General features: G+C 41.4%; 1 protein-coding gene and 1 pseudogene across 1 annotated transcript; one reads left to right on the forward strand and one right to left on the reverse strand.

Annotated features, from left to right (window-relative positions):
- Positions 1 to 13150: 13150 nt before the first annotated feature.
- Positions 13151 to 15676, reverse strand: LOC110293445 (oogenesin-3-like; annotated as a pseudogene).
- A 27599-nt stretch (positions 15677 to 43275) lies between these two features.
- LOC110289003 (PRAME family member 12-like) lies at positions 43276 to 45840 on the forward strand. The gene is made up of 3 exons (XM_085838365.1): positions 43276 to 43562; positions 43886 to 44473; positions 45291 to 45840. Exons 1-3 carry the CDS (start codon positions 43276 to 43278, stop codon positions 45838 to 45840), a joined length of 1425 nt encoding a protein of 474 aa, XP_085694491.1.
- The last annotated feature ends 26249 nt before the right edge of the window (positions 45841 to 72089 follow it).

Here is a 72089-nt window from a genome sequence, read left to right on the forward strand (position 1 = left end):
AATGTTATCTAATTATTACATCTATATTCTGTCACTTAACTTTTTTCATAGTTTACCTCTTTTTACTGTTAACCTATTTCTTTTGAGTCTGCTGAAGCTTTGCTCTCAGTTCTTCTTTGCAGACCTCTATCCTTCATCAGAGCCTGGCAGTTAGACCCGTAGGTGCTCCTTACCTTGTATGTCTCCCTCACCGGAGCCCAGAACAGACTTACTGCCAGCAACTCAGGGCAGTGCCTGAGAAGAGAAAACACATGGGGCAGAGAAGGGAGTGCAGTTCTCACATCTAGCTACACCAGACCACTGATATTTCAAAATGAACACAATTTTTTCTGTTAACAGTTAACAAGAGACAGGATACAGGGGACAGGGAAATGAGAAGCAACCAGGGAACCTTGTGGCGTCCTCAGATCAGACGCGGCAACCCGCTGAACTCAAGCATACTAGTCAGCGGAGGAAAAGAAACTAACCAGGATTTTCTCAGTAACGGCGAATGGACAGGGAGGAGCCAAGCGCCGAGTCTCCCGCGCCACGGCGCGGGAAATGTGGGAGTGGCAAACAAACACTGGCAGGGAGGGGGAATTTAACCACTTGTTTTTCCGCATGGCTTGGAGGCGGCGACAGGGGCCCGCCACCCCGCACACAGGCATCCACGGAGCTCTTTTGGCCGGAGGCAACGGCGGCCTCCCGAGCTTTGGAAACGCAAGGCGCCTGCGCGGCAGGGCGGGGGACAACAACTACACTTCTCTGTGTGCCCCGCGGGCGGGCGCGCAGACACAAGGGAGTGCAGGCAGACTCCAGAGGGGAAGCCAAAGGAGGGACGGCGGCCGCAGTCGGCCCCTCCCCAGCTGTGGCAGGCTTCATGGCCACTCCAGGGCGCCAGACGGAACCGGCAGGCCGCCGCACTCGCCACCAGCATAACTGCGCCGCCAAAGCCGGCTCTGCATCTAGGTTCTCTTTTGAACAGCCTGGGGCTCCCCAGCCGAGTGCGGACCGTGCGCTGCCTTTATCGGCCGGTGGCAGCCAGTCCCGCCCCGCGATGGCCCTGCAGCAAGGCCGGCCGGCGCTGCCCGCCCGCTGCGAGCCGCCGGCACTGCCTCGCCGAGAGCGCTGTGGGCAGAACCGGCCTGATGGTTCTTTTTTTTTCTCTCTTTTTTTTTTTTTTTTCTAAAACCTAACAAATTCTGTCCTGACGTCAGTCCAAGTCTACAGTCGGCAAAGGGTTAACACACACAGTCTGTCACGTGACAAAAACTACAAACAAGCACACCCGTCCACATCTGGACTTATACAACCAGCCAAACACTATTTTCTGACGGGGTCGGATTCCATATTGACTCCTTTTCCTGATAGGGGTGGGATTCCACATCCACTCCCGCTCTGGCAGAGAGAACACTCTCTCTCTCTCCTTCACTCTGCCAGGCAACAGCCTGGTCTTTTTGACTGTTCTGTACCCTGGGCACTCCTTCCAGGGTCTCCCTTGGAACATCTTTTTGGGGTGCAGACTGTGAGGCCATAGACAGTCGTCCTCTCACAGCCACTAGGGTCCTTACGGTCCACAGTGGCAGCTGCCAGAATAAACCCACAATCTCAGAATACATAAATGCAGCAGTTCCACACCTACACACCCAGCAGATTGTCCCATTTCTAGAATAATAGCAAACACAACAAGAGCAGACACAAGACTTGAGACAAAAAGAAAAAACCAAAGCACGAGGTGGGACTCGAACCCACGATCTCGCAACCCGAGGCACGAGGTGGGACTCGAACCCACGATCTCGCAACCTGAAGCACGAGGTGGGACTCGAACCCACGATCTCGCACGGGGTCCACTAAGCGTCCTTAGTCCTCCCCTTGTCCTCCTGGGACGTCTCCCAGGGCGCACAGACGGTGGACACCTGGACACGTCTGTCCTTGTCCACACCCTACGCTCCTACCCGGAGCGCGGTCTCACTGTGCACATTGCACACTGAGCGTCTGCAAAACCGAAACTGCGATCGCACCAGATACAGAATAGCCTACCTGGCCTCTCAGAAACTAACAGAACACAGACACCAGACCAAAGCAGAACAGTAAATCTTACTTCTGAGTGGGTCCAGGACTTCTGGGTAGTCGCGCTGATTCCCGGCCAACGCACCAAATGAAAGACTCCAAAACTCCCAAAGGGAGGCACTTACTCAAGCCTCGGGACAGCCACGCACCCAAGAAGACACTGAGACCGAACTTAAGATGTATAGAGAGTAAGATTTAATACAGCAACGACAAGAAAGCACGTAAAAAGCACATATACCAGATATCTGGGGTCGAAACTCATGCAGCCAGCAAGGTGCAGAGGAGATTCGGCAATTGGCCCAGACTTGTCACAGGCTTTTATAGGAGAAGGGTAAGGGGAAAAGTACAAGTTTTACGTCACCAAGGGGCTTTGCCAAGGGGCTTTACATAACCAAGGGGTCGTGTCCTATATTTTGGCAATGTACTCGATCTATTGGAACATTCTGGGGTAGTACCAGGAGGCCCCTATCTCAAAAATGTTCTTGGAACAGTCTTCAGTTAGGAGGGGTAGGACTAGGTTTGTTCGTTCCAGGAGACCCCTTATCTAAAAAATGTTCCTGGAGCAGTTTCCAATTGGGAGGGGATACCTTGGGGTAAAAAGTTCAGGAGTGCTCCGGGAACAGTCTCTGGATGGGAGGGGTAAGAGAGTTCAGGAAAAGTTCAGGTGTCCAGTAATTTTCTTCTTTCAGCACCATCTGAAGGTGTGCCCTTGTTGGAATAGGTGTGACCTAGTTGGAATGGGTGTGTCACTGTGGGTGTGGGTATAAGATCCTCACCCTAGTTGCCTGGAAGTCAGTCTTCCACTAGCAGCCTTTGGATGAAGACATAGAACTCTCAGCTCCTCCTGCGCCATGCCTGCCTGGATACTGCCATGCTCCCACCTTGATGATAATGGACTGAACCTCTGAACCTGTAAGCCAGCCCCAATTAAATGTTGTTGTTTTTTATAAGACTTGCCTTGGTCATAGTGTCTGTTCACAGCAGTAAAACCCTAACTAATACAGAAGTGGTGCTGCTATATTTAGGACATAGACACTCAGAGTTGAGATAGCCTGTTTGTTGAATTTTCATTTGATTCTTATGAGGTGTCCTTCCCTATCTCTTTTGTTTACTTATGGTTGGATGCCTATTATATTAGTTAATATCATGGCTATTCCAGTTTATTTCTTGGATCTAATTGTTTGGAAAACTGTTTTCCCGATATGTATACTGAGATAATGACTATCTTTGTTACTTAGATGTATTTCTTGTAGAAAGCATACTGATGGATTCTGTTTACAAATATTCATTCTGATCCCTTCCGGTCGGTGCCAGTACAGGATCACCTTGGGCACGGATTCGGCGGACACCCTAAAGGTCCCCTAGAGGACTCTCCACATGATTTTTGGACCACTGCTGAGTGGAACACAACTTCTGTTCCAATCCAATAGTGCGGGACCTGAGACAGCATTAGGGAAGCAGAAAATCTGGCCTGACCAGGGTCACAAATCCCTTCCAGTCCATACCAGCACCAGGTCACCTTGGGCCTGGATCAGCAGACACCCCCAAGGTCCCTAGAGGACACCTTCTGAGGCAGACCCCCTTTCGGGCTCCAGACATCCAGGTACCTTCCCTGCCAGAGGAGAGGTGTCCACCCCGCCCAGGAGGGCTTTGCCTGAGCACCTGAGGGTGCCATCTTGGTATTCGGATCCCAGTGAGACTAGTCTATGCAGGTGAGAGGGTGGACTACAGAAGCTAACAGTTTCTGAGACAGGCCAAAGGCCAGGGTCACCTCTCACCAGTCAGAATGGCTAAGATCAAAAATTCAGGTGACAGCAGATGCTGGCAAGGATGTGGGGAAAGAGGAACACTCCTCCATTGTTGGTGGGATTGCAAGCTTGTACAACCACTCTGGAAATCAGTCTGGTGGTTCCTCAGAGAATTGGACTTAGTACTACTTGAGGATCCAGCAATACCTCTCCTGGGCATATATCCAGAAGATGTTCCAACTGGTAAGAAAGACACATGCTCTACTATGTTCATAGCAGCCTTATTTGTAACAGCCAGAAGCTGGAAAGAAAGCAGATGTTCCTCAACAGAGGACTGGATACAGAAAATGTGGTACATTTGCACAATAGAATACTACTCAGCTATCAAAAAGGATGAATTTATAAAATTCCTAGGCAAATGGATGGACCTGGAAGGCATCATCCTGAGTGAGGTCACCTAATCACAAAAGAACTCACATGATATGTACTCACTGATAAGTGGATATTAGCCCAGAAACTTAGAATACACAAGATATAAGATACAATTTTTAAAAAACATGAAACTCAAGAAGAATGAAGACCAAAGTGTGGATATTTTGCCCCTTCTTAGAATTGGTATCAAAACACCCATAGAAGGAGTTACAGAGACAAAGTTTGGAGCTGAGACAAAAGGATGGTCCATCTAAATCCTGTCATACCTGGGGATCCATCCCATAATCAGCCTCCAATCACTGACAGCATTGCATTCACTAACAAGATTTTGCTGAAGGGACTCTGATATAGCTGTATCTTTTGAGGCTATTTTTGGGCTTAGCAAACACAGAAGTGAATGCTCACAATCAGCTATTGGATGGATCACAGGGCCCCCAATGGAAGAGCTAGAGAAAGTACCCAAGGAGCTAAAGGGATCTGTAACCCTATAGGTGGAACAACAATATGAACTAGCCAGTACTCCCCAGAGCTGGTGTCTCTAGTTGCATATGTATCAGAAGATGGCCTAGTAGGCCATCAGTGGAAAGAGAGGCCCATTGGTCTTGCAAACTTTATATGTACAGGGGAATGCCAGGGCCAATATGTCAGATGCAGGAGAGAGGGCAAAGGGGACTTTTGGGATAGCATTGAAAATGTAAATGAAGAAAATACCTATTTTTTAAAAAAGGAGAAAAAAAACCCAAACATTCGTTCTGTTAGTCCTGGTCTTTTATTCTTGGGTCCACTGAGTCAGAGAAAGGATTGAAGGAAGTGAAGGGCTTTGCAACCCCATCAGAAGAACAACAATATCAACCAACCAGACAACTCAGTGCTTGCAGAGACTTAACCACCAACCAAAGTGTACAAAGTCATGGAATAACACACGACTCCAGTCAAGGATGGCCTTGTTAGGCAACAGTGGTAGGAGAGGTCCTTTGGGTCTGTGAAGACTCAATGCTCAAGTGTATAGGAATGCTATGGTGGAGAGGCTGGCTTGTGTGTGGATAGGAGTATCCTCATAGAATCAGGAAGAGGAAGGAAAGAATCAGAAGTTACCAGAGGGGAAACCAGGAAATGGGATAATATTTGAAATCTAAATAAATAAATTATCCTATAAAAAAGAAATCCTAATGACCAATGAATGCTACTTACAATTATTTCATGTATGTCTTTCTCTTCTATTAGTTCTAGTCATATGAAATTATTTATTGTGTTTTCTTGAGTATACTTAGACTCATTTTGTTAGAGTTTTCCTTTTAGTATCCTCTGTAGGGTTGGGTAATGGAAAGGTATTGTCATGGTATATCTTGATTTCTCCATCTATGGTGATTAAATGTTTTGCTAGGTATAGTAGTCTAGGCTGATATCTCAGGTCTTTTAGGGTCTGCAAGATGTCTGCTGAGGTCCTTCTATCTTTTATAGTCTCAGATGAGAATGTGAGTGTTATTCTGATAGCTTTGCCTTTATGTTACTTGGCCTTTATCCTTTGCAGGTTTTAAAATTCTCTTTTTGTTCTATTTATTTAGTGTTTTGATTATCATATAATGTGAGGAATTTCTTTTCTTGTCCAATCTGTTTGGTTTTGTGGTAGCTTCTTGTATTATTTAATAGGGATTTATTTCTTTAGGTTAAGGCAAGTTTCTTCCATGGTTTTGTTGAAGACATTTTCTGGGCCTTTAAGCTGGGAATCTTTTTCTTCTTTTTCTATTATTCTTAGGTTTAGTCTTTTCAGTGTCCTAGATTTCCTGGATGTTGTGTATGATGAATATTTTAGATTTTTGCATTTTCTTTGACTCATATATTAGTTTCTTCAATCATATGTTCTAAACTTGAGATTCTCCCTTTAATCTTCTGTATTCTGTTTGATGATGCTTATGTCAGTAATTTGTGTTCTCTTTCTTATGTTTCACATCTCCAGGGTCGCCTCAGTTTTTGTTTTCTATATTGCTTCCTGTTCCCTTTTCATAACTTGAACAATTTTATACATACCTTTTACTGTTTAATTTCATCTTCCTTCATTTCTTTGTATTAATTACATTCTTCTTTTATTACCTCTACTTGTTTGAATGTTTTTTTCTATGTTTCCTTAAGGGATTTATTCATATCCTCTTGAAAAAACTATATCATCTTCATAAGATTGGGTTTAAGATCCTCTACTTGTTCTCCAGTTTCATTTGTATTCCTAGCATTTGCTTTTATCAGAATAGAAGAGCTCTGGCAACGCCCTCGGTTGCAATGATTGTGGCAATGCCCTGGGTTGCAATGATTGTGTTCTTGTGCTGCATGTTATGCTTGTGGTTTCCCCTGGTGTTGGTTGGATAATCCTCATGGCATCTGGTGGATTAGCTGGTGTAGCAGGTAGATTCCATTAGGCTGAGTGGTCTTACACGGTTTCTAAATGCTTGGTTTGGGTGCCCCTGAAAGTTTCCAGAGGGATGCAGGATGACCTTGCAGTCCAAAAGGACTTCTCAAGTCTAGGGGGCAAGGCCAGAACTGGATAATGTGACTCCAGCCTCCACTTCTTCTAGCCATCATGAATGTTATTATTCATGTGTCCTTGTATTAGGTTTTTGTGATTGGATAGGTTTACTTGGATAAGTAGAAGAGTACCCATTTAGAGGCAAACAGGATGGGGATGGGAAAAGGAGCTGCAGAAAGGAGACCCAGAAGGGAGTCATTTGAAATGTAAATAAATAAAATAAATGAAGACAATTTGCCTTTGTTATGGGATATTTTTTCTCCATCTATTACAATTGAAATCTTGTGGGTACACCAGTATGGCATGGCATCTGTGGACTTTTAGAATCTGCAAGATGTCTATTTATGCCTTTTTGTCTTTATGATCTTATTTGAGTATTCATATATAATTTTTATAGGTATGCCTTTCTGTGTTATTTGGCCTTTTTGTCTTCCAGATTTTAACAGTCTTTCTTTTTGTTTTTGTTTTTTGTTTTTTTTACATTTAGAGTTTTTTACTTATGTGGCAGTAGGCCTTTCTTTTCTGGTCAAGTCAATTCTGTGTTCTATATATTTATATGAATTTCATTCTTTAAGTTATGGACATTTTCTTCTATGATCTTGTTGAAAGTATTTTTGGGTGATTTGAGCTGAGCATATTTCCTTTCTTCCATATTGATTATTTTTAGATTTCTTCCTTTCAAAGTGTCCAAATTTCCTGGAAATTTTGTGTCAGGAAATTTCTTTAAACAGCATATCAATTTCTTCTATCATATCTTTTACTCCTGAGATTCTCTTCTCCATTTCTTATGTTTTGTTACTGATACTTCATCTGTAGTGGTTATTATATCTCTGGTTTGTGTTTTCCTCCTTTCTTTCATTTCCATTTTCAATTATCAGTCAATTTTCTTTATTTCCTTCACACCTTTTCTTGTATTTTCCTGCATTTCTTTAATGGATTCATTCATTTCTTCTTTAAAGGCATTTATCATATTCATAAGTTTAGCTCTTATGTCTTTTTGTTTTTTGTTTTTTTTTTTTTTTTTTTTTTTTGCTTCATCTCATTACAGTATCCTGGATGGTTGTAATAAGATAGCTGGACTCTGTTGGTACAATATTGCACTGACTGTTGTTGATTGTGTTCTTACCTTGGCATCCAGACATCTATGTTTGGGGTTACTATAGTTTTAGTTGGTGGTTTCTGAGTTCTTCTTTGCTAGATGGGTCATATGGGGATTTTCCCCCCTTGGTTTCTATTTCTTCTCTGGTCTTCTGGAGTCAGTTCAGGTGATCAGTGATTCTTTAAGTCCAACATGGGGTCTCCACTAGGGGTTTTCTTGAATGAATTACCACTAGAGTTTTGGCTGCCAGTGTTACTTAGGGTGTTCCTAGAACTGCTTGGCCTCTGGGAAGGCAGTACTCTTCTGACAAAGATATGGCCCTGAACAGGAAGTCCAGGATATGGGAAACAAGACCAGGGTATGTGAAGCAGTTTGGACCTATTGGGTCTACTTTAAGGGGAATGTGCAGACAGAGGTCAGGGTTTTACATGGGGTTGCTGGTGCCAGCATCATCTCAAGGAAAGTAGCCATTGTTGTTGGCCTGAATATGGAGCCAATGGGCAAGGTTGTAAAGCACAAGGGTATATGTGCTTTAAAAAGAGGTGGTGGACAGAGGTGGCTGGAAATTGAACTGTAGTCCTATGAAAGTGTACACTATATTCTAAACATCTAGGCTGTCATTCCAGTTTTCAAAAGTTTATGAAGAAATGTTCTCAATATGTAAATATGACTGGCCTGTAAGTTGTTATGTAGACCTTGATGTGTCACATAATACCTAGGTCCATTGATCTCTTTGCTATTCCCGTTGGAAAATTGAAATTACAAATGTGCACACTAGCAAGTGCTAATGATTTGTTTGTCTTTCTTTCTGGTGGTTTGTTTGTTTGCACAGGCTAGACTCAGTGAAATGATAATAACATTTGTGACACCTGACTCACAAATTATTCTGGATTAAAGCCCAGTCTTTTTCTGTCTGTCCTGTAACTTTATATGTATATCAACCTGGCCTCAAATTCATAGAGACCTTTCTGCTTCTGCCTTCCTGATGTTCATATTAAAGTTATATGTGACTATTCTAGGCTTTGTTCCCATTCTTGATTTCCTTAACTGTATCCACTGTGCTGGCTAGATTTTTCTGAAACAGCCCGTTTCTGACAGAAATCCAAGGGTGCTGTCTCTCTTCTAACACAGTTTTAAAATTGTTTTGAAAAATAGTTTTGGAAAACCCAGTCTGGCTGAAACCTTGCTAGATAGCCAAAGTTGTGCTTTAATTTCTTATCCTCATGCCACAAATGCTTGAGTTCTGGGATGATGGGCATATCTAAATATATTCAGTTTATGCAATGCTGGAGATAGTGACCCTTGAGTTTGTAATTTTTTTTCAAAAACTCTTCCTCCTCTGTTACATATTTAGAATGATTGCCTACTATTAATGGATGCAAGCCATCCTCCTGCCTCAAACTTTTGAGTAAATAACATAGCAGATGACTGACAGAAATCCCAAATTAGGTATTCTATATTCCAGGACAGATTTCACTGTTGTAACAAGATGTTTCTATAAGCTTCTCTGAAGATGGTTTCCAGGAGGTTTGGTTTGGATGTCCCTACTATCAAAGATAAAGTAACACCAACTTGCCTTACACTAAGAATTATGTGGGACACAGGTGAATAGAACTCAGCCTGGTGGGTTGACTCCAAACTCTCATCCTACTAGGAAGCAGGCTGATGTAGGAGGATTTATGAGAGTTGGTGTTTGAAATCAATATAACACATAGAAAGTGACTGTGTCTCATAGATACATCAAAGACTAAGTAAAGAAGTAGCAACTAAATAGATAATACAGTGTAGGGCATGGAATTAATAAATTTGCTCTTCCAGTTCAAGTCTCCGGTACTTTGTTTTTCAAAAAAGGAACATCATCCATTTAGATAGTAAACAAAATATATTTATTATTTAGTAGGACTAGGCCTCTAATAAAATGGCAGTTTTTGGTTTGCAGGTAGATCTGGAATGGAGATTTATGAGGGACATGTGTCTCACTGCTTCAGAAAGAGAGAAGTCTCTGGGAGTTGAGAATCTGAAACTCACTGCCTGGTCCTGAGTTTAATTTATTGTTAACAGCCCTCACTGCCTGTAGATCACCTGCCACCACTGGGATACTCCATCAGATCTAGAATTATTAGGCTCAAATTCAGAATCTCTTAAGAAGAACTGGATGAAGACATTGGTTTTTATTTTAAAGGCAGTTTTATTATTATTATTATTATTATTATTATTATTATCAATACCTTTTCCAGACAGGGTTTCTCTGTGTAGCCCTGGCTGTCCTGGAACTCATTTTGTAGACCAGGCTGGCCTCGTACTCAGAAATCTGCCTGCCTCTGCCTCCTAAGTGCTGGGATTAAAGGTGTGCGCCACCACTGCCTGGCTGTGTTTTTTATTTTTATCTTTCATTGTTGTTGTTGTTGTCATTTCAGAAAATGCCCCCAAAGGCTACTAAATTAGCTCTGGCTAGAACTCACTATTTAGATTAGGCTGACCCTAATCCATTGAAATCTCTATGTGTCTTCCTGCAGAGTAATGGGACTAAAGCATCTACTGTCACACCTAGCATGTAAGGTAGTATCAAATCCATTTGATCAACTTTCATTCTTTTTCCTTTTTCTTTATCTTTTTGACATAGATCTTTATTTCTATTCAGGTTATACCTAAATATCCATGTGTGTTTTGCAATTGAAAATACCTTCATTTTTTTTTCATTTATGTATCAGCCTCATTTATATATATATATATATATATATATGTTATTACCTAATTTTAGAGTATTTCACATTATTTCTCTAAAAATCCTCTGTACCCATATCTCTATTTAAAGTGGTAAAAATTTTACAACACTCTCATTTACCTTATTTTAGACTTTAAAACAATGCAATGTGCATGAAAACTGAGAACCAGGCTCATTAAACCCTCACAGCTCTCTGTGTTCTGCCGTAACCACCAAAACTTAGCTTCTGATTGGTTGCTTGTGTCCCAAACTGATGTTGCCTGGGATTATATTTATTATCTCTATTGTTGGAGTTCCCTTTGTGAAAATAAACAAACAAACAAAAAAATTCACACTATTCTGAATGTTCAGAGGCCCATTCAATTTAATCCCCCCCCCCTGTAGACTCCTAGTTGTTTATTCACTCATGCATTAGTAAATTCAGTGTGGTGCTATGTCTTTATGTAGTTGTTCTGGAAGAGGTTTTGTTTGTTTGTTTTTGTTTTTGTTTTGACTCATAGTCTTGATATGCATATTAATTTTAAACTCCTACTCTCACAAATCCTCCTAAATCTGTGATGGGACAGTAGCCAGCCTGACAAGAGCAAACATGGCCCTGGCAGACCCTTTCCTTGTTCCTCATCCTTGTGCCTGGCTGAAAACCACTAGGTTACATTCCTAAATGTAGCACCCAAGTTCCCTTCCTTTATTTGGTTCTTCCTTTTCTTGAGTATCACTAACAGTGTGGCACTTTCAAGACTAGCAATGATGGGCTGGAGAGATGGCTCAATGGTCAAGAGCACCCGACTGCTCTTCCAGAGGTCCTGAGTTCAATTCCCAGCAACCACATGGTGGCTCACAACCAACTGTAATGGGATCTGATGCACTCTTCTGGTGTGTCTGAAGACAGCAACAGTGTACTCATGTGCATAAAATAAATAAATAAATCTTAAAAAAAAGACTAGCAATAAAAAGTCTCTTTAGACTTATGTAATTTTCCACCCCAATTAAAATTAAAATACCTTATTCTCACATGGGGTTTAACTTTAGCCTCTATAACATGACTTTGACCTATAGGTTAGGTATTCTGCCTCTTTCTATCCAGAAGTAGTCTGTTGATCCTTTCAAGCCCCTAACTCAAATATCCCTTTACCCTCTCCCTTGTTCTCTTCCTCTTCCGCTTTGTCTTCTATCTCCTACTGTCATTCTTTATTATCACTTGTCCTTTGTCCCTCTGAGGCATATAGATCTCCTTTGTGCCGAGATCTTGAGTTTGATGGTATCTCAGGCAGACTCTGAGTATACCTACATAATAGGTCATCCAGACTCCACTCAGAAACATCTTTCATTCTCTATGGGCATCCCTCCAGAAAACTCATGGATTTAAATTGTCTCAGACTATTCATAGAATCTCATAAAGAACATCTTGGTACATTTCTTATTAAAAAAGAGAACTGCCAGTTGTGGTTGTGCACATATTTAATATCAGCTCACCAGAACTCTACAGAGGAAAATAAGACCCATAACAAGCAAGTCAGACAGAGCTCCATGGAATCAGATCCAGACACAGTAGCCAGGCTGGATGATGAAGAGATGGACTAAACTGAGTAAAGAGATTATAAATTCCATAGAGAAATCCTCTTCTCCACAGCCTGCTGCGAGTCACCTCAATATCTTAAAGATGCTGCACTACACATGAAGGTTGGGAGACCTCCATGAGGACCAGTCACTGGGAATCAGGATGGTGTTAGGACATATTTCTCTGATGAAGTAAAACTCTTCTTACCTAATATATAAACTGTTCTTGAAGTGTAAAGACCTAGATAGCTTAAGGTCACATCTTGTCTTTCTCACTTTGATATCAGATCTCTGAGTGTTTATATGTTGCAAATAATGCTTCCAGCTGAGTTTAAATACAAGGACATAGTTCCTGAAATGTGACTGTCTTGGTATTCACTTGGTCCTCCTATTCTTGACTGCTGAAGAGACCTGTGTTCTCCATATATCACTCAGTTGTTATGTGAATGTACTACATACAAATTTGTTTTACAAAACTTGAGCACTTTTTGCAGCCCCATGCTTTGGGTTCCATTTATGAGACCTGTTCATTAGATGCAAGGAAATGCTCAAATATGACACTGACTTAATTATGGTGATGAGGAATGAAGAAACCAGACACAGGTACATAAATACTGTGAATTATTAGGCTCTGTGTTTTTATAGAGATATATCACTAATGCAGAAAGTCATTACATTTATTGTATGCAGTCCACAGAGGGGAACAATATCCTCATGGATGTATGCCTCTATGGTAACACACTACACAACTACAAAAATTCTAGAGGAGAAAGAGTGATTGACACTTTTTGCAGATGCAACATTCGTTCACCATCTCACAGGAGGATCTTGCCTTTAGTGTGTCTCAGACATTAAGGTGATTGATATATACATACTCCTTCCAGCAACATATAATAACTTAAAATTTTATCAATCCCCAATACTAAGCTTCCATTTCTACATTCCACAGTTAATCCAACAGAAAGTATTTTTCAAAAAAGCAATGTTGTGTCTCCAGATTATAAACATAGGACCCACCACAGTTATAGCATTGGGTTGTAGCAAAAGTGACCTCCTTGGGCTGTCTTTTGGCCCTGAGTATATTCAGGAGCTCAGGACAAAACTTTTCTAATCTGTGTGATAGTATTATATCTCTGCTATCATAGCACTCCAGAGGGGCAGAATACAGCTCATGAGTTAGCTGGCTAAGCTTGGATGTGTGGTATAGAATTTTTTTTTCAGGAAAAGCAGAGAGAGTTCATTGTCATAGAAATTGACTTCAGTGACTTGTTAACACTGACTTATGGCAGGCAGTAGGCTGTTGAACTGAGATTCTCCCATTTCACATGACTTCAATATCAGGCCTTCCAGAGTATGTCTAACTCTCTCAAGGAGAAACCCAAGAGGCTCAAGGAGTAAATGACTTAAAGGTATATTACTACGGTCCAGACATTTGAGCTCCAAAATATTCAGGCAGTAGGGCAGGTAATCCAAGTCTGACTGTAAGAGGTAACAGTCAGTGATGCAAAGTATCTCGAAGGGCTTTTTCAGGCACCTGGAGAGAGAAGAAATGTTTGCTTTCAGGCAAATGGTATTGAAAAGGGTGGATTGGATTAGCAGGTAAGCAGATGACATTCTCCAAAACTTATTCTGACTATACATTGAAGTCAACCCCACCCTGGACATGGCCTTCTGTTGTCTGCTCACAAAACTCAGACCATTCTAGTCAATATCCTGTCAATATCAACATGATTCAGGACCTGGCAGGAAAGCACACCAATGGATATATCAGGCCAACTTGGTGCATGTAGGAAGAACTACCTACTTCAAATAAAATTCAACTACTTCCTATTGCTATTTTTAGATGTTCTCAGAGGTCCTGTTCCTCCAATATCCATGATCCTGCCTTCACCATGAAATCCAGTGTTGCATATTTCTCATCTACTCAACCTGTTTCTGGACTCAAAACATGAGCAACGAGGGCAATGATTATGCCTGGTCATATATGTCTTATCTCAGAGCCCATCTTCTCTCATATGCTATGTTTCTAATATTGCTAGTTTATGGTGGCCAGACCATTATGGACTCCCTAGCTTGCAAAAATAAAAATAACCAAACAAAGGAAAGAGAAAATCAAAGAAAAACTATGTGCTTTCTGTGGTCTACTAGATCCCCTCAGTCCTTACATACCTGAGACATTCTTTCAGGTTGCCTTCTATAAAAGGGACATCATTTATACAGAGTTTCTTGAGATGGTTGTGTGTGGGAAGTTGAGATATCAATGTGATCACTTTCTCCTCATCAAGATTTCTAGATTCACCCATACTGACAGTACCTTTGATTTCATCTAGTTTGAGTGTAATAAGATTGTTTATCTGTTTCAGGTAAGGGTTAAGAAAATCCAAATCTTCCAGGCAAAGACAACATAACTCCAGCTCTTGTATACATTCTGCATGTACAATTTTGAAGATTTCTATAACTGTGGTGTTGGTTAAGCCCTGAATCTTCAGCTTTCTACAACATAGATGAATAGAATCTTTTCTCTGATGGGCCCACTGCAACAAGTATGTAGCACATTCACCAAGACTGCCCTCCATGAGTTTGAGATGAGTTATCACCTTCAATTCTTTCTTCACCCTACAGTCAGGCTGTTTCTGTTCCATGAACTCTGATAAGCCATCAACTTCATGGGATCCAGGTCATATTCCATGCAAACCATAGTCTGTATTCTTCCATTTGATCTCTTTGAGTTTGCACCTAATGTGGGAGAAATGAGTAAAATTTTCAGTAGGTAAGTGATGACATATACTATAGTCTTAATTTTTTCACATTTCACACTTCAGCTTTTTCTTTTAAAACTTTGCTTATTCCTGTGCCTAGAATAAAACCCTGAGCCTCATGCTGAGAAAATGAATAGCATTCTTTGTAAGAAGGACATCTTTCACGCTGTCTTACTTCCCTTCATTCCAGGCCCCATAATCTCAACCTCATTTCACTTGAACCTTTGAGGGATGCAGGGGAAGGTCCATTCCCCTTTGGGTGTGTTTACTCTTTTCTACCTTCACTATTAAACATTATTTGCCCAGATAGCTGAGACTGACCCCAAGGGACTACACCCCTCAAAACCTCTTCATCCAGAAAAGAACAATACTGACTATGGGGTGAAGAAAAAGTTGAAGATCAGAAGCCTTTGATCCAACATTGGACAAATATTCTCTTTCCCTAGTTGCTCATTCTCAGCACTCAGAGAACCTTCCTCCAACCCCAGATGATCCTGCCTACCTGCAATGAACCATTTTTGAAGTCAGTATATCTATTCCCTGAAGAAGAGCCTTCAATGTATCCAGGGTCAGGTTCTTTATCATCATTCCTACAGAAAGGTATGGGAAGGGCCACAAGGGTATCATGGCCTTCAAGATCTTAGTATGACCATTAATGAAGGCCTCCTCAAACATCACTGGGAACAGCATATTGGGTAGGTCCTTGAGAGCAGAAATGGCCAAGGCCTCCTCCCTCAGTAGCCTCTGACTTGCCAGTTTCATGAGGGAGGGTGGGGAGTTGACATTCATTGTGTCTTCTTCCAAAGAGTCATTCTAGGGAAGCCAGGAGAAAAATATAGTACTAATGACAAGAAACATCGGAAGCCTTTTGGTCCACTCAGGGAAGTATGAGGGCTAGATCACTCGTGCTGAGGATGCAGAACTCAGTTTACCAATTTGAGCATGCTCAGTTGTTTTTTTTTTCTTTGTTCTTTGAAATAATAATAATAATAATTTGATATAGATCTTTACCGAATGACCTATATCTTTTGGCTGTCCTAAAACTTGCTTTATAGACCACAGTAGACTGAACCCAACAGAGAATTGTGTGCCTGTGCCTCACATTTTCTGGAAATACATGTGTGTTCAATCACTGCTCAGCCTGTGCCACCATAGTATGTCTATCCATAACTTCTTGGTCTTGATTGCTTTGATTTTAAAGCCATAGTTCTCTATGGTAGTGTGAAGGGTCTCCATAGTTTCCTAGTTCCCAAAATCCACATCATATTGCAGGCACTGCTGGGGGAATAAATCCCACTGGGAAGGGATCACTAGGATCTCTGAAGCCTCAATCAGTTGTTGGATGATGAATAGACTGTGCTTAGCTATCCAGGCCCTCAAGGAAAATCAATTTCCAAAGTTTCCACAATCTTCATTTATCCAGCTACATTGCATGGAATAAGTTACAGCATCTTTGACATTCCCATCATTAGTTGTTGACATCAATCTTTGATTATGACCATATAGGCCTTTTGGAGAAGGTGTTGGTAAGGTTCAGAACTTGAGGTCTGAAAACTACAAAGCTAAGTAGAGATGGAAAGAAATACTAAATTTAGTAACCCTTCAGTAACCACTGGCATGGTCAGTAACCCTTTATAAAACATTGAGAAAGAAAATACTATGAGGTGGAAATTATAATTCATATGCTGCAGGCAGGAGGCTCACTAGCTCAATGTCATAATTGGTTCCTTCTACAGCACCAGAACAGATAGTCTGAGACCTGTAGAACAAGGAAATACACAAAAAAGGAAGGAAGGAAGAAAGAAAGAAGTAAAGAGGACCAAATTGTTATTTTAAGTGATATTCAGATTTTTCACTGAACAATCAATAAAAAATTGCAAGATTCTTCCTGAAAATTTGAACACATTCTGCATTTCTTCAAAAGAATAGATCATATATCAATCAGCAGATAGGAATACCTTAATTATTTTTTTTATTGGTTTGTTTTGTTTTGCTTGTTTGGGACATGATCTTATCCTCAGCTGTTTGAAACGTGCTATATAAATTAGGCTGCCATTGATCTTAGAGAGTATCCAGCCTCTGCATTCCTGTTGCAGTCAAGGGTGGGTACAGAAGAAGAGGAAGGAGTGAGATGTGATTATGATATTATATCTGTTAAATACACACACACCTACACATGTACATATATCATACATACATACATAAATGTACATGTACATAGACACTACATAAACACATATATGTATGTATGTGTATATATAGGGGTTTCCTGTAAGTTTGAGGACATCCTGAGTTCCATTACAATAAGAGACTATTTTCAGAGACCAGATGGAAATACCATTTTTTTGGGGGGTATTTTTTGTTTGTTTGCTTGTTTTGCATTATTTATTTAAGTATCTATTTATTGATTTGATGTATATGAGTACACTGTCCCTGTCATCCAACCCACCCAAAGAGGGCATCAGATCCCATTACAAAGGGTTGTTAGCCACCATGTATTTACTGGAAATTAAACAGAATCCCTTTGGTAGAACTCCAAGTGTTCTTAACCATTGACACATCTTTCCAGCCCCTTGTTTTCCCTTTTTTTTAAAGACACATATAATATCTGGCTATTTTGACACTCACAGCCTTCCTCTGCCTCCATGTTGCTGGGATTAAAAACACACCAAAGGATGCCAGGTTTGAAGTGGCATAAATGTAATTACCCAAGTCTCTTTGAGTAACTCACATCTGACATTCCAGCCTAGAGTGCCTAGAATTGAAGGTCACCCTTACATTCTTAGTTAGACTGTCTCAAGAAACAAAAGCAAACTACATAAAACTGAAAAATCCCACAGAAACCACTATGACCTAATTAATAATTAGATGTAATTGAGAACACACTTGGATATTCTGGTTAAGCAGACTCAGGTGGGTGAGGTAGGAGAATCTCTGTCAATTTAAGGCCTGGCAATCTTTTATTTATTTATTTATTTATTTATTCATTCATTCATTCATTCATTTATTTATTTATTTATTTATTTATTTATTTATTTATTTATGTGTTTGTTTATTTAATATTCCAGCCATTCCCTCCCTCCCAAAGTCCATTATCTAATTCCTCCTCCCTATTTCTTTCAAGAGGGTGATTCCCTTACCCCCATCCCCTCAGGCATTCCTCTTTTCTAGGGCCTCAAGTCTTTCCCACTGAAGCTTGATCAGGCAGTCCTCTGCTATATATGTACTGGGGGCTTTGGACCAGTCTGTGTATGGTGCCCTGTTGGGTGGCTCTGATTGTACAATCCAGGTTAGTTGAGATTGGTGGAATTACTATGTGGTCACCCTCTCCTTCAGCTTCTTCAATCCAGTCCCTAATTCAAAGGTAGAAAAATCTCTAATGACCAAAGCACTCAAAGAAATGTTCAAAGTCCTTAGCCTTCAGGGAAATGCAAATCAAAATGACCTTAAGATTCCACCTTATGACAATCAGAATGTCTTAAGATCAAAAACTCCAGTGACTGCACATGCTGGTAAGGATGTGGAGGAAGAGAAGACTCCTCCATTTCTGGTGGGGTTACAAAGTGGTGCAACTGCTCTTGAAATCAATCTGGTTGTGCCTCAGAAAATTGGAAACACGTTTACCTGATGAGCCAGCTGTACCACTCCTGGTCATATACCCAAAAGTTGCCTCACCATACCACAAGGATACTTGCCCATCTATGTTCCTAGCAGTCTTATTTGTAATAGCCAGAAGCTGGAAACAACCCAGATATTGCTCAACTGAAGAATGGATACAGAAAATGCAGTTCATTTACACAATGGAATACAATCTGGCTAATAAAAACTGAGGACATCAAGAATTTTGCAGTCAAACATTTGGGACAGGAAAACATCATTCTGAGTGAGGTAATGCAGACCCAAAATAACATGCATGGTATGTACTAACTGGTAACTGGATATAAGCCCAAAATTACAGAATATCTATGATACAAGTCAGGGAAACTAACATAGCAAGAACTCATCTTGAAAAGGAAGAACCACCAAGTATTACATATTATGAACAAAATTTCAAGTGAGGACAAGGCTAGACTAGGTTGCATGAGATGAGGTATCCTAATGGAGCTGAGGTGCTTAGCTGATCTGGACAATGGCAACAGATCACCATATTCTGGCAGGGAAAAGCTGCAACTGCAGGCTTCAAGAGATTGAGAGTTTCTCTGCCTACTATGACTCTTTATATAGCTTTCAGCTGAACCCTCCCTTTATAGCCAACACCCTCCCAGCCAAAGTGGGCCTCTGTTTCAATTGTCTCTAGCCACTTGCTCTTTTTCAGATTTGGATGCTGAAGGTAAATTAGATCAGATCCTTACAAAAGAAGATTCTTGGGCCAGAGTAAAGAACTGATCTATTGATGCAAAATGTTTTGGATCATGCCTTTCATCACAGCAATTGTAAAGCAGAGACAGGTGGATCTCTGAGGTCAAGACCACTTTTATACTCCACGCATATAGCACTTATCCAAACTCATTGTGACTCTACATTGAAGTCAACTACCAGGATATGGCCTTTTGTTTTCTGCCTACACAGTTCATAGCATGCTAGCCTGAGGCCTGTGAGTATCAGCATGGTCGTGGCATGGCAGGAAACCACAGCAATGGCTGTGTAAGGCCAACATGGTGCATGTGGGAAGGTCTCTTGTCAACTCCATAAGCTCTCACCCTTATCCTAGTCCCAGTCCAGTGATTCCTGTGTTTCCTCCTCCGTACTTGTGCCCCTCATGGAAAATGAGATTGAAAAAAACCAAGTTAGGGAGCACATGGGGGAGCCATCTTGATTCCTGGATCCCACAGAGACTGGTCTGAGCAGGTGAGAGTGTGGACTACAGAAGCTAATAGCGTCTGGGACAGGCGGAAGCCACAGAGCTTCTGGGGTAAACCCCGTTTCGGGCTCCAGACATCTGGGCACCTTCCCTGCCAGAGGAGAGTTGTCTGCCCTGCCTGGGAGGGTTTTGCCAGAGCACCTGGGGGAGCCATCTCTGGTCCATGATCTGTGAGAGACTAGGCTGTGTAGGTGAGACTGCCAACTACAGAAGCTACACATCTTCTGGGACAGGTGGAAGCAACACAGCTTCTGGGACAGGCCCTGTTTCAGGCCTTCATCTTCTGAGAGGAGGCAGGTCTGAACGCCAGATATCTGTGCAACTTCCCTGCAAGAGGAGAGCTTGCTTGCAGAGAGTACCCTGACCACTGAAACTCAGGAGAGATCTAGTTTCCCAGGTCTTCTGATAGAGGCTAACAGAATCACGGGGGGAGTAACAAGCTCTAACCAGAGACAAGTATAACAACTAACTCCAGAGATTACCAGATGGCTAAAGGCAAACATAAGAATCTTACTAACAGAAAACAGGACCACTCACCATCATCAGAACCCAGCACTCCCAGCTCAGCCAGTCCTGGATACCCCAACACACCTGAAAAGCTAGACCCGGATTTAAAATTGTATCTCATAATGATGGTAGAGGACATCAAGAAGGATTTTAATAACTCACTTAAAGAAATACAGGAGAACACTGCTAAAAAGTTGCAAGTCCTTAAAGAAAAACAGGAAAACACAACCAAACAGGTAGAAGTCCTTAAAGGAAAACACAACCAAACAGGTGATGGAATTGAACAAAACCATAGAAGACCTAAAAAAAAAGGGAAGTAGACACAATAGAGAAAACCCAAAGTGAGGCAACACTGGAGATAGAAACCCTAGGAAAGAAATCAGGAACCATAGATGCAAGCATCAGCAACAGAATACAAGAGATGGAAGAGAGAATCTCAGGTGCAGAAGATTCCATGAATCCATCCCATAATCAGCCTCCAAATGCTGACACCATTGCATACACTAGCAAGATTTTGCTGAAAGGATACTGTTATAGCTGTTTCTTGTGAGGCTATGCTGGGGCCTAGCAAACACAGAAGTGGATGCTCACAGTCAGCTATTGGATGGAACACAGGGACCCTAATGGAGGAGCTAGAGAAAGTACCCAAGGGGCTAAAGGGGTCTGCAACACTATAGGTGGAACGACAATATGAACTAACCAGTCCCCCACCCCACCCCCAGAGCTCATGTCTCTAGTTGCATATGTATCAGAAGATGGCCTAGTTGGCCATCATTGTGAAGAGAGGCCCCTTGGTTTTTCAAAATGTATATGCCTCAGTATGGGGGAGCACCAGGGCCAGGAAGTGGGAGTGGGTGGTTAGGGGAGTGGAGGGGGGTGTATCTGGGGGACTTTTGGGATAACATTTGAAATGTAAATTAAGAAAATACCTAATTAAAAAATAACAGCTATAACAACAACAACAACAACAAAAAAAAAAAAACAAAGAAAGAAAGAAAGAAAGAAGAAAAAACCAAGTTGGTAATTCTTACCTTTCTCTCCTATGTAGGCTTTCCCAACATTCATTTGTGTTGGATGCCTTTTTCTTTAAATTCTGACACTGGGTCTCACTACACAGCCCAGAATAGTCTGAAAGTCTACAGCATCCTGTCTCAGTGTGCAAAATCCTCATCTACCACAGAAATTAAGAGAGAGGAGAAAGGGAAGGACGGAAAGCAATGCAAGCTGAAGTATTCAGTGGCATGCCTCTCTCAGATTCACAGTCTCCCAGGGTACTCTTAAGTTAGCACATGGCTGCAGAGACGCTTAGAGAAAATGTAATGTTTTGGTTCACTTTTAAATTTCAGACACAATCTGAATGTGCAGCCAGGTGATAATCAGTTCACACACCTTCTACCAATTCTCCAAATTAGTATAATAAAGCCCACTGTCACACAGAATTTTATAATAACTTCAAAAGCAAAGAGTAAGTTCATACATATCAGAGATTCTCCTCAGTCCATCATTGACAGAATCAGTGTGTGGAAAGCAGGACCTAGGTTGTAGGGCATAAGGCAAGTAGTACTGCCTCATTTGAATGACTTAATCAGTGTCTTTTTGCCAAGACAATAGGCTGGGCACAATGCCTTCTCCTGAATAACCTTTGCAAAGGGAAATGGGATTCAAAGGAGCAGGGTTTGCTACCTGGTGAGACAAAGGTTAATTTTATCTGGGTCAGTTCTTATGAGAGCCTCCATACCCTGAGACTGATGAGTGTTTGGACGTGAGACAGCTAGAGAGTACAACAGTGCACAAGTAATTCTCTAGTATTGCAGATCAGGGATTCTGGCCTTCTGGTGATTTCTGGGATGGGGAAGACTTACAGTTCCTAGGACACAGCATGAATATATTGCATCAGAGTGCTTTACCAGACCCCTTCTGACTCAGACATGTCCCTGTGGACAGGTATTTTCAGTGATGTCCATAGCTCCTGGATACACAGAGCCTAAACGCAGCCCAAGGCAACACAAGGCATAGGAACCAACAGCTTCAGTCCAGTCCTATCAGCACACAGGTATTAGGCAGGAACCTGAAGCTGTAATTCAATCCTGTAGAAAACATCAGGGTTGCCAGTTGGCTTCAGGAGATGCCACGGAAGTAGCAAGCTGGTACAGGAATCTCACAGGCAGTTCTTGGCAAGTTTCACTCAATAGCAGTATTATCACAAATTGAGGTCAAGTTTCCTATGTAAGGCAAACCAATACATGGGTGCTGTTAGCACAAAATAGTGGCTAGAGCAATCCAAACAAAGCTCACTGTTGTTCTTCCACTGTGTGTGGGGTCATATATACTCCTTTATCAAGCAACCTTTACATTCTGCTATATTAAATAATCCCGTCACCTGTGTCTGTTTCAGGAAATTATTCTTTCATGTGTCTGCTTTAGGGAGACATTCTTTCACCTGTGCGTCTCAGCAAAATATCATTAAATATAAATCACTTTCCAATAATCTAGAAGTCTCTACTTCAGTAGGGATGTAGATGCAGGGAGATCTCTGAGTTGCAGGCCAGGATTTTCTACAGAGGAAGTTCCAGTATACCCATCAATACACAAATAAACTGTGAAAAGAAGGAAAGAAACAAAGAAAGAAGGCCAAAATCCAAAAAATGGAAAATTAGAATAAAAAAGCTTATATATGAAATGCATTTGTGAATATTTAATAACATGATTGTTTCAGTCTGCTGGGCATAAATAAAATACTGCTAATAATTTTAGTGCTCAGGTCTTTTATATGCATTTATTTATTTGTTTATTCATTCATTCATTCATTCACTTATACATAAATTTCAGGGGTGATGACCTCATTTGTCACACTTAAAGTTTTTCTCATTTTAAATAATGTGTATGTGTGCATCTTTAATGAGAAATGTTAGCATAGATGAAAATTCCCAGAGTCTAAAGTAGTTGGATCCCTCTGGTTCTGTAGTTTTAGGTGGTTGTGAACTGATATGGGCACTTGAAATTTTACTAGGGTCTTTTGAAAGACCAGTCTGTGGTCTAAACATGTGAGCCATCTCACAAATATTAATGAAGATGTGGTATTACTTTCTACAGATATGAATGGCTTGGGAGTTCCTATATAGACCAGGTTAGCCCTGAACACAGAGATTAGCTTAGCTCTGCTCTTTGAGCACTGAAATGAAAGGATCACACAGGCATGCTTGACTAAGAATTTGTTTGTTTGCAAAGAGAAAGTGACAACACCATTTCTACCTCCTGTTTTGATAAGTGTGAGCCAACATCCTGTCTCAATTTCACTGTGTTTTTAAAACAGGCTCTGACATGTAGTTCTGGCTTTTCTGAACCTTTTTATACAGCCCAGGCTAGCCATAAAAACACAAAGATCATCCTTCTTTATCATATATGCTGAGACTAAATATGTGTTCCACCATATATGGTTCAGCTCAAATTATTGGCATCCATTATTTAGGGTCCTGGCTGGTTTCTTCTCAGACTCCCTCTTTTGACTTAAGGACATCATTTCTATCCATGATGCAAATTGAAAACTGTTTTAAATGACACATAAGCCTTTGCTATGTTTGGATCATTCAGCAGAAGCTGAGAAATTGTCATGAGACTGTTTGAACCTTGAAGAAATGTTGCCTCTTTGGAATGTCTGCACTTGGTGCTATGTGAGAGCTTGCAGCTACACTCATCTTAGGTCTAAGACACTCCTGGCAAACCTGGAGTTCTTTTTTTGACTATGGCTAGCCAAGGTCAAAAGGGACTGAGAATTTTTTTGGTTGTCTGCTCTCATGAGCAGTTAGGGCAAGATAACCTTGGTAGCTTGAATCCTTTCCCAACCCCAATTAATTTCATATAATATTTGAATAAAATAGCTAGAGTGAACTAGCTAGGGGTCAGTCCTGCTGAGAAGATGTACCCCTTGGCACCTTCAGAAATGAAGGCTTAGCATCTTGGTGATCTTCTCTGTCTACTGTGCCACCTACTACCAACATCAATCAACACCATCTGGAGAATGTATGTACAGACCTGCTGCCCCACAACCATAATTGCAAGCCATCCTCCTGTCTCAGCCCTCTTGAGTAGCTAGCTAATACAACTGAAGAATGACAGAACATGCAACTCAGCTATATATTCAGGAATAATGCACAGTTGTGACAATGTGTTTGTCACAAAGTCCTTGGAGGATAATTTTTGGAGGTTCTGTGTGCATGTCTAGTATCAGAAAGAGAGTAACGCCAATGAGACACACACTTAGAACCTTGTGCACTGCTTTTAAAAAAACTCAGCCAGGTGTGTTGGTTTAGAACAGTCATTCTATCAAGTGGAATGCTCAGGCAGAAGTTGTGCGGGGAATTGGGGTTTCAGATTAACCTTAGCTACATATCAAGACTTTGTCTAAACACATCCTAATAATTAGTACATAAATATCTACTAAATGAATGTTTGGGGAGTTTAGCTAAAGGGCTCTTGAGTGTCACTCTAGTTTTAGTTTTGTGCCTTTACAAAAGGAAATCTTTAGTCTAGACACTTCCAATAAATTTGTTGTGATCTGCCTGTATCTTATTATGGAGTGATGAGATTCATGTGTGTGAATTGTAAACATGGCGATTTCTTTCTTTGCTTTGACACTAAGGCTCTCTATATAGCACTGAAGGTTCTGGCACTTTTCATGTAGTCAAGGCTGGACACATATTATTATTCTCTTCTTCTCCTTCTCCTTCTCGTTCTCCTTCTCGTTCTCATTCTCCTTCTCCTTCTCTTTCTCCTTCTCCTTCTTCTCCTCCTCTTCCTTCTCCTCCTCCTCCTCTTCCTTCTCCTTCTCTCTTCCTCCTCCTCTTCTTTCTCCTTCTCCTTCTCCTTCTCTGCTCTCACCTCTCCTCTCTCCTCTCCCTTCCCCTCCTCTCCTCACCTCTCCTCTCTTCTTTCTCTCTATCTCCCTTTCTTTTCTTTCCTTTCCTTTCCTTTCTTCCTTCCTTCCTTCTTTTTCGATTTATTTTCTTCTTTCACTCTCTCCCTTCTCTCTTTTCCTTCCAACCTTCCTTCCTTCCTTCTTTCTTTTTTGTAGGGCAGAAAAAACGTTTATTTTTTTTCCTCAGAAGAAACAGAAATTAGGGATACATCTACAAACCACATTAACTTTCAGTTGTTCACAACCCTTTTTGGATCAGCTGTTAAAAAATGTTAGGGGCTCTAACCAGTTTGAAGATGTTCACTCCAGACAGAATGTACATGGAAGATGCTTGAAGATTGCATGTTTTTTTTTCCCTGAGTGATGTGTAAGACAAACATAATTTACTGGGAGACATCTTTCCAAGCATCCCCCTCCATCTTCACATTGAAGGATATGCATCAAGCATTCATCTAGTCAGCACTCAGACCACATGCTACTTCTCCCTCTCAATCAATCTCGTTCCCAACCACTTGAGCTCACCAAGTCTTCATGGCTCTGGACCTAAAATACCTACTATGATCCTGTCTGTTATTCAGGTTTCACCCCTTGTGAGTTAAGAATTCAGGCTCCCAGTAAAGAAAACTTCCATGACTGTATTATGAGAGGCTAACCTTTTTGTCACCTCAGCCTATGGGGTGTTTTCAAATACATAAAGTGTTGTCAAGTCCAAAGAGATGAACATCAATAAGCAAATTAAGATCAGAGATAAATATAAAAGATACTAATCACTCCAGCAAGATGGCCTTATGGATGAGATGGGCAGGCAGGACCCTTCTTCCCCATTACATTCTTAGTCTTATGTTTCATGCCAATTTTTATCTTCAGCCCTGACTAAAGTCACATTTTGAGGCTAAAGCTTTCTAATGACCCCAGCTAAACACCTCCAGTTTACAAATGGCCTTTGTATAACTGGGTTTAACAAAACCTGTTTTTCTCTAAACTTAAGTGAACATATTACACTTGGAACAAATTATAATGCTATGATGAATCTCACTCAATTCTTGAAATCCTCAAGGGTACCTTTGATGCTTTTCCTATCAAAAATAGGATAACAATGGAAAACATGCCAATCCAAGAATGCCCATACATGGTCACTGTTGGTCACAGGGCTCAAAGAGGTAATATTATCCTCTAACAAGAAAGTTGTGCTAACTTTGATTGAGATAGGGGAGGGATTACTTTGGTTCGAAGTTTTGGGGGTGTGGTAAGAGTTCTAATGTAGGTAAATAAAATGGTCAGTAAAGAACCCAGGGAGGAAATGTATATGACTATATCTATAGGGTATAGAGACATATAGAGCCAACATATAAATGAAGGAGTGTAAGTATAGATTAATCCCATACGTCAGGTGGGACACCTAGATAGACCAATACAGAAATTCAAATCAAAGCTTAGCAATCATTAAAAAGAAATACATTTTTTTTATTGACACTAGGCTTAAACTTGTATTAAACAAGTAAACCCTGTGACTAGCACATGGCTAAGATTCTAGCCTACTTTCCCAAACCACTTTACAATTTAGTAAGTTACCAGTCGTTCAAATGTCTTACATCTGCCTGTGATCTTTAAATTAAAAAACAAAAAACAAAAAACAAAACAGATTGTACCTTTAATCCTGCATAGTTATAAATCTGATTTGTTCTACTACAACCTGTCCACCTGTACTAAAGGTTCTGCATATCCTCTAGAACTGACTATGACAAAGTTTAAATTAGAGAATAACTTTGCTGCCTTCAGATAGTAACTGATAATGGGACGTGATAAGACTGCTAAGCTTCTATAAAGCAGGATTTCACCAAAATGGCAGTCTACACATTGAGAAAGTATCTTCACCAACCCACACAGATGGGTTTAGATGTTGACAGAGTGGTAACATCTAAAATTTATAAAGAAATCAGGAAGTTAGACACCATCAACACACATAACATAATTTCAAAATAGGGCACAAAGTTAAACAGCAAATGCTTAACAAATGAATCTCAAAAGATGGTGAAGCAATTAAAGAAATGTAGAAAGTTCTTAGTAATCAGAGAAATACAAATCGAAACAGCTTTTTGTTTCCATCTTACACCCATCAAATTGGCTCCAATCAAAATTCAAGTGATAGCACATGCTGGCCAGCGTATAAATAAAGCAAAGGGCACACTTCACCTTTGCTGTTGGAAGTGCAAACTTGTACAATCATATTGGAAACTATTTGACAGTTGCTCAGAAAACTAGGAATATAGTTCTACCACAGGATGCAGCCATTCCACTCCTTGGCATATACCCAAAAGATGCACCACCATATCACAAAAACCTTGTTCAACTATATTTATAGAAACTTAATTCAAAATAGACAAAAACTGTAAAAAGACTAGATGTCCCTCAACTGAAGAATGGATAAAGAAAATGTGGTGCATCTACACAATCAAATATTATTCACATGGTGAAATATTATTCAACTATGAAAAAAAAGTGGCATCATGAATTTTACAGGCAAATGGATGGATCTTAAGAATATCATTCTGAGCAGGATAACCCTGTCCCAAAAGGACAGGCATGGTAAGATTTCACTTATAAGTGGATTACAGAGTCAGAAATGTACTGCTACAGGGGCTAGAGAGTTGGCTCACTGGTTAAGAGCACTGACTGCTCTACCAAGGCTTTGAGGTCAAATCCCTGCAACTACATGGTGGCCCACAACCATCCATAATGAGATCTGATGCCCTCTTCTGGTGTGTCTGAAGACAGCTACAGTGTACTTACATATAATAGTTTTAAATCATTGGAACAAGTGGGGCCAGATTAAGCAAAATTCCTGAGTTCAGTTCCCAGCAACCACATGATGGGCACAACCATCTGTACAGCTACAGTGTACTCATATACATAAAATAAATAATTTTTTTTTGGCTTGGATGCATATGATTTGATATAAAGGTTTTGAACTTTTTTTATTACGTATTTTCCTCAATTACTATTTAAAATGCAAACCCAAACGTCCTCCATACCCTCCCCCCACTTCCTTACCCACCCATTCTCTTTTTTTATTTTTTTTGTCTCTGGCGTTCCCCTGTACTGGGGCATATAAAGTTTGTGTGTCCAATGGGCCTCTCTTTCTAGTGATAGCCGACTAGGCTATCTTTTGATACATATAAAGCTAGAGTCAAGAGCTCCGGGGTACTGGTTAGTTCACAATGTTGTTCCACCTATAGGGTTGCAGATCCCTTTAGCTCCTTGAGTACTTTCCCTAGCTCCTCCATTGGGAGCCCTGTGATCCATCCAATAGCTGACTGTGAGCATCCACTTCTGTGTTTGCTAGGACCCGTCCTACTCTCACAAGAGACAGCTATATCTGAGTTCTTTCAGCAAAATCTTGCTAGTGTATGCAATGGTGTCAGCGTTTGGAAGCTGATTATGGGGTGGATCCCTGGGTATGGCAGTCTCTAGATGGTCCATCCTTTCATCACAGCTCCAAACTTTGTCTCTGTAACTCCTTCAATGGGTGTTTTGTTCCCAATTCTAAGAAGGGGCACAGTGTCCACACTTTGGTCTTCATTCTTCTTGAGTTTCATGCGTTTAGCAAATTGTATCTTATATCTTGGGTATCCTAAGTTTTGGGCTAATATCCACTTATCAGTGAGTACATATTGTGTGAGTTCCTTTGTGATTGGGTTACCTCACTCAGGATGATGCCCTCCAGGTCCATCCATTTGCCTAGGAATTTCATAAATTCATCATTTTTAATAGCTGAATAGTACTCCATTGTGTAAATGTACAACATTTTCTGTATACATTCCTCTGTTGAGGGGCATCTGGGTTCTTTACAGCTTCTGGCTATTATAAATAAGGCTGCTATGAACATAGTGGAGCATGTGTCCTACTTACCCGTTGGGACATATTCTGGATATATGCCCAGGAGAGGTATTGCTGGATCCTCAAGTAGTACTATGTCCAATTTTCTAAGGAACTGCCAGACTGATTTCCAGAGTGGTTGTACAAGCTTGCAATCCCACCAACAAGGGAGGAGTGTTCCTCTTTCTCCACATCCTCGCCAGCATCTGCTGTCACATGAATTTTTGATCTTAGCCATTCTTACTGGTGTGAGGTGGAATCTCAGGGTTGTTTTGATTTGCATTTCCCTGATGATTAAGGATGTTGAACATTTTTTCAGGTGCTTCTCTGCCATTCGGTATTCCTCAGGTGAGAATTCTTTGTTCAGTTCTGAGCCCCATTTTTAATGGGGTTATTTGACTTTCTGGAGTCCACCTTCTTGAGTTCTTTATATATATTGGATATTAGTCCCCTATCTGATTTAGGATAGTTAAAGGTCCTTTCCCAATCTGTTGGTGGTCTTTTTGTCTTATTGACTGTGTCTTTTGCCTTGCAGAAACTTTGCAGTTTCATGAGGTCCCATTTGTCAATTTTTGATCTTACAGCGCAAGCCATTGCTTCTCTATTCAGGAATTTTTCCCCTGTGCCCATATCTTCAAGGCTTTTCCCTACTTTCTCCTCTATAAGTTTCAGTGTCTCTGGTTTTATGTGAAGTTCCTTGATCCATTTAGATTTGACCTTAATACAAGGAAATAGGAATGTATTGTTTCGCATTCTTCTACATGATAACAACCCGTAGGGCTAGCACCATTTGTTGAAATGCTGTGTTTCTTCCACTGGATAGTTTTAGCTCCCTTGTCGAAGATCAAGTGACCATAGGTGTGTGGGTTCATTTCTGGGTCTTCAATTCTATTCCATTGGTGTACTTGTCTGTCACTATACCAGTACCATGCAGTTATTATCACAATTGCTCTGTAGTAAAGCTTTAGGTCAGGCATGGTGATTCCACCAGAGGTTCTTTTATTCTTGAGAAGATTTTTTGCTATCCTAGGTTTTTTTTGTTTTTCCAGATGAATTTACAGATTGCTCTTTCTAATTCATTGAAAAATTGGGTTGGAATTTTGATGGGGATTGCATTGAATCTGTAGATTGCTTTTGGCAAGATAGCCATTTTTACAATATTGATCCTGGCAAACCATGAGCATGGGAGATCTTTTCATCTTCTGAGATCTTGTTTAATTTCTTATAAATAAATCTTATTTTAGACAACAATGTACTGCTGCCTGTGCCTGAGTTACTTGAGTTCTTTATATATATTGGATATTAGTCCCCTATCTGATTTAGGATAGTTAAAGGTCCTTTCCCAATCTGTTGGTGGTCTTTTTGTCTTATTGAGAAAGGAGGAAGTTCTAGAGTGTTGAGAAACATGTATATTCTTTGGTGTTTCAGTAAAATGTTGTATAGTATTTGTTATGTCCATTTGTTTTCCAATATCTGTTAGCTCCTGTGTTTGTTTGTTAACATCTTTTATCCTCCTGATTTAATTATCATCTTGGAGGCTCACTGACTCACTCTGCTAACTTAGTTCTAATCCTAGATGCTTCTAGCCTCTGTACAATCTCATTTAGATCGAGAATGTTTTCAGCCTTTGAGATTTTCTGCTGAACAAGCTTAGCCTTTGTAATACTTTTTGAACCGTTACTGACTGTTTCAACTCATCTTTTCTTCTTCAAACTCTGCCTGAGCTGATTAATTCAATCTGAGTTCTCCGGGCTTTTGAGTGCATTTTTCTCATACTAACTTAAAAAATATGTATTAAACTCATCCTTTTCATTCTTTGGTTCATTTAGTTTTCCCATGTATGCAGCAAACTCACTCTCTGTAATTTCTCTCTGTAGAATTGCTTCAACCTAAGAGCTTGCTCTCTGTGTCTGTACAGTCCCTGAAGTAGTTTCTCTTTCCTCTTTATGTTCATGAGGATTGGGCATCTTTCTTTGATTTGTCACTTTGTCTGCCACTAAATTAGACATCACTTTCAAAAATGGGTTCTTCATTCTACAACAAACTAACTTTATCTTAATTTATTTTTTGTTATTAAAGGTTTTTACTAAGCGTGCATCCATAGCCTATCCAAGAGATTAAAGGTGTGTGTTAAGTGCTTGGTCACACCACATGTAGAATTTTTTTCTGTAAATAACACAGTATCAGGTTTCACTGTGTGATCAGCTATTCTGAAATATTTCTTTGTTTAGTTTTGGGATAAATCGCATGTTTGGCAGTGAAAGTGAGCAACTCCTGTAGAGACAAGGAATTCTTTGAACTCTAAAAAGGAGATAGTAGCAGATTGGATGAAACTCACAGCACATTATTGTATACCACCTAGCTTGGGCAGTTCCATCATATCACAGACATTCAGGAAGGTTTTGGTAGTGGTGGAGCCCTGAATATGGTGTGTGTGTGTGTGTGTGAGAGAGAGAGAGAGAGAGAGAGAGAGAGAGAGAGAGGGAGAGAGAGACACAGAGAGAGACACAGAGAGAGAAAGAGAGAGAGAGACAGAGAGACAGACAGAGAGACAGAGGGACAGAAAGAGAGAGAAAGGAGAAAGAGAAACTGTCATTGAGAATATTCCAGTGTTATTCCAGTGTGAATTGAATCACAGAGATGCATTCTTCCCCTCTGGATTGCTATGGAGACATGAGTTATATTGTAGTATGGAGTACTGTACAATTTTGTTCTAACCTCATGCATATTTTGAGGGTTCTGAGGCAGCCTGAGTCAGTTCCAGTGTAGGGAGTAGAGGATATTCACTTTGTTGTCTGAGTCACACTCATGTCCATGACCAATTGGGAACAATACAAATTTAAAGCTATGTTATCCTTTATGTTTCCCTTGCTCGTTCATTAGTAACATTTTTTTTTTTTGTATTGCTCCTCAATAGTTTGTATCTATTTGTCCTAGTTAGGGTTTTACTGCTGTGAACAGACACCATGACCAAGGCAAGTCTTATAAAAACAACATTTAATTGGGGCTGGCTTACAGGTTCAGAGGTTCAGTCCATTATCATCAAGGCATCAAGGTGGGAGCATGGCAGTATCCAGGCAGGCATGGCACAGGAGGAGCTGAGAGTTCTGTCTTCATCCAAAGGCTGCTAGTGGAAGACTGACTTCCAAACAACTAGGGTGAGGATCTTATACACACACCCACAGTGACACACCCATTCCAACCAGGTCACACCTATTCCAACAAGGCCACACCTTCAGATGGTGCCACTCCCTGGTCCAAGGATATACAAACCATCACATTCCACTCCCTGGTCCCCATAGACTTGTTCAAAAACATGAGTCTATGGGGGCCATACTTAAACATAGCATAATGCAAAATGCATTTAGTGCAACTTTCAAAGTCCTCATAGTCTATAGCAGTTGCAACAATGTTAAAAGTCCAAAGTTCAAGGTCTCTTCTGGGATTCATTCAACTTAATTAACTGTAATCCCCAAAGCAAGGCAGGAAACCAGCTGGGCAAACTCCAAACTCTGCATCTCCATGGCTGATGTCAAAGTGGTCTTCAGATCTCCACTCCTTTTTCATCTTTTTTGACTGCAACAAACTGCTTCCTCCTGGGCTGGTTCCACTCCCTGTTAGCAGCTTTCCTCAGCATGTATCCCATGGCTCTGGCATTTTTAACATCTTTGAGTCTCCAAGGCAATTTCAATGTTACATCTTCTTCTTTCAGTGTCGGGGATTCCACTTGATGCCTAAGGGCTGGCATCACTTCTCCATCTCTGTCCTCTGTAGCACTCTATGCTCAGGTTGATCCACTCTATTACGGCTGGTGTTCTTGGTAATCATCCCATGGTACTGACATCTTCAATACACTGGGGTGTTCCACTCCAACTAGGCTTCACCAATAGCCTCTCATAGGCTCTCTTCAGGGTGACAAGCCTCAAATCCTTTGCATGACCCCTTCAATCCTGAGCCATCAACTACAGCTGAGGCTTCACCTTCTCCAATGGGCTTCCCTGGCCTCTCACAGTGCTAAGCCTCAGCTTCTCTCCATGATCCCTGCATTCCTTCACAAGCAGTACCACCTGAGTGACTCTTACACATTACCAAGTCCAGCCGCAGCATGAGGTACAACCTTGGGTATCTCTGGAACACAGCTTCTTTGTGATCCCAGAAAACAATTTCCAGAAGATTTCATCTCAACGATGCTGGTCTCTTCTTAATCACTGCTAATTCCTTAGCTCCAGCTAACCAGCTTCAATTTTCCCAGTAGTTCCTTCCATTCTTAACTCTAGAGCCAGAGGCACATGGCTGAAGCTGCCCGAGTTCTGCTGCTTACAGGAACTAGAACATGATCCCCTTGTATTATTACATTATCACTAGCTTTATGTTTTCTAAATCCTTCACTACCTAAGCTTGGCTATCCTGGTTCTTGCTCTGTAGATTGACCTTGAATGTAGAGATCAGCATGCTTGTCTCATGGGATTAAAGGTGTGTACCACCATGCCTGGATCTAATTTAGCTGGGTAGGATCTTGCCCCAAGGTCCCACTCCCTTAATCTTTATCTCCTAAAACACAAGATTTTGCTCCATTTCACTTCCTGGTACTCCTTTAATACTCAAACCGTATATTTTATATTTTTCCTTTCTAAGCTTGCTATGCTTGTTCAAACTTTTCTTCATAAGAATTAACCAGAGAACAAAGTCTCTGCCCGGCTTTTTTGAAACTTCTTTTGTCAATGCAATTAATCCAAGTCACTTTAGCTTAGCCTCAGGCAAACTTTTCAGACAATGGTAAAAAGTAGCCACATTCTTCACCAAAATACCACAAAACCAGTCTTTATGCCACATTCTGAAATTCTTCTCCTTTGAAATCTCTTGGGCCAGGTCAACACAGTTCAAATCAATCCCAGCAACAAAGTCTTCCATATTCCTACTAGGATGACCCATTAAGCCCCATTTAAAGCATTCCACTGCTTTCCAAATCCAAAGTCCCAAAATCCACATTCTTTCAAATAAAAGCATGGTCAGGCCTATCACAGCAATACCCCACTCCTGGTACCAACTTGTCCTAGTTAGGGTTTTACTGCTGTGAACAGACACCATGACCAAGGCAAGTCTTATAAAAACAACATTTAATTGGGGCTGGCTTACAGGTTCAGAGGTTCAGTCCATTATCATCAAGGCATCAAGGTGGGAGCATGGCAGTATCCAGGCAGGCATGGCACAGGAGGAGCTGAGAGTTCTGTCTTCATCCAAAGGCTGCTAGTGGAAGACTGACTTCCAGACAACTAGGGTGAGGATTTTATACCCACACCCACAGTGACACACCCATTCCAACCAGGTCACACCTATTCCAACAAGGCCACACCTTCAGATGGTGCCACTCCCTGGTCCAAGGATATACAAACCATCACACTATTCAACTGTGAAACTAATGTGTTTGATGTCATTTTTCTTCCAATGAATCGAATTTTGGGGATGTATGGGGATTGCTATCCAGTATAACCCCATATTTTAATGGGAACAAAAAGATGATAGACTCAACAGTATCAGAGAAAGAATCAATAGAGCAAAGAAGAGAGTGTTGCTGTTTCTTTTACATTTTAATTTACTTTTCAAAAATTTTCTGCTGTATCCCCTAAGGGACTTGAGCTCCTCATTCAACAACTTAGTCTCACTGTGTGCTGTACTACCACAACCAGTGTTCACATCATATGCTTATGGGGCCATAGCCTCCATAGATCATCTTGCAATAAAAGGACACTAGTGGATGTCAAATACCTTTCCCTCTACAGTCTTTGCTCTGTCCAAATCTGAGTTGTCACTATTCATTTGTGATTTCTGTCTTTGCTTTGGTAACATTTTGTCAAACTGACCTCTGTACTCCTTTGGTAGCCATCACCAGTAGCACTAAAAGCAAATAATTTATACTTTAAAAAAATCTTCATTGGTATGTTTATGAAAATATAGTCTTGTGGCTCATTGCTCCAATGTCACTTTTGTTATCTCATATCCATGAAACAGTTCCTTTTAGGAACATTCAGTAGGGATGTCCTAGACAGAAGTGACAGCTGGGATAGGTTCACTTGAGTTAGAGTCCCCTTGAGGTTGACCTCTACTAGATATCAGAATTTGATATTATCTACATCACATGACTATTCATAGGCTGTATTTCTCAGGCAGAATGAAATGAAACCACATAAAATTTTCTTCATGTGTCTGAGAGTTTTCCTTCACTTACTCTTTTGTATCCTATATCCACAGCATCAGCGGAGACCAGAAAAGGGTACTGCATTATCTCTCATTGGTCTTATAGAATGCTTTATTCATATTATATAGATGCTGGTATGTGATACAGTGGTAGTTGAAACAGTAGACATTCTCTTTAATGATCACTCAGCACCACTTCTATTTCCATAGTTTGTTGAGACAATATTTTACTATGCAGTCCTGGCTACTATGCCATGTGTTTGATGACCAGGCTGCTTATGAAATCATAATAATCTGCTATTTTTTGCCTCTGTTTTGATGAGGTTAAGGGCATTGGTTACCATGCCTGACCAGATATTTTTCCCTACCATCAAAGTATTTTTATATGTTACCTATTGCAGGTCAGGTCACATAGTGGAAATGATTCTAAGGAAGTAAAGGTAAAGTCAACATCATTGGGCATGCCTTTAGTGTCTTTTGCACTCTTTGAAAGTCAAACTGGTGGTTCCTCCAAAAATTGGAATTAATTCTGCCTGAAGATCAATCCTGCAATACTCTGCCAGGCAGTGGGCATGGCAAATAAAAGGAGTGGGAGAAAACCCTCACCCCTCCAGAGTTCCAGTGCTCTGGGTAGGCAGATGTAGAGGACTGCAGCCTACTTTCCATGATGCCCCAGGTTGGTATCTGGCTGTGGGAATCTAGGAAACCAGGCTGTAGGGGGTGCACAAGGGGAAGTGCTAGATCTCTGTGTATCATGGAGGCCAGAGATAACAGGTTCTCAGCCTCAGGCATCCAAGTCACACACATGCTTAAAAAGAGAGAGAAGAAAAAGACCGTGAGACAAGAGACAGACAGAATAGAGAGAGAATCCAGCATGTCTACTTCACTAAATCCTGTAGAGAGACCAGAAACCAGAGACATTAGAGAAAGAATCAGAGTTCCTGATTCTAAGGAAGCATTTCCAGGAGTCTGCATCTTTCGAATTACTGCCTAGCCAAAATAGATACAAGTGTCTAGTGTCAGGATCAGAGTAAAGCCAATGTGCTACACACTCAGAGCCATGTATATCACCTGTGAAGAAAACTCGGCCAGGTGTTGCCTCACAACAACTAGCCTCTTGGGTAGAATGTTGAGGCTGGGGGATTGTTGCTAATTGGAGTTTCAGATCACTACAGCTAGAATGAAAGGCTCTTCCTCAACAATAAATTTAAACAGCAGTATATAAAGAGCTACTGACAAAGTAACAAATAAACTCAGTGAATCAGACAGGTTTAGTTAATGGGCCCATGACTAATAGGCCACTCTTAGGTTTTTTGGCTTTACCAAAAGGAACTATTTCAGTCTAGATGATGAAAAATATCTTATACAGACTGGTGTCAAACACATTGGGATCTCCCAGTTTCTTTCTGTGCTGGGATAGGGTTAAAGTGCGAGATGTAAACACTGGGTTCTCTGCTTTCTTTTTTTTTTTTTTTATCGAGACAGTGTTTCTCTTTATAGCCCTGGCTGTCCTGTAACTCACTCTGTAAACCAGGTTGTCCTTGAACTCTGAAATATACCCGGCTCTACCTCCCAAGTGGTAGGATTAAAGGTGTGCACCATCACTGCCCAGCTCTGCTTTGTTTTTTGAAATTTGTTTGTTTTGAATTTGGGTGCAATTTGTAGTGGAGACTTTCCTTGAACTCCCTAGAGATGACATGCAGGCCTTGAACTCAGAGAGATTAGACTGCAACTCACAAGATCTGGCATTAAAGGCCTATAACACAATAACACATCAAGCTCTTTTGGTATTTTGGGGGGGCATATATATTTTCCGTGCTTACATGTTAGCATGAACTACCCTAAGAAGACAGAGGAGAATGACAGAGCTCCTATAATTGAAGTTGTAGAATGTTATGAGCTGATATATGGAAGCTAGAAATAGAACACTCTCCCTGTGGAAGAGTAGATCTTCTTGAAATTCCTGAGCCAATCATAAAGGCCCTAAACATTTGAACTCATCTTCTGCAATTATTGCGTCAAAGGCAAATCTGGGACAGAAATCAAATCAAACAAAGATAAATGAGAGAGAGAGAGAGAGAGAGAGAGAGAGAGAGAGAGAGAGCACAAACTAGAGAGACAAAGAAAGAGGTAGAGACAGAGAGAACGACAAAGAGAGAAAGAGATATATTTAATGTTTTAACACTGACTTGGTGAATGGTTCTTCATTTATGGGTCCTCACTTGCCTGCCTAGATATCTAATCATACTGGACACACCCTATCTCCTACCAACATAATCAATCCCGTTACTGAGACCTACCTCTTAGCTCAGACCGTATAGCTCCAGAGAGACCTGAGAAATAGGCTGCAAATAATATGGAAGAATAAAAAAAATCTCAGGGTTCAAAGTTTGAGAAGTATCCTGAATGAGCTTAGGATCATAGACCTCAGTTTTCCACATCCCCTCATGAAGATCTGATTCTCTCAACTAGGTGAAAAAAAGATTAAGTGGGTGGAGACTTCATCATCCTCTCAGGTGGCAGCTTTGATCTGAGAGGTGTGGTTAAACATCGGAGGTTTGAGGGAGGAGTATATAAGGACTCAAATGGCTCCACAAGACACTCTGAGCCTTGGAGTGTGGTGTGACTGCCTGATCGTGCTGAGATTGGAGCTTCTGAGAGCAGTGTCCAAAGCAGGTAAGTCATTTATGCCCATCCAGACACTCCATTCGATAGTGCCCTATCCAACATTTGATCTTTTTATTTCTTTAATATCTTTTATTAGGTATTTCCTCATTTACATTTCCAATTGCTATCCCAAAAGTCCCCAATAACCTTTCGCATGCACTTTCCTGCCCACCTACTCCCACTCTTTGGCCCTGGTGTTCCCCTGTACTGGGGCATATAAAGTTTGCATGATCAAAGGGCCTCTCTTTCCAGTGATTGCCAACTAGGCCATCTTTTGATACATATGCAGCTAGAGACAAGAGCTCCGGGGTACTGGTTAGTTCATATTGTTGTTCCACCTATAGGGTTGCACTTCCCTTTAGCTCCTTGGGTACTTTCTCTAGCTCCTCCATTGGGGTCCCTGTGATCCATCCAATAGCAGAATGTGAGCATCCACTACTGTGTTTGCTAGGCCCCGGCCTAGTCTCACAAGAGACAGCCATATCAGGATCCGTTCAGCAAGATCTTGCTAGTGTATGCAATGGTGTCTGCCTTTGGAGGATGATTATGGGATGGATCCATGGATATGGCAGTTTCTAGATGATCCATCTTTTCATCTCAGCTCCAAACTTTGTCTCTGTAACTTCTTCTATGGGTATTTTGTTCCCAATTTTTAGAAGGGGCAAAGTGTCCACACTTTGGTCTTTGTTCTTCTTGAGTTTCATGCGTTTAGCAAATTGTTTCTTATATCTTGAGTATTCTAAATTTCTGGGCTATTATCCACTTATCAGTGAGTACATATCATTTCATTTCTTTTGTGATTGGGTTACCTCACTCAGGAAGATGCCCTCCAGGTGCATTCATTTGCCTAGGAATTTCATAAACTCATTCTTTTTAATAGCTGAGTACTACTCCATTGTGTAAATGTGCCACATTTTCTGTATCCATTCCTCTGTTGAGGGGCATCTGGGTTCTTTCCAGCTTCTGGCTATTATAAATAAGGCGGCTGTGAACATAGTGGAGCATGTGTCCTTCCTGCCGGTTGGAACATCTTCTGGATATGTGCCCAGGAGAGTTATTGCGGGATCCTCCGGTAGTACTATGTCCAGTTTTCTGAGGAACCGCCAGACTGATTACCAGAGTAGTTGTATAAGCTTGCAATCCAACCAACAATGGAGGAGTGTTCCTCTTTCTCCACGTCTTCACCAGCATCTGCTGTCACCTGAATTTTTGATCTTAGCCATTCTGACTGATGTGAGGTAGAATCTCAAGGTTGTTTTGATTTGTTTTGATTTCCCTGATGATTAAGGATGTTGAACATTTTTTCAGGTGCTTCTCAGCCATTCGGTATTCCTCAGGTCAGAATTCTTTGTTTAGCTCTGAGCCCCATTTTTTAATGGGGATATTTGATTTTCTGGAGTCCACCTTCTTGAGTTCATTATATATACTGGATATTAGTCCCCTATCCAATTTAGTATAGGTAAAGATCCTTTCCCAATTTGTAGGTGGCCTTTTTGTCTTATTGACAATGTCTTTTGCCTTGTAGAATCTTTGCAATTTTATTAGGTCCCATTTCTAGATTCTCGATTTTACAGCACAAGCCATTGCTGTTTTATTCAGAATTTTTTCCCCTGTACTCATATCTTCGAGGCTTTTCCCTACTTTCTCCTCTATAAGTTTCAGTGTCTCTGGTTTTATGTGGAGTTTCTTAATCTACTTAAATTTGACATTAGTACAAGGAGATAGGAATGGACCAATTCGCATTCTTCTACATGATAACCACAAGTTTTGCCAGAACCAATTTTTGAAGATGCTGTCTTTTTTCCACTGGATGGTTTTTGCTCCTTTGTCAAATATCAAGTGACCATAGGTGTGTGGGTTCATTTCTGGGTCTTCAATTGTATTCAACTGGTCTACTTGTCTGTTGCTATACCAGTACCATGCAGTTTTTATCACAATTTCTCTGTAGTACAGCTTTAGGTTAATCATGGTGAGTCCATCAGAATTTCTTTTATCCTGAGAAGAGTTTTTGCTATCCTAGGTTTTTTGTTATTCCCGATGAATTTGCAGATTGCCCTTTCTAATTCATTTAAGATTTGAGTTGGAATTTTGATGGGAATTGCATTAAATTTGTAGATTGCTTTTGGCAAGATAGCCATATTTATTATATTGATCCTGCCAATCCATGAACGTGGGAGATCTTTCCATTTTCTAAGATCTTCTTTAATTTCTTTCTTCAGAGACTAGAAGTTCTTATCATGCAGATCTTTCACTTCCTTAGTTAGAGTCACACCAATGTATTTTATATTATTTGTGACTATTAAGAAGGGTGTTCTTTCCCTAATTTCTTTCTCAGCCTGTTTATTCTTTTTATAGAGAAAGGTCATTGACTTGCTTGATTCAATTTTATATCCAGCTACTTCACCGAAGCTGTTTATCAGGTTTAGGAGTGCTCTGGTGGAATTTTTAGGGTCACTTATATATACTATCATATCATCTGCAAAAAGTGATATTTTGACTTCTTCCTTTTCAATTTGTATCTCCTTGATCTCCTTTTGTTGTTGAATTGCTCTGGCTAGGACTTCAACTACAATGTTGAATGGGTAGGGAGAAAGTGGGCACCCTTGTCTAGAACCTGATTTTAGTGGGATTGCTTCCAGCTTCTCACCATTTACTTTGATGTTGGCTACTGGTTTGCTGTATATTGCTTTTATCATGTTTATGTATGGGCCTTTAATTCCTGATCTTTTCAAGACTTTTATAATGGATGGGTGTTGTTTTTTGTCAAATGTTTTTCAGAATCTAACGAGATGATCATGTGTTTTTGTCTTTGAGTTTGTTTATATAATGGATTACGGCCATATATTAAACCATCCCTGCATCGCTGGCATAAAACCTACTTGGTCAGGATGGATGATTGTTTTCATGTGTTCTTGAATTTAGTTAGTGAGAACTTGATTGAGGATTTTGCATCGATATTCATAAGGGAAATTGGTCTGAAGTTCTCTATCTTTGTTGGGTCTTTCTGTGGTTTAGGTATCAGAGTAATTGTGGCTTCATAGAATGAGTTGGGTAGAGTACCTTTCTGTGGAATAGTTTGTAAAGAAATGGGATTAGGTCTTCTTTGAAAGTCTTATACAACTCTGCACTAAACCCATCTGGTCCTGGGCTTTTTTTCTTTTCTTTTCTTTTCTTTTTTTTTTTTTTTTTTTTTTGGTTGGGGGACTATTAATGCCTGCTTCTATTTCTTTAGCGGGTATATAGGACTGTTTAGATCATTTACTTGATATAGATTTATTTATAAATGACAAGGAAGAAATTTCTATAGGGAAGAAAAGTTCGGTATGACTTCAAGCAACCATCACATTGACAATCTGAAGCATTCATTCTCCTGTTTAATTGATTGATTGATTGATTTTTAATTTCTAACTCCAGCTCACTAAGCCCTCCCTCAACCCCTCCCCAACTCCCCTAGACTTCTAGTCTGAGTGAGTGGGCCCTTCATGGATCTTTTCCTACTCTGGTACATTAAGTCTGCAAAATTAGGTGCTTCCTCCCCTCCTGTGGTTCCACAAGGAAGATCAAATATTAGAATATATCATACATATAGGCAACTGCTTTTGGGAGAGAAAGGTTAAGCATGTGTGTGGACCTATGTGAAACCAAGATGCATTAAAACTACATATGTGTGTGTAACCAACCCTATGTCTTCTCTCTGTGTGTTCTTTTGTTTGTAGTTCAGTCTCTGAGAGACCCAAGGGTCTATGTTACTTGAAAGTTTCAGTCTTCCTGTAGAGTTCCTATTACCTTCCATGCCTGCAGACCTACCCCCTATTCCATAGGAGTCCTCAATCTCCATTCCCATTTTGTCTATGGGTCTTTGAGTCAGCATCAGGATGGAGCCTCTCAGAATAGAAATTCTAGCTTCATGTCTGGAAGTATAACAGAGTATCATTAATTTTAAGAATTGGTGTTTGTGCATGAGAATGGTCTCATTTGGAGCCATTACTATTTGGCTGTTCCTTTAGCCTCAGTTCTATCTGCCTTTACACTTATTATATCTTCCTTCTGTGTAATATTCAAGCATTCTCACTTGACCTTCCTTCTGGTTAGGTTCATTGGGTTGCAGAGTATAGCATGGGTTTTCTGTATATTGAGACTAATATCCACTTACTAGTGAGTATATACACAATGCATGTCCATTTTGGATCTGTCATCTTACTCAGCATGATATTTGCCCACTCCATACATTTGCCTGCACAACTAATGCTGTCTTTGATTTTAATTATATTCCGTCGTGTAGATGTATCTCATTTTCTTTATCAGTCTTCATCTGTGACCATCTCTGGTTGTTTCCAGTTTGGGGCTATTAACAGAAAGCTTCTATGAACATAGTTGAACAAGTGTCTTTGTGCCATTGAGGAGCATCTTTAAGGCTACCAGAGAATGTAGGTTCCTTTGGGCTAGCATTCTGCTCAGGGCAGCTTAACTTGCCACAGAGGACTCATCAAGTGGAGAAGATGAGTGGCTTATCTATGTAGTTCAGGATCCACAAGTCTCTTTAAGGTGGGAGGAGAGGTGGCTAGAGTGTTGGGGGTCCCCTGAGATAGAAGGCTGCTCAAGGTAGCTTGACTTTACTCCAGAAGACTGGGTGAGCAGGTAATATGGGAGAGGAAATGGATGCTTACCTGTTTCTGATCTGGATTGGACCATGAAGTGAATGTGACAGGAGATTGCATATCAAGAGGGAGTACAGGGTGCTTTGGGCAGATTAGAATGCCTGTGAGGACTCAATGAGGAGGGAAGAGGGTGGGAAAGAAGCTTACCTGAAAGGTTCAGGTTGCACAGATCTGATGAAGGTGGGAGGAAAGGTGATGGGAAGAATCAAGAAAATCTTCAATAGCAGGCTGTTCAGGGCCTCAATGCATTCTATCGCTTAAAGGACAGTTTAGAGCTCAGCATGGCTCCTGCTTCTAAAGCTTATTGAAGTAAAATTTGCGTGTATTTCATACAATATATTGCTACACTGGTTGTAAAAAAAGCATAATTGTTTCCCACAAAAGTGTCAGAATCAAGTGTGATTCTTCTCTTACAGAGTAGTGTAGGACTCAGAGTGAATATTTGATTGGATTGGGCAGAATATCAGGGAAAAGCTGTTGAAATGAGTCCTTATATATTACCAGGAGGACCTTGAAGGATCTTTGGCAATAAGAAAGATAAAGATATCTGAATAACTAGTTTTTCAATGTCACCAGACCAGTGATTGGACCACTTCATGGTTTATGTATTTGGGAAGGGGGGGGGGTTAAGAGGCTTGCGAAAAGTGTTTTAGATGAAATATTTGTTCCTTTGGTTATTTCCTTATCATCTGAATATCTGAAAGATACAATGAGCTTCAAGGACCCACCAACACTCCAGCAGCTGTCAAGAAGAAGCCTGCTGAAAGATGAAGCCTTGACCATCTCTGCTCTGCAGAACCTACCCATGCAATTCTTCCCACCACTCTTCAAGGATGCATTCACCAACAAACATCCTAATATACTAAGGCAGATGGTGGCAGCATGGCCTTTCCCAACCCTTCCTGTGGGAGCCCTGATGGAGATTCCTCACCTGGAGACCCTTAAAGCTGTGCTTGATGGCCTTGATTTGCTAATGTCACAAAAGAATCGACCTAGGTATGTGAGTCCAAGGTAACATGGAGAGATGTGTGTGGATGAGAGCAAGTGAATCCAGGTCCAAGTTGAATCAGAGGCTTCTGTTTATAGGGGTCAGTATCATCTAGAATGGAAACAAAGAAGCAGGACTGTGGTTTATGTAGAGGAGCTGAGAACAGAGGTAGTCTGTATGCAATGAGTCTGTCCCTGCCAATAACCCAGCCACTAGAGAAATGTAAGATTTCTCTGTTAAATGAAGTGAATTAAGGGAATTTGAATCATGGGTACTGCAGATTACCCATTGTGTCTCTTGTCCTATGAATGTCCTTCTACTTTACCCACAGCAGGTGGAACCTACAAGTGCTTGATTTGCGAGATGCCCACCAGGACTTCTGGGATGGTTGGGCTGGATTACTTCATGAAGTCTGCTCTCAAGATGTCTTTGGCAAGAACCAACCAGTGGGAAATCATCCCATCCTAGGGGGGAAACAGACCATGACTATAAAAATGAATCTTTCCCTCATGTCCCGCTGTCCTTCCAAATACCTAAAATATTTGTATCTGTGGGCCAAGGAGAGAAAAAAGGGGATACAAGTTATCTGTGAGAAGTTGGAGTTTGGGGCCATTCCTTCCTATGACCCACTGGATATTCTGAAGGTTTGTGATGCAGCCTCAATCCAGGAATTGGCAATAAACATACGCTGGGATATATATACCCTTGCATCACTAGCCCCTGGTGTGGGCCAGATGAAAAACCTCCAGAAACTCCTTTTCAAGGAAATCTACATATCTTGGGATAGGCCTTGGGACCTAGAGAAGGAAGCCCATATTGTTTCAGAGATATTTTCTGAGTTCTCCAAACTGCATAAGCTCCAGCATCTCTATCTGAATGATGTCTACTTCCTGACTGAACGCCTGGACTTAATGCTCAGGTAAGAAAGAACAGAGAGCTTTATCCAGGGGTGAGCAAAGTATTTTGTTGTTGTTTTGCTTTATATTAAATATGAGAGTATATAGTGTCTCACAACCAGTGTTAACTTTATATAGATGTGAGCTTAGCATAATTGATACAGTATTTTATGCTACTGTTGTATCCTGGCTTAGTAAAACCAGACTGTCATGTATGTGTCAATGTTTTTTAAAAGGTTTTTGAGAAATCCTGATGATGGGAAAGTTGATCTGTAGAATGTATGAGATGTTACACCACATGTCCTCTCTGTCAACTCTATCCTCAGATCTATATGAACAATTTCCATCTTCCTCTGACTTCTCATGGGTCAAAGAAAATTTGAGCACAGGAAGGGATTATATAGATGGAAAGTGAGTGAATTACAGTGGTCATAAGGAAACCCTATGAACAGAACAGAGTCTGTGAGTGGAAGCTGGAGCAAATTGAGATGGATATTGGGAGAACTTGGGATGGTTCTGAGTGTTTCTCAGTTGATCCTTCTGGGTTCTCCTGTTTACATCACCTGTCCCCAAATATGTTTTGAGCATTCCAGTTCAGAGGGACCTGCAGAGGTGAGGCAATAGCTGACAGTGACTAAAAATGTACTACCTTGAAGAGCGCGAGTGGATTTGTTAGCTCCTCATCAGGGAGCAACTAGGCCTTGACCCTTATACTGGTCTGAGAATGACCTTGTGCTAAGGAGGCTCTGCAACCTTGAAGTCACAGCCTTTTCTCTGCCATTATTGAACTTGAGTGAGGCAAAGTCCTTTATCTCTTTCTCTCTCCCTTTTTCTCTTTAGTTGCTTTGAGGGTCCATTAGAGACCCTTGCCATTACTCATTGCACACTGTCAGAATCAGACATGAGTTATCTGTCCCAGTGTCCAAGCATCCACCAGCTCAAACACCTGGACCTGAGTGGTATCACCTTGTTTTTAAGTCATCCATTCCTACAAATCCTGCTAGAACGACTGACAGCTACTCTGCAGACATTAAAATTGAAGGGCTGTAAGCTCATGGACTGGCAAATCAGTGACCTCCTGCCTGTGCTGAGCCAGTGTTCCCAGCTCACTGAAGTTGATTTTGTAGAGAACATCTTTTCCATGGACAGCCTGAAGAAGCTGCTGCAGCACACTGCCAACCTCACACAGCTGACCCTGGAGAAGTATCCTGCCCCTGATGAAGTCTATGATGACAGTGACGGCATTATTCCAGACAGATTTGTGCAACTTTGTTCTGAGCTTCTGGACATACTCAAGGGTGTAAGGAAGCCAAAGCAGGTCTACTTTGTGAGTAAGAGGTGTTTATATTGTCGGAATTTCTATGTCTACAGTTTTGTTGGGAATATATAAGCTGAGGTCATTGCTAGGTTCTGACAAATGGAAGGCAGGTCTCAAGTGACTCATTAGAGGCATAGAACATATGTATTCAAGAATTTTTGGATGTACTTTGGAAAGATAATTTCATTTTCTTAAATGTCAATCAAATTCTTCTGAAATAGGGTAGTTGTGTTGAGATGGAAAACCATGAGCTTATTTTCAGCCTAATGTCTACAGTGCAGACACACCCTTGAACAGTAACTATATCTGAAAATTGTAGGGCTGCATTCTAGCACTTTCAGAGTATGAGGAACCGTAGAAGTTGGGAAGGGAATAAAAGAGAGAGGACATTATAAAGGGCATAATGGACTTGAATAGGAGGGTTCTCTTTCATTCTTCCTGTGGATCGCGTCCACCTTTTGGCTCTCCCCTTCAATAATATTCTACAGTACAGGGACATATTTTTATGGAGTATAAGTCTGACTGAACCTTGGAGTATTTTTGTATTAGACTCTTCACTGTTAAGCTGTATCTCTTTATTGGGTATGTCCTGCAGTCTGATTTTATCTTCTACCACCACCGTTAGCATTATAATTTCTCAGAGGTTTTAATAAATCAGGTTTTAATAAGAATATGCTTTTGTTTTGTTTTCTTTTATTTTACTGAGTAAGTCTCTGACAACATCATACATGTGTATTGTGCTTATCCTGATCCAATAATCTTGGGTCCCCTTGTCTTTGCCTCTTCTGCCTCCTAGATCTTTCTGAGTAATGACCCAACATGTTCTTTCCTTGGAGAGAATTTATAATTTTAATCCTTCATGAGACCCTATCCAAAATGGTATATGGAGTCTTTTGGTGGTGTAGCTCAGAGGTGCATAATGCTTGTTGTTTTTCTGAGGAGCAGTGTTTGTTTCCCAGAACCCAAACCCACCTGTATCTCCAATTCCAGGTGTCTGACCTTTTCCCCTAGTTTCTAGGGACACTTGAGTATCACGAACACACTGAAACACAAGAACTCACATACCTAATTAGAAACAAATCAAAACAAATATTTAAAAGTGAAAGTGAATACATTAAAACAAACATTAAATCCCTCCATACATTGGTCAATGGATTGGGATCTTCTGAGTAAACTACAAAAATATAAAATAGTTCCATTGGTGATACACATATACAGTCTTTAGATCAGAGGATAAGGCTGGGGAATTATGTGTGTTAGTGGTTGAGGTCTATGGCTCCATCTCAGTGATGAATATGTGCTTTGGATTTTTTCAGGAAATATTAAAAAGAACCCCAAGTTCCCTCCCTTCACCTAGCTATGCTCTGCACTAGAATCCCTGCTGCCTCCATGGCTAGCTCCCTGCAGCAACCAATCCCAGTCTTCCCATCTCTGCTTCACTTGCTTCAGAGCTGCCAGTTCCTTTTCAGCATTAAACCCCTTTTGGTTAGTGATCCCATTTTCCAGTAACCCAGTACATCAAAACTCTCGAAACTTTGTCGTCAAATTTGTACATCAATACATTCTCACTTAAGAAGATGCCCACACAATAATTTCAGAGCCGATTGATACTGATACAAGCTGTCCACCTAGATTAGACAAGTTATCCCAATTATGCTATCCTTTACAATATTAATAGCTACATGTGGCTATTTAAAGCCATTAGGAATCTGGGTTATATTTTTCTTGAGCTGTCTTACTTCCTTTTCCCTACCTGTCTCCTCAGTCTCCATCTCTCAACTCCTTTTTTTTTTTTTTTTTTTTTCTTCTGAGACAGGTTTTCTCTGTGAAACTCTGGCTGTCCTGGAACTCACTTTGTAGACCAGGCTGGCCTCAAACTCAGAAATCTGCCTGCCTCTGCCTCCCAAGTGGTGGAATTAAAGGTGTGATCCACCACTGCCCCTCCCATCTCTCAACTCTGCTCCACCTCCCTTTTCCCTGTACAATCACAGGCTTATTGTTGTATTAATACTTAAAGCAATTGATCAGGGAAAATTCTGCTATTCTTGATGAAGATTTTATGGATTCTAGCCATATCCTTTATGAGGAAGGACAAACATTAGTACTTTTAGGATGCAGGATTAAATGTTTTACTCTTGAGAAATGGCAGCAGCACATACTCAGCAATCTCTTCCCAGCCCCTGCCATCTTGAATGCCTCTGGAGACCAAAGCCACACAGCTATGTTTTCTTCTTGCTCTTTCCCTCTCTTTCTCTGTCTTTACCGCCCCCCTTTTTCTGTGTGTGTGTCTGTGAGTGTATCTCAGTAGCTCTGACTGTCTGGAAGTCATTTTGGTAACAAGGTTAGCATCCAAGTCATAAGATTCACAGGCAATCTGCATATGGGGATTAAAGGTGTATACTCCTAGACCTTTCAGAATAGCTGTTGACTAGCTGTGATAGGATAGGTTTTCTTGGATGGGTAGAAGAGAACCCAGTTAGAGGCAAACAGGATGGGGATGGGAGAAGGAGCTGCAGAGGGGAGACCAGGAAAGACCACATTTGAGATGTAAATAAATAAAGTGATCAATAAAGAAAATAAATTTTCCTTTTGTCATGGGATACCTTTTTTCTCTATCCATTACCAATTAAAGCTTACTGTGTACAGCAGTATGGCCTGACATCTATTGCCTTTTAGAATATGCAAGACATCTGTCCAAGGCCGTTTGACTTTTACAATTTCATTTGAGTAGTGATATGAAATTCTTACAGGTTTGCCTTAATGTGTTATTTGGCGGTATTGTCTTCCAGCTTTTAACAGTCTGTCTTTGTTTTATGTTTTGTTTTTTCTTTATGTGGCTTTAGGACTTTCCATTTTTGTGTTTGTGTCAAAAGCTTATTACATATAGTGTAATGCTTCAAATTTTCACCATGAATATACTCACTGATTCCACACAACAAATTTCTGAGTTAATTTTAACCTTATCCTAGTTTTTCTTTTTTCTTTTACTAGATATTTTCTTAATTACACTTAAATTTTTTATCCCCTTTTCCCATTTTCCCTCCAAAACCCCATCTATCCTGGACCCTGCCCCTGCTCACTAACCCACCCACTCCCACTTCTCTGCCCTGGCATTTCCCTATAATGGGTTATGTAGCCTTGATTAGACCAGGAGCCTTTCCTCTCATTGATGTCCAATAATGCCATCCTCTGCTACATATGCGGTTGGAGCCATGAATTCCTCCATGTGTACTGTTTGGTGGGTGCTTTAGTTTCTGGGAGCTTTGGGAGTTACTGGTTGGTTCATTGTGTTTCCTCCTATGGGGCTATAAAACCCTTCAGCTCCTTGCGTTCTTCATCTAGATCCTTCATTGGGTAGCCTGTGCTCAGTCCAAAGGATGCCTCTGTGAGCATCCACTTCTGTATTTGTCAAGCCCTGGCAGAGCCTCTCAAGAGACAGATTTATCAGGCTGCTCTCAGCAAGTATTTGTTGGCATCCACAATAGTGTCTGGGTTTGCTAACTATATATGGGGTGGATCCCTAGGTGGGAGAGTCATTGGATGGCCTTTCCTTCAGTTTGTGCTCCAAAATTTGTCCCTGTATCTCCTACCATGTGTATTTTGATCCCCCTTCTAAGAAGGACCTAAGTATCTACACTGTGGCCTTCCTTCTTGAGCTTCATGTGGTCTGTGAATTGTATCTTGGGTATTCTGAAATTCTGAGCTAATATCCACTTATAAGTGAGTACATGCTGTGTGTGTTCTTTTGTGACTGGGTTACCTCACTCAGGATGATATTTTTTTTTAGATCCATTTGACTAAGAACTTCATGAATTCATAATTTTTAATACCATTGTATAAATGTACCACATTAACTGTATCCATTATTTTTTACATGTACATATTTTTATTATGTATTTTCCTAAATTACATTTCCAATGCTATCCCAACAGTCCCCTATACCCTCCCCACCCCACCCCCGCTCCACTACCCACCCATTCCCACTTTTTGGCCGTGGAGTTCCCCTGTACTGGGGCATAAAATGTTTGTGTGTCCAATGGGCCTCTCTTTCCAGTGATGGCCTATTAGGCCATCTTTTGATACATATGCAGCTAGAGTCAAGAGCTCTGGGGTACTGGTTAGTTCATAATGTTGTTGCACCTACAGGGTTGCAGATCTCTTTAGCTCTTTGGATACTTTCTCTAGCTCCTCCATTAGGGGCCTGTGATCCATACAATAGCTGACTGTGAGCATCCACTTATGTGTTTGCTAAGCCCCGGCCTAGTCTCACAAGAGACAGCTATATCAGGGTCCTTTCAGCAAACGCTTGCTAGTATATGCAATGGTGTCATTGTTAGGAAGCCAATTATGGGATGGATCCCTGGATATGGTAGTCTCTAGATGGTCCATCCTTTTGTCTCAGCTCAAACTTTGTCTCTGTAACTCTTTCCATGGGTGATTGTTTCCAATTCATAGAATGGGCAAAGTGTCCACCCTTTGGTCTTCATTCTTCTACAGTTTCATGTGTTTTGCAAATTGTCTCTTATATCTCGGGTATACTAAGTTTCTGGGCTAATATCCACTTATCAGTGAGTACATATCATTTGAGTTCTTTTGTGATTGTGTTACCTCACTCAGGATGATGCCCTCCAGGTCCAACCATTTGTCTAGGAATTTCATAAATTCATTCTTTTTAATAGCTGAGTAGTACTCCATTGTGGAAATGTACCACATTTTTGGTATCCATTCCTCTGTTGAGGGGCATCTGGGTTCTTTCAAGCTTCTGGCTATTATAAATAAGGCTGCTATGAACATAGTGGAGCACGTGTCCTTCTTACCGGTTGGGAAGTCTTATGGTTTTATGCCCAGGAAAGGTATTGCAGGATTCTCCAGTAGTACTATGTCCAATTTTCTGAGGAACTGCCAGACTGATTTCCAGAGTGGTTGTACAAACTTGCAATCCCACCAACAAAGGAGGAGTGTTCCTCTTTCTCCACATCTTCGCCAGCATCTACTGTCACCTGAATTTCTGATCTTAGCCATTCTGACTGGTGTGAGGTGGAATCTCAGGGTTGTTTTGATTTGCATTTCCCTGATGATTAAGGATGTTGAACATTTTTTCAGATGCTTCTCAGCCATTCAGTATTCCTCGGGTGAGAATTCTTTGTTTAGCTCTGAGTCCCATTTTTAATGGGGTTATTTGATTTTCTGGAGTCCACCTTCTTGAGTTCTTTATATATATTGGATATTAGTCCCCTATCTGATTTAGGATAGTTAAAGATCCTTTCCCAATCTGTTGGTGGTCTTTTTGTCTTATTGACTGTGTCTTTTGCCTTTCAGAAGCTTTGCAGTTTAATGGGGTCCCATTTGTCAATTCTCGATCTTACAGCACAAGCCATTGCTATTCTACTCAGGAACTTTTCCCCTGTGCCTATATCTTTGAGGTTTTCCCCCACTTTCTCCTCTATAAGTTTCAGTGACTCTGGTTCTCTGGTTTTATGTAGAGTTCCTTGATCCACTTAGATTTGACCTTAGTACAAGGAGATAATAATTGATCAATTCTCATTCTTCTATATGATAACCACCAATTGTGCCAGCACCATTTGGTGAAAATGCTGTCTTTTTTTTCCACTGGATGGTTTTAATTCCCTTGTCAAAGATCAAGTGACCATAGGTGTTTGGGTTCATTTCTGGGTCTGAAATTCTATTCCATTGGTCTACTTGTCTGTTGTTTTACCAGTACCATGCAGTTTTTATCACAATTGCTCTGTAGTACAGTTTTAGGTCAGGCATGGTGATTCCTTGAGAAGGTTCTTTTATCCTTGAGAAGAGTTTTTGCTATCCTATGTTTTTTGTTATTCCAGATGAATTTGCAGATTGCTCTTTCTAATTCATTGAAGAATTGAGTTGGAATTTTGATGGGGATTGCATTGAATCTGTAGATTGCTTTTGGCAAGATAGCCATTTTTACAATGTTGATCCCGCCAATCCATGAGCATGGGAGATCTTTCCATCTTCTGAGATCTTCTTTAATTTCCTACTTCAGAGACTTGAAGTTCTTATCATACAGATCTTTTACTTCCTTAGTTAGAGTCACGCCAAGATATTTTACATTATTTGTGAATATTGAGAAGGGTGTTGTTTCTCTAATTTCTTTCTCAGCCTGTTTATTCTTTGTGTAGAGGAAGGCCATTGACTTGTTTGAGTTAATTTTATAGCCAGCTAATTCACTGAAGCTCTTTATCAGGTTTAGGAGTTCTCTGGTGGAATTTTTAGGGTCATTTATATATACTATCATATCATCTGCAAAAAGTGATATTTTGACTTCATCTTTTCCAATTTGTATCCCCTTGATCTCCTTTTGTTGTCAAATTACTCAGGCTAGAACTTCAAGTACTATATTGAAGAGGTAGGGAGAAAGTGGGCAGCCTTCTCTAGTCCCTGATTTTAGTGGGATTGCTTCAAGCTTCTCACCATTTACTTTGATGTTGGCTACTGGTTTGCTGTGGATTGCTTTTATCATGTTTAGGTATAGGCATTGAATTCCTGATCTTTCAAAGACTTTTATCATGAATGGGTGTTGGATCTTGTCAAATGCTTTTTCCACAATTAACGAGATGATCATGTGGTTTTGGTCTTTGAGTTTGTTTATATAATGGATTACGTTGATGGATTTCCATATATTAAACCATCCCTGCATCCCTGGAATAAAACCTACTTGGTTAGGATGGATGATTGTTTTAATGTGTTCTTGGATTCGGTTAGTGAGAATTTTATTGAGGATTTTTGCATCGATATTCATAAGGGAAATTGGTCTGCAGTTCTCTATCTTTTTTGGACCTTTCTGTGATTTAGGTATCAGAGTAATTGTGGATTCATAGAATGAGTTGGGTAGAGTACCTTCTACTTCTATTTTGTGGAATACTTTGTGTAGAACTGGAATTAGATCTTCGTTGAAGGTCTGATAGAACTCTGCACTAAACCCATCTGGTCCTGGGCTTTTTTTTTTTTTTTTTTTTTTTTGGCTGGGAGACTATTAATGACTGTTTATATTTCTTTAGGGGATATGGGACTGTTTAGATAGTTAACTTGACGCTGATTTAACTTTATTCCTTGGTATCTGTCTAGAAATTTGTGCATTTCATCCAGGTTTTCCAGTTTCCTTGAGTATAGCCTTTTGTAGAAGGATCTGATGAATTTTGGATTCCTTCAGGATCTGTTGTTATGTCTCCCTTTTCATTTCTGATTTTGTTAATTAGGATGCTGTTCCTGTGCCCTCTAGTGAGTCTAGCTAAGGGTTTATCTATCTTGTTGATTTTCTCAAAGAACCAGCTCCTAGTTTGGTTGATTTTTTGAATAGTTCTTCTTGTTTCCACTTGGTTGATTTCAGCCACGAGTTTGATTATTTCCAGCCGTCTAATCCTCTTGGGTGAATTTTCTTCCTTTTTTCTAGAGCTTTTAGGTGTGTTGTCAAGCTGCTAGTTTGTGTTCTCTCTAGTGTCTTTTTGGAGGCCCTCAGAGCTATGAGTTTCCCTCTTAGAAATGGTTTCATTGTGTCCCATAGGTTTGGGTATATTGTGGCTTCATTTTCATTAAACTCTAAAAAGTCTTTAATTTCTTTATTCCTTCCTTGACCAAGGTGTCATTGAGAAGAGTGTTGTTCAGTTTCCATGTGAATGTTGACTTTCCATTATTTATGTTGTTATTGAACATCGGCCTTACTCCATGGTGGTCTGATAAGATGCATGGGACAATTTCAATATTTTTGTATCTGTTGAGGCCTGTTTTGTGACCAATTATATGGTCAATTTTGGAGAAGGTCCCGTGAGGTTCTGAGAAGAAGGTAAATCCTTTTGTTTTAGGATAAAATGTTCTGTAGATATCTGTTAAGTCCATTTGTTTAATAACTTCTGATAGTTTCACTGTGTCCCTGTTTTGTTTCTGTTTCCATGATCTGTCCATTGATGAAAGTGGTGTGTTGAAGTCTTCCACTATTATTGTGTGAGGTGCAATGTGTGCTTTGAGCTTTACTAAAGTGTCTTTAATGAATGTGGCTGACCTTGCATTTGGAGCATAGATATTCAGAATTGATAGTTCCTCTTGGAGGATTTTTCCTTTGATGTGTATGCAGTGTCCCTCCTTGTCTTTTTTTGATAATTTTCGGTTGGATGTCAATTTTATTCGATATTAGAATGGCTACTCCAGGTTTTTTCTTCAGACCATTTGCTTGGAAAATTATTTTCCAGCCTTTCACTCTGAGGTAGTGCCTGTCTTTTTCCCTGAGATGGGTTTCCTGTAAGCAGCAGAATGTTGGGTCCTGTTTGTGTAGCCAGTCTGTTAGTCTATGTCTTTTTATTGGGGAATTGAATCCATTGATATTAAGAGATATTAAGGACAAGTAATTGTTGCTGCCTTTTATTTTTGTTTTTAGAGTTGGCATTCTGTTCTTGTGGCTGTCTTCTTTTTGGTTTGTTGAGGGATTACTTTCTTGCTTTTTCTAGGGCGTGATTTCCATTCTTGTATTGGTGTTTTTCTGTTATTATCTTTTGAAGGGCTGGATTCGTGCAAAGATAATGCATGGATTTGGTTTTGTCGTGGAATACTTTGGTTTCTCCATCTATGGTAATTGAGAGTTTGGCCGGGTATAGTAGCCTGGGCTGGCATTTGTGTTCTCTTAGTGTCTGTATAACATCTGTCCAGGCTCTTCTGGCTTTCATGGTCTCTGGTGAAAAGTCTGATGTAATTCTGATAGGCCTGCCTTTATATGTTACTTGACCTTTCTCCCTTACTGCTTTCAATATTCTCTATTTAATTCATTTGTTGTTCTGATTATTATGTGTTGGGAGGAATTTCTTTTCTGGTCCAGTCTATTTGGAGTTCTGTAGGCTTCTTGTATGTTCATGGGCATGTCATTCTTTAGGTTTTAGATATTTTCTTCTATAATTTTTTTGAAGATATCTGCTGGACCTTTACGTTGAAAATCTTCATTCTCATCAACTCCTATTGTCCGTAGGTTTGGTCTTCTCATTGTGTCCTGGAATTCCTAGATGATTTGCCTTAGGATCTTTTTAGCATTTTTCCATTTTCTTTGATTGTTGTGTCCATGTTCTCTATGGAATCTTATGCACCTGAGATTCTCTCTTCCATCTCTTGTATTCTGTTGTTGATGTTCGCTTCTATGGTTCCAGATTTCTTCCTAGCGTTTCTATCTACAGCGTTGCCTCATTTTGGGTTTACTTTATTGTGTCTACTTCCCTTTCTATGTCTTGGATGGTTTTATTCAATTCCATCATCTGTTTGATCTTGTTTTCTTGCAATTCCTGAAGGAGTTTTTGTGTTTCCTCTTTAAGGTCTTCTACCTCTTTAGCTGTGTTCTCCTGTATTTCTTTAAGTGAGTTATTAAAGTGCTTCTTGATGTCCTCTACCATCATCATGAGATATGCTTTTAAATCCTGGTCTTGCATTTCGGGTGTGTTGGGGTGCCCAGGACTAGGTGGGGTGGGAGTTCTGCATTCTGATGATGGCGAATGGTCTTGTTTTCTGTTAGTAGGATTCTTATGTTTGCCTTTCGCCATCTGGTAATCTCTGAAGCTAGTTGGTTTTTTTTTTGTTTTTTTGTTTTTTTCTGGTTCTTTTTTTTTAATTAGGTAATTTCCTCAATTACATTTCCAATGCTATCCAAAAAGTCCCCAATACACTCCCCCTCAGTCCCCCACCCACCCACCCCCACCCCTTGATCCTGGCATTCCCCTGTACTGGGGCATATAAAGTTGGCAAGTCCAATGGGCCTCTCTTTCCAGTGATGGCCTACTAGGCCATCTTTTGATACCAATGCAGCTAGAGACAAGAGTTCTGGGGTACTGGTTAGTTCATAATAATGATCCACCTATGCGGTTGCAGTTCCCTTTAGCTCCTTGGGTACTTTCTCTAGCTCCTCCATTGGGGGCCCTGTGATCCATCCAATAGCTGACTGTGAGCATCCACTTCTGTGTTTGCTAGGCCCCGGCATTGTCTCACAAGAGACAGCTATATCTGGGTCCTTTCAGCAAAATCTTGCTAGTGTATGCAATGGTGTCAGCGTTTGGAAGCTGATTATGGGATGAATCCCTAGATATGGCAGTTTTTAGATGGTCCATCCTTTCTTCACAGCTCCAAACTTTATCTCTGTCACTCTTTCCATGGGTGTTTTGTTCCCAATTCCAAGAAGGGGCACAGTGTCCACACTTTGGTCTTTGTTCTTCTTGAGTTCCATGCGTTTAACAAATTGTATCTTATATCTTGGGTATCCTAAGTTTTTGGGCTAATATCGACTTATCAGTGAGTACATATTGTGTGAGTTCCTTTGTGAATATGTTACCTCACTCAGAATGATGCCCTCCAGATCCATCCATTTGCCTAGGAATTTCATAAATTCATTCCTTTTAATAGCTGAGTAATACTCCATTGTGTAAATGTGCCACATTTTCTGTATCCATTCCTCTGTTGAGGGGCATCTGGGTTCTTTCAAGCTTCAGGCTATTATAAATAAGGCTGCTATGAACATAATGGAGCATGTGTCCTTCTTAGTGGTTGGGAAGTCTTCTGGTTATATGCCCAAGTGCTTTTAGGTGTGTTGTCAAGCTGCTAATATGTGCTCTCTCTAGTTTCTTCTTGGAGGCACCCAGAGCTATGAGTTTTCCTCTTAGAAATGCTTTCATTGCGTCCCATACGTTTGGGTATGTTGTGGCTTCATTTTCATTGAACTTTAAAGTCCTTAATTTCTTTCTTTATTCCTTCCTTGACCAAGGTATCATTGAGAAGAGTGTTGTTCAGTTTCCACGTGAATGTTGCCTTTCTATTATTTATTTTATTATTGAAGATCAGCCTTAGTCCATGGTGATCTGATAGGATGCATGAGACAATTTCAATATTTTTGTATCTGTTGAGGCCTGTTTTGTGACCAATTATGTGGTCAATTTTGGAGAAGGTACCATGAGGTGCTGAGAAGAAGGTGTATCCTTTTGTTTTAGGATATAATGTTCTGTAGATACCTGCCAGATCCATTTGATTCATAACTTCTGTTAGTTTCACTGTGTTCCTGTTTAGTTTCTGTTTCCATGATCTGTCCATTGGTGAAAGTAGTGTGTTGAAGTCTCCCACTATTATTGTATCAGGTGCAATGTGTGCTTTGAGATTTACTAAAGTTTCTTTAATGAATGTGGCTGCCTTTGTATTTGGAGCATAGATATTCAGGATTGATAGTTCCTCTTGGAGGATTTTACCTTTGATGAGTATGATGTGCCCCTTCCTGTCTTTTTTGATGACTTTGGGTTGGAAGTCAATCTTATCAGATATTAGAATGGCTACTCCAGCTTGTTTCTTCATACCATTTGCTTGGAAAATTGCTTTCCAGCCTTTCATTCTGAGGTAGCGTCTATCTTTTTCTCTGAGATGAGTTTCCTGTAAGCAGCAAAATGTTGGGTCTTGTTTGTGTAGCCAGTTTGTTAGTCTATGTCTTTTTGTCTGGGAGTTGAGTCCATTGATATTAAGAGATATTAAGGAAAAGTAATTGTTGTTTCCTGTTATTTTTGTTGTTAAAGTTGGCATTCTGTTCTCAGGATTCTCTTATGAAGAACTGTGAATGGCCCAAGACAGTTAAATCATGGGTTTTCTGGGTAGGTCTATTTACAAGGGGAAAGATTATCTTAGATGGATTCAGGAATGAAAGGCTGAGTGGCTATGCAAGGTTTACAGGTAGTATGTGCTTGGGCCATGTATGTCCAGGTTTATGAACTTTAATTTAATGAACTCTACCTATGGGTTCATATTGATTTCAAAAATAACGAAAATAAGTTTATTTACAGTACTCAAGCCAGTTCAGGCTGAATTTGTCCTAAAGTGAGTCATAACCAGATATGTTTACTCAGAGACTTGAACAGAAATTGCCTATAATTATTACTGGGAACAGAGAAATGTAAACTATCCTTCAGAGATTGAAGTATGTGTAGCCCTGTATATTCAGTGCTCATAAGTTTTAGAGGCCAATGGTGAATTGTTTGTAGAGGGGTACATGTGCCTTCGGCATACATATAAAGGTGCTTGGATGCTAACTTCATTAATACAAATGGAGATTGTGCAAAACTCAAAGACTTCGGGCATGACCAAAACTATTGTCTACCTTTTTCTGCCTGCAAACAATAGCTTCAACCTCTGATTGTCCCTGCAGGCATATATGGAGAAGAAGTCTTAAATAGCTTTGGACCTACAGAGTGTTTCAGATGGGAACAGCTCATCTCACAAGGTGAATTTCATTAAAAATTTGGTCCTTCCAAATTTAGGGTTTTAATTTACTGGGTGATGGTAACATTGTAGAATATTCCAGGAACAGGAATGGGGTGTGTCCTTGTGCAAGTATGCATGTCTAGAAAGCCTGAGTGTCCAGAAACCATCTTTAGGCTTCACAACAAAAATATTAAAATAATGTATTTATTGGGAAAAGCACTTGCAAAGCAAAGGTTATATGGAGAGCACACATATTCACATGTGTACAATTTGTACCGTTGGAAGAATAGACAAATCAAATCCTGTATACTTAATCTCTCCCCTACTTAAGCAGTGTTCTCATTATGTTCTTCCTAACAGTTAATTTCTATCTTTCTCTAACTAGTTATAAAAACGATCAAGAAGAATCAAGATTTGGTTGAGAGTTAATAATCCAACAGGTATGAAAGATTTGTTTAACATAGGACCATTGAAATTTAGCCAGCCAGGTTATCCCATACCTTTAATTTCTCCCCACTCCAGGGCAAGGCAGGAGGTGTTTAAAGAATTCATAGCCAAATGTGGACCAGAGAACCTAGTCTTATGCAAAAGAAAAAAAATGGAGTTATGATATGGCTCCAAGATACAGTGCTTGCCTGGGATGTCTCAGATTCTCATTCCATCACACAACAACACACACACACACACACACACACACACACACACACACGAATGCAAATTTAATGCACACTGGTAATGGAATGGGGTAATGATAATCCAAGCCCCGGACACCAAGGCAGAAGAATTGTCATGGGAAATAGAGCCCCATCATAAAATATACACAACAAATGACTGGAGAGTTGGCTCAGCAGATGAGAGCACTGAATCCTTTTCCAGAAGTCCTAAGTCCAATTCCCAGCAAAAAACATGGTGACTCACAACTACTAGTAATAGGATCCCAAATCCTCTTCTGTCTGAAGAGAACAACAGATTAGTTACATATATAAAATGAAGAAACAAACCACATACACAATATATTCAGATGGTACAATTAGCCATATTAATAAAGGATTTGAGGTTACAGCTGAGTTTGCAAAAGAGCACTTGACAGTATTTCCTCACCCACTCAGGTATATCACATTTTAAATTTACTTCTCAATTTGAAGTTCGTCAGAGTATTTTACCTGCTTATATTTCTGATAAGGACTATCCGATTTATTTGTTTTTCTTTTTGAATTTCTTATTAGGTATTTTCTTCATTTACATTTCAAATGCTATCCCAAAATTCCCCTATACCCTTCCCCACTCCACCCCCATACCCAAAGCACCTGCAGCTGAGTGGACTCTTGATAAACTCATAGGACAGGGGAAATATGTGTCTGAGAAACACCAACTTAAATTCCCCACTGAACTCCTGTCACAAGTTAATGAGGTTGCCCTTGGGGCATGGCGGGCCATCCCTTCAAAGGGCTCTATGACTACCCCATCGACCAAAATTATTCAGGGAGCTCAGGAGCTTTGCAATGAGTTTGTGAGGAGACTCTTAGAAACTGCTGAAAAGGTCCTGAGCCCTGAGGAAAATAATAGCAAGTTTATAAAACAGTTGGCCTATGAGAAAATACAAAATCTGCCTGAAAGGCTGTTCTACGAGGCCAGACTAAAAATAAGACTCCTGATAATTTTGTGAGACTTTGCCGTGACATAGATACCTTCACCCATAGGATCTCGCAGAGCCTTTCTCAGAGTGTGAATTTGGCTGTGGGAGCTGCCTTGCAAACTCTTGGCCCTTCCAAAAGTTGTTTTAAATGTGGACAGTTTGGACATTTTGCCAAACAATGTCCCCTGACACAGGGCATATCGACTGCTATGCCTTGACCCCGGGGGCAACACCCCCCAATGACTAATACTGTGTGCCCCAGATGCAAAAGAGGCAAACATTGGGCAAATCAATGTCGATCCAAATGGATGCCATGGGTAAACCTTTGCCACCCCTTCAAGGAAACGGCATGAGGGGCCAGCCCCGGCCCCAAGACCCATCCATTTTCTGCTGGCCTCGGGGACCAGTCAGCAGATAACAATGCCCCAACTTTCCCCTGCTCCACCCCACTCCTCGGAACAACCCCAGGGAACGCAGGATTGGACCTGTGTACCTCCACCAGTACAATTTTAAAACATGAAAATGGTGTTCAGGTCTTACCTACTTGTGGAGAGCCGTGAGCAATCGCCATTACAAGATGGCACCGGCTTCTGCTGTGCCTAACTGGTAAACAAGCAATGTGCGCAGGTGCAAGAGTGAATTTGTGCCAACTCACAGCCCATCCCGGGGCGTCATAATGGTGTAATGAGCAAGTAACCAACCAGGTGCAGACACGCCACTCTAGGGTGTATATAAGCCACACCATTTCTGGGTTAGGCATCTTCCTCTTCAAGCTGACACAATAAAGCTTTGCTGCAGAAGGATCCGGTAGTCCCTGTGCATTCTTGCTGGCGAGATGATAGCGCAGGACATTTGGTGCCGAAACCTGGGAATGCCATACCATCGCTGGCTCTGAGGAGACCCTCCGTTCGTGGGGCGGATTCAGAACTGCAGGACGAGGTAAGCTCTGTAAGATTCGGTCTTGAATTTTCTCCCAATTTAGAGGCCTTTATGGTTGTTTTTACGGCGCTTGTTCTTTTCCTTTGGTTTTGTTTTGCTTCCACTGGTGGAACTGCTGACTGGTTCTCAGTCGCAGTCCAGCATAGTTAGATAAAAGAGTGGTATTGGAGCCTCTCACTTGGTGGTGACCACCTTACAGTTGGTCTTGAAACAGCGTGGCTTAAAGATCACCTCTAAGACTCTAGAAGGCTTTGTTAAAGAGATAGATCGTATAGTGCCATGGTATGAGTGCTCAGGGTCTTTAAATATTGCCTCCTGGGAGAAAATAAAAGGAGATCTAGTCAGAGAGCAGCAGATTGGCAAGCTTAAAGCAGGGACCATGCCGTTGTGGAAACTGATAAGATCGTGTTTAAAAGATGAGGAATGTCAACAGATGGTTAAGGCAGGAAAGAGGGTACTCGAGGAGGTTCAGGACAGTCTATCAGAAGCAGAGTGGGGAGAGAGGTTAGGAGCTCAGAGAAAAAGAGGTGCACCTAAGAAAAAAGGCCCTTCCGCGGACCTTGAGCCCGAGGAAAAGAGAGACAAGGGAAAGGATTGCCTGGGAGAGATTAGAAAAAGGGATGGGAAGGGAGAGAAGAAGAAAGATCGAGCTAAGGAGGCCCCTAAGGAGAAGAGCCTCTATCCACCGTTAGATGAGTTTGAGGCTCTAGGTTTTGATAGCTCAGGATCAGATGAGGAGCTTGACCCCTCTGAGGAAATGGACTTAAAGAGGAGGCAGCCCGTTATGAGGAAGAAAAATATCATCCAGATGAGAGACGAGCTAATCAGTTACAGAACAAGACAAAAGCAATCAGAGACAAAAGTCAGCTCGCTGCGCGGTCTCCGGGCCCTCAACCTCTTGGTCCTAGTGCCCCTCTGCCCTATGTGGAGAGGTACCATTCAGACTCATTTATTCCAAAAGAGGAACAGAGAAAAGTGCAGCAAGTGTTTCCGGTCTTTGAAGGCCTCGATGGCAGATGCATTCACGCCCCAGTGGAGTACATACAGATTAAGGAGCTTGCTGAGTCAGTCTGTAACTATGGAATCAATGCCAATTTTACTATAGTGCAAGTAGAAAGACTTGCTACTCTGGCTTTGACTCCTGGGAACTGGATGACTGTGGTGAAAGCGGCAGCCCCTAATATGGGAATGTATCTAGAATGGAAAGCCTTGTGGCAAGATTCCTGCCAAGCACAGGCAAGGGCCAATGCCACCACTGAAGGGGACCAAAGAACATGGACTTTTGATTTGCTTACAGGTCAGGGACAATATGCTGCTAACCAGACAAATTATCATTGGGGAGCGTATGCCCAGATCTCAACTGCCGCTGTTAAGGCATGGAAGGCACTCTCTAGGAAAGGAGAGGCAGGCGGGAATCTAACAAAGATCATTCAGGGCCCCTAGGAGCCATTCTTAGACTTTGTGGCCAGAATGACAGAAGCAGCAGGAAGAATTTTTGGAGATCCAGAATCAGCTATGCCTTTAATTGAACAGTTGGTCTATGAACAGGCTACACAGGAATGCAGAGCAGCCATTACACCCAGAAAGAGCAAAGGATTGCAGGACTGGTTAAAGGTTTGCCGTGAGCTTGGAGGGCTGCTCACTAATGCTGGTTTTGCAGCCACCATTCTACAAGGGCAGAAGCGACCTGATACGGCTGAGCTCAAACTCTGCTATAATTTTCGCAAACCAGGACACTTGGAAAAGAACTGCAGACCCCTTGTCAAAAGAAGAGCGCCAAGGCTGTGTACTAAATGTGGGAAAGGATATCATTGGCCCAGAGATTGTTGGTCAGTTAAGGACATTCGAGGCCAGCCCCTTCAGCCAGGACTTCCTCAAGCAGTAGAGAATTAGGGCATTCCAAAAAACGGGTATCAGGACCCCAAGTCTTAGGGCCCCAAAACATGTGGGACCGTGGCAGGCAACAGGTGGACCCCACAGTCCGCAGGGCAACAAAAAATTCAGCAGGATTGGACCACCGTTCCAACACCCAATTCATGCTAATGCCCCAAATGGGGGTACAGCCCGTCCCTACTGACTACAAAGGGCCTCTGCCATCTGGAAGTGTCGGCCTAATACTGGGCCGGGCTTCTTTAACCTTACAAGGACTTGTTGTACACCCCGGGGTAGTTGACCCAGATTTTGAAGGGGAACTTCAGGTTCTCTGCTCCTGCCCTCAGGGTGTTTTTTCCATTTGGCCAGGGAACAGGATTGCTCAATTGATAATTCTCCCTAGCTTGCATAGTAGCTTTCCCTTATCAGGTATTTCCCGACCCTTCAGAAAGATTGGTTCCTCAGGAAATGATTCTGCTTATTTAATAATGCCTCGTGACTCCAGGCCATCCTTAGAATTAGTTATAGAAGGAAAACAATTTATAGGGATTTTAGATACAGGAGCAGATAAAAGTATCATCTCTTCCCACTGGTGGCCAAAAGCCTGGTCTGTCACTCAGTCATCACATTCTCTACAAGGTTTGGGGTATCAGTCCTGCCCCACTATTAGTTCCCGTTCTTTGAGCTGGCAAGCTCCTGAAAGTCAAATGGGACAATTCACTCCTTATGTCTTACCACTCCCAGTTAACCTCTGGGGGAGAGACATTTTACACGCAATGGAAATGACCTTGACTAATGAATACTCGCCAAAAGCTATTCAAATGATGAAAAGAATGGACTATAAGGAAGGAAAAGGATTGGGAAAAAGAGAACAGGGTAGACTTAAACCTATCCCTCAAGAAGGTAATAATGGGAGACAAGGTTTGGGTTTTTCCTAGGGGCCGTTGAGGGCTCCATTCCCATACCATGGCTTACAGAGGAAGCTGTATGGGTTCCTCAATGGCCTCTCTCCTTTGAAAGGTTAGAAGAAGCCACAAAACTGATCTCTGAATAGCTATGCTTGGGTCATTTAGAGCCTTCTACCTCATCCTGGAAATCTGGCAAATGGCGCTTATTACATGATTTTAGAGCAATTAATGCACAAATGCGCCTGTTTGGGTTGGTTCAGCGAGGTCTACCACTGCTTTCCACACTACCCCAAAATTGGGAAATTATAATTATAGATATTAAAGATTGTTTTTTCTCTATACCTTTATGCCCTCAAGATAGGCAGAGATTTGCATTTACCATCCCAGCCATTAACCATTTAGAGCCTGATCAAAGATACCAATGGAAGGTCCTACCTCAGGGGATGACGAATAGCCCCACCATGTGTCAACTGTATGTGCAATTGGCACTTAAGTCAGTTAGAAATCATTTTCCATCATTACTTTTAATACACTATAAGGATGATATTTTGATGTGCCATAAAAATCCACAGTTATTGCAAGATGCATACCCCATATTAATAAAAACATTGGGGCAGTGGAGGTTGCAAGTGGCCACTGAAAAGGTAAAAATTGCTCAGATGGGAACCTTCTTAGGATCGCTTATCTACCCAGATAGGATTATTCCTCAAAAATTAGAAATTCGCAAAGATCATTTGCATACCCTGAATGATTTCCAAAAATTGCTGGGAGATATTAATTGGCTGAGACCATTTTTGAAAATCCCATCAGCAGAATTAAACCCCCTATTTGATATATTAGAAGGGGATTCTCATATCTCCTCATCTAGGGCACTCACATCGGCTGCATATCAAGCCTTACAGACTGTGGAATTGCCCTACAAGATGCCCATTTACAACGTATTGCTGATTCCAAGCCATTTGAATTATGTGTCTTCATAACTGCACAGTTACCAACAGCAGTCTTGTGGCAAAATGGACCCTTATTGTGGGTCCATCCTAATGCTTCCCCTGCTAAAATTATTGAATGGTATCCTAATGCAGTTGCTCAACTTGCACTTCGGGGGATAAAAGCAGCCACTACTCATTTTGGTAAAGAACCTCATATGCTAATTGTACCTTATACCTCTGCACAGGTTCAAACCCTGGCAGCCACCACCAATGATTGGGCAATATTATCTGCCTCCTATTCAGGACAAATTGATAATCATTATCCAAAACATCCAATCCTTCAATTTGCCTTGACCCAATCAATAGTGTTTCCTGTAGTGACAGCCACGTGCCCACTTGCAAATGGAATTGTATTTTATACTGATGGATCAAAATCTGGCATAGGTGCTTATGTGGTAAATAATAAGGTTATTTCTAAACAATATAATGAAACATCACCCCAGGGTGTAGAATGTTTGGTGGTTCTAGAAGTCCTTAAAACTTTCCCGGGACCGCTCAATATTGTATCTGATTCCCTATATGTGGTTAATGCAGCTAATATGCTTGAAGTTGCTGGTTTAATTAGACTCTCTAGCAAGCTTGCTCACATTTTTCAGCAAATTCAGTCTGCCCTGTTACATAGAAGGCATCTTGTTTATATTACTCATGTCAGGGCTCATTCTGGCCTTCCTGGCCCTATGTCTCATGGAAATGAATTGGCAGACAAAGCCACTAGAATCATGGCTGCTGCTCTGTCCTCACAGGCAGAGGCTGCAAGGGAGTTTCATAAACGCTTCCATGTGATGGCTGAAACTTTGTGCCGCCGTTTCACTTTAACCAGGAAAGAAGCTAGGGGCATTGTTACCCAGTGTCAAAATTGTTGCCAATTCTTACCTACTCCTCATATAGGGGTAAACCCCCGAGGCATCAGGCCATTACAGGTCTGGCAAATGGATGTCACTCATGTTTCCTCCTTTGGAAGAAATCAATATTTACATGTTTCCATTGACACCTGCTCTGGTGTTATTTTTGCTATACCTTTAGCAGGTGAGAAAGCCTCTCATGTTATACAGCATTGCCTAGAGGCATGGAGTGCTTGGGGCAAACCAATAATTCTTAAAACTGATAATGGGCCAGCACATACCTCTAGTAAATTTCAACAATTTTGTCATCAAATGGAAGTTACTCATCTGACTGGCCTCCCTTACAACCCTCAAGGGCAAGGCATTGTAGAACGTGCCCACCATACACTCAAGTCTTATTTAATAAAGCAAAAAGGGGAAGTTGATGAGACTCTGCCCTCAGTGCCAAGAGTAGCTGTCTCCATGGCACTGTTCACACTTCACACTTAATTTTTTGAATCTTGATGAGCATGGGCACTCTGCAGCTGATTAACATTGCTCAGACCCTGATAGACCAAAAGAAATGGTGAAATGGAAAGATGTCTTATCTGGTCTGTGGAAAGGCCCGGATCCTATTTTAATAAGATCCAGGGGAGCTGTCTGTGTTTTTCCACAGAGTGAAGACAACCCATTTTCACTGCCGGAATGACTCACCCGCAAGATATTAATTAAGGATGGTGTGGAAGATGCTGACCTCCCAAGGATTGCTTCTGATTCTGACAATGCTGAACTTGTCTCAGGTTCCTAGTATAATGGGCGAACAGAGATGGGCGATTCTTTCGGCTTTCCCTAAACCAATGCCAGTTCGCCATGATGCTATAGTTTTTCCAAAATTCTTTACTACTAATAAAAAAACTGGATTTACCATATTTGCCATTTGACCCTTTACGGGTCCTGCTAGGAGAAAATCGCTCCCTCCAAGAACAAGGTTCCCTATGTTTTCAATTATCACAAAAGTGGGACTGTATTCAGCTCAGTACCCGTATGTTAGGATTATTTAATGGTCATAATAGAGGGACTGTAAACCTTACCCAAACCCGAGAAAAAGGAAATAATAGTATTCATGTTACATGGTTTTGGTGGCAATCGACAGTCTGGCTAAATGGTACATTCCCGTCTCCCAATTGGAAGGAGTCACAGCGTCCTTGTCAATCCAGAATTGCTCCCCATTGTGGTGGAGAGGATGAAGGAGAGTTGCCTCCATGGTCAGACTGCCAGTTGTCCATAGCCAGATGGATTGATGAGCACAAATATTTTACCTTCTCCCCCAATATGTTGATTGGGCCTGAAGAGGAGCTTGTTATGAGAATGGGCCTCTTCTTGCAGGACCGAAGAATGAGCCCTTACCACAAATGGCTACTTTGTGGTATTAATGGAAGCTGTACAGATCTTAATCCCCTTGTTTTCTTAAAAGGAGGTGCCGTAGAAAAGGTCATTTACACTGGTGTCTCCAACTATACCAGGATTGGGGTAGATGGACAACCAATGAGATATGTAATTCATACTGAAGAGATCTCTAGTTTAAATAAGACACAGATTAATCAAACCAGCCATATATCAACTCCAGTATGTGTCTATCCTCCCTTTTTGTTTATTTTATTTAATGATTCATTTGAAAACTGTGCAAATGATTCCTGTTGGATCTCGAAGTGTTGGGATGCCACATGGGCCTCCTGTGCCATGGTAGCCCGGATCCCACATTGGATCCCTGTTCCAGTGGAAACGCTGTCTACTCTGTCTCTGTTTTGGCAAAAGCGAGATTTTGGCACTACTGCCGCGGTTATTATTGCCATTTCCGCCAGTGCTATTATAGCCACTGCAGCTGGATTTGCTATGGTAGGCACGGTTCAGACGGGCTCTAAACTAAGTGAGCTTTTGGCTGAAGTGGCTAATGCCATCAATATTCAGACTTCTGCCAGTGCCCAACTAAAAGGGGGGCTGATGATTTTAAATCAGTGCCTTGATCTGGTTGAGGAACAGATAGGTGTCCTATACCAGTTGGCCCAGTTGGGTTGTGAAAGAAAATTGGGCGCTCTGTGTATTACCAGTGTTCAATATGAAATTTTTACTTGGGCAACTAATCTGTCTAGACAGCTTTCCTTGTATCTTGCAGGAAATTGGTCCGAAGGATTCGATGAGACTCTTGAGGCCCTGAGGGTGGCAGTTCTAAAGATCAACTGGACGAGAGTGGACCTGTCATTGACAGAGGGCCTCTCCTCCTGGATTTCATCTGCATTTTCTTATTTTAAGTAATGGGTGGGGTGGTTTTATTTGGTGCTGCCATCTGCTGTGGGCTTGTGTTCATGCTCTGGTTGGTCTGCAAGCTCAGAGCCCAACAAAAACGTGACAAGGTCGTCATTGCTCAAGCACTTGCGGCCATTGAACAAGAGGCCTCCCCCGAAATCTGGTTATCTATGTTGAAATAATTAACATTGTGGTGATAAGCTTAGGAATATCATGATCAGCCCTTGCACACCGCCGAGGTCTCCTCATTGTATGCGGTAGGGTGGTCTTGGATCCTTCTTCCTCATCACATTTTGCTTCGGCTAGCCTCTGATATAGAGTTCGCTCTAGGCCAATTCTAACTATAGCATATAAGTACTGGGGTATCCAGAGACGGGCAACCTTCCTCGTGTGCGGACCAACCTAAGACATGGGGCCGTAGCATTAGAGGAATAACCTAAAACAGGAGCCATAGCTGATATGCAGATCAACAACTCAGGCCTAGACTAGCCTTGCTTTAGTAAAACAAACTTTTGCATTAATAAAACAAAAAGGGGGAGATGTGGAAAGCCGTGAGCAATCGACATTACAAGGTGGTGCCGGCTTCCACTGTGCCTAACTGGTAAACAAGCAATGTGCACAGGTGCAAGAGTGAATTTGCGCCAAGTCACAGCCCATCCCGGGGCGTCATAGTGGTGTAATGAGCAAGTAACCAACCAGGTACAGACACGCCACACTAGGGTGTATATAACCCACACCATTTCTGGGTTAGGGATCTTCCTCTTCAAGCTGACACAATAAAGCTTTGCTGCAGAAGGATCCGGTAATCCGCGTGCGTTCTTGCTGGCAAGTCGATAGTGCGGGACACCTACTGGTGTCTTTGGTCCTCCTCCCCCTAAAGTTTTTTCTCACTCTAGGACATGCCTCATCCACCATCTAGGGCCTCATTGTTCACCCTTCCCTGGTTGACAATGATTTTACAGGAGAAATTAAGATTTTAGCTAGTTCCAGCTCAGGGCCAATCTTACTCCCTCAAGGACAGGGGGTTGCACAAGCTTTGCCCCTCGCATTGAACAGCCAGAACCCAGTAATTGGGAGGTGGGGGGGGGCTCTCAGCCATGGTCCTCAGATCTTTTCTGGGTCCAGATGGTGTCCAGAGAATGTTCTATGCTACACCTTAAGTTAGAGGGGTGATGATTTGAGGGCATTGTGGATATGGGGGCTGATGACACCATCCTTGCAAAAAATTCCTGGCCCTTGGCTTGGCCACTTCAACCTTCCCTTACATATTTACAGGGCATTGGCCAGCCTAAAAATACCTTACAGAGTTCTAAAATTTTGACGTGGGAAGATTCAGAAGAGAATTCTGGCACAGTGCAGCATTTTGTTGTTGAAGCCCTGCCAGTTAATTTGTGGGGAAGAGATACTCTCTCTCAAATGAAAGTTATTAAGTGTAGTCCAAATGAGATTGTAACCCAACAGATGTTGTTCCAAGGCTTTTGGCCAGGACAAGGCCTAGAAAAGGAGGGCCAAGGCATGCCTACACCCATAAGCATTTCACATAAGAGTGATTGCACTGGGCTAGCTTATCAAAGTTTTTCTTGAGAGCTATTGCTCCCCCTGCTCTCCAGGCTGATAAAATCACTTGGAAGTGTGACGATCCGGTCAGGATTGGCCAATGGACCCTTTCTTCCCAAAAGTTATCAGACGCCCTAGAGCTAGTGTGGGAACAACTGGCCGCTGGGCATATTGAGCCCTCCACATCCCCTTGGAATACACCCATATTTGTCATACAGAAAAGTATGAGGAGTGGGTGTGGCGGCAGTCCCAAGAAGGCACCAGGGACTGCAGCTAAGTCTTATGTCTTGCACCTGACTTCTTCACCTGAATATAAGCCACAACCATCATGAGAGCTGCACAGGTGTACCAGGTTACTGGTGAATCCATTTTGGTGGAGATATGCCCCTGCTGCCATTATTAGCTGAAGCTGCATACCTGATGAGGTGACATGGCCTGCTGTGAGTGGATGGGAACTGAGAGTATATAAGAGTGAGAGGCCCAGGGTTCGGGGGAGATAGATAAAGAGAAAGAAGAGAGATGAAGAATGAAGTTTGCTTAATAAACTGCTGTTAAAAGGACTGGTGGTTGTGTCGTTCTTGCTGGTTGAGAGCAGATGTGACAACTGTTGGCCCGTATGGGGAACCAACTCCCCCACCAAAGAGTTCAGAACTTTCAGAAGTCAGTGTTTGCCCGCAGAGTAAGTTCACGGTAAGTGAAACTTGCAACCCCAGGAATTTGGGAAGGACCTCGGATAAAATAGAGGCAAATATAAAGTTGCCAGGAAGCAGGCACAATATAACCCAGAAGTTTGGGAAGGACCTCGGGTAAAATAGAGGCAAATATAAAGTTGCCAGGAAGCAGGCACAAAGTAAAAGTGAAAACATGGGAGCATCCTCATCACATCCGATTTCTTCAGCTCTTCAGGAGCTCCTTAAGTCTAAAGGTTTAAAAATTCAAAGAAAAACCATAGAAAAGTTTCTTGATGAGTGCGATACTGTCGTGTCTGGGTTTGCCGTCTCAGGCAACCTCATAGTCGCTTGCTGGGAGAAGCTAGGCAGGGACTAGTTGTTGCCTGGGAGCAGGGGATTTTGAAGGGAGGCATGAAGGCAGTGTGGAGGATAGTAAGAAGCTGTTTGGATGATGAACGCTGTTGCAGGGTGCTAGAAGCTAGTCAGCAAATTCTGGAGCAGTTAAGAAAGGAGAGGTTGTTACACTCTGAGAAGGCTGAAATATCATTGAGCAGCTCAGAAAGTCAAACAGAAGAGGAATTAGAGCGATTGGCAAAGAGAGTAGAAAAAAACAAACTGTACTCTGACTTGGCTAAGCAAAATGGGGAGAACTTGAAGGAAGAGGGAAATAAGAATGAGAAAGAAGACACAGTGTCATCAGGTGGACAGAAAGGACAAAACAAAAGAGTTGAGGCAGAGGAGGAAAGTGAATTAGCTTCTGCTCCCCCTCCCTATGCCTCCTCGACAGCCGTCTATGGGCAGACCTTCTGTCCGGAGGTTTGGAAAGAAGTTAGGTTCTCCTTGCTGGGATGTCCTGTTTTCACCAACCAAACAGGGCAGAGATATCATGAGCCTCTAGATTTCAAAGTAATCAGGAATTTGGCTGAGTCCATGCGGACATACGGCCTAAGTGCCTCCTATACTGTGGCTCAAGTAGAGGCCTTGAATAGACACTGCATGATGCCGTCCGATTGGGCAGGCTTGGTGAAGGCATGCCTTTCACCTGGGCAGTATTTAGATTGGAAAGCCTTCCTTATTGAATTTGCAAATGAGCAGGCAGCTGCTAACGCTGTTGCAGGAAATCCAGCATGAGATAGGCATATGCTGCTTCGTCAAGGTCGATTTGCACAACAACAAACAGGATATCCACTGCAGGTGTTTGAGCAGGTGAATCAGATTGCCATAAGGGCGTGGAAATCATTGCCCAACAGAGGGGAAGTTAGTGGAAACTTAACTAAGATTATACAAGGTCCCACTGAGCCGTTCTCAGACTTTGTAGCTAGGATGGTTGAGGCAGCAGGAAAAATCTTTGGTGACCCTGATACTGCTATGCCCCTGATAAGGCAGTTGGTTTATGAACAATGCACCCAAGAGTGTAAGGCTGCCATTATGCCCTTTAAAAGTAAGGATATCGAGGCATGGATGAAGGTTTGCCTAGAGCTTGGTGGGCCATTGACCAATGCTGGTCTTGCTGCAGTTGCCATGCAGTTACAAAAGAGAAAGAGGGATGTGTCTCCTGGAGCTTGCTTTAGGTGTGGCAAGCATGGACACTTGAAGAAGAATTGCCCTGAAAAGGTAAGTGGCTTCTGGGGAAGCAGAACTCGCCCCCCTGGGTTGTGTCCACAGTGTAGGAAAGGTGATCACTGGGCTAGTGAATGCAGATCAGTCAGAGACATCCATGGCCAGCCTCTTACTCCTGGAAATGGAAGTGTGTGGTCAAAAAATGGACAGCGGGGCCCTTGCTTCCAGGGCCCGCAAATATATGGGGCAGTGGACAATTTCCAGGGGTAAGAGGAGACCTGGCCAACATTGAGACATCCCCACAACCACAGAGAGCCACTGAAGTTTCAGCAGAATTGGACCTCCATTCCACCACCAGACTCGTATTAACTCCCCAGATGGGCACACAGGTGATTGAGACAGATTGTAAAGGTCCTTTACAAAAATGACACGGTAGGACTGTTATTTGGCCGCACCTCGTCTGCTTTACGCAGGCTCATTGTCCATCCAGGAGTTATTGACCCTGATTATCAAGGGGTAGTTAAGGTTATGGTCTCATCACCCCGAGGTATTGTGTCCATCTCCCCTGGGGATCGAGTAGCTCAAATTGTACTTTTACCTAGCCTTCATGGGCGCTTCCCCTCCGCTGGTAAACAAAGAGGAAAAGGAGGGTTTGGTGCCTCGGGTGCAGACCTGACATGTCTCTCTCTCCAGATGGAGCAGCATCCAGTCCTGGAGTTGAAGGTGGATGGCAAGGCCATGCTAGGGCTCCTAGATACTGGAGCTGATCACAGCATCATAGCACAGAAGGATTGGCCCCAGGGATGGCCAGTGCAAAGTTCTAT

Source organism: Mus caroli, unplaced genomic scaffold (assembly GCF_978045245.1).
Source record: "Mus caroli unplaced genomic scaffold, Mus_caroli_1 scaffold_6, whole genome shotgun sequence".
Classification (NCBI taxonomy): Eukaryota; Metazoa; Chordata; class Mammalia; order Rodentia; family Muridae; genus Mus; species Mus caroli.

Coding starts and splice junctions, on each gene's coding strand:
- LOC110289003 (XM_085838365.1), top strand. CDS start 43,276: ATGAGCTTCAAGGACCCACCAACACTCCAGCAGCTGTCAAGAAGAAGC. Junction 43,563..43,885: donor TCACAAAAGAATCGACCTAG/GTATGTGAGTCC, acceptor CTTTACCCACAG/CAGGTGGAACCTACAAGTGC. Junction 44,474..45,290: donor CGCCTGGACTTAATGCTCAG/GTAAGAAAGAAC, acceptor TTTTCTCTTTAG/TTGCTTTGAGGGTCCATTAG.